We start from the raw sequence: 72,089 nt of genomic DNA on the forward strand, positions 1-72,089 counted from the left end.
ATGATTCATGAAGGTGTTATTCATGTTGTTATTCACTAGGGTTAATGTTTTAATAAGATAATTAAATTCAATCAGAAAAATTGGTAATTTTGGTATAGAATTTTGGAATCTTTGTTTGTGTATAAAGTATTTGGCAACAAGAATAAAAAAATTAACAATCATTTCAGTGGTTTTGTTATCATTGCAATAGTAACATATTATATATTTTATGTTAAAAATATAGCAAGTGTTCATAATGGTAAATAAGTACTTTGCAAGGTTTTCCCAAAATTCTGACACAAATTTACATTCAAAGAACAAGTGAGACAGATTCTCACCTTCTTTTCCACAGAAAACACAGATATCATCAATAGCCACAAATTTGGAAATCATAGAATTACATGGATATATCTTATGTAACATTTTGAAGTGCACTTCCTTAACTTTGTTTGGTATACAGTATTTGTAAGGCCTTAACCATGCATTTTTCCAGACAATGACAGGAATAAGCATGTTCCAGAAAAACTTTCCTCTCGGTGTAAGTTGGTTTTGTGAATTAAGAATTTGTCTTATATATTTATTACAACAAGATCTCTCAAGTAAGTCCACGCCTTCCAATCTGAGTTCTGGATAAACTTTGTGATCATTCCCAAAATTAAGATGACTTTTCATAAGTGTAGTTAGACCACTAGGAACGGCTTTGATCACAGAAATAAACTCTCTGAAAGGTATTGGAAACTATTTCAATGTTATAAATTGTTCATATGTGAGAATATTACCCTTGTTGTCGAAAATATCAAGAACAAAGTCAATATTCTTCTCATGCCAGCTGGGGTAGAACAATGACTTATTCCTGACAGTTATGTCTGAATTATTCCACAAAAGAGCTTTATAAGGGGAAAAATTGTGCAGGAAACATATTTTCCAGGCCATTAAAGCTTGTTGGTGAAACCTAGCCAATTTAGCAGGTAATCTTTCAGGAATATAATTACATTTCAGTAAAAATTGAAGACCTCCCAATTTATTAAATACATTATTTGGAATGAAATACCATATTGAATCGGTATCGATCAAACATTTTTTTAACCAGTTTATCTTGAAAGTGTTATTTATGTCAACAAAATCCAACACTTCTAGACCGCCTTCAGCTCTTTTGTTAGAAAGGACAGATTTTTTTAGTTTGTGAGACTTATTTTTCCAGATGAAGTCAAGAAAGGTCTTATTGAGTTTTTGAAAAGTATGTAATCTGACTACAATATTTCTGATGGTAACGTAATGGATTACAGTTACCGTTTTTTGTATTCCGATACCTGCCGTCAGTTGGGGAACCATACTCTAGTGGATATAACTGAGACTTGTCTGTCTATTGCTCTGAAATACAGTATAAACTTATACATATAATACTGTACTCTTAAATATAATTATATGAGTATAAATATACTTAAATGTGAACATAATTCAGAACAAATACCTATTTGCCTGGCTTTTAAACTGTGCGAAGTTAAACAACTGTTAGTAATATCAGTGAGGAGGATGATGATGCTGGGGGATGGATCCAGTCCCTGGAGGGCAACTAGAAGACACAAACAAGTATTCATTTTATTACTGTGAATATATCAAGAGCTGTGTGGTCTTTGTAACAGGATTCAGTAGTAAAGAGCTGTCATCTACAAGGCGTTGACCCCTTTTACGACATGGTTGTGTACCTTCATAGCTGGAACTGGAGGAACTTACTTTACATTGTTAGTTTATGTAATTATTTCTCTACAATGAGATGTCTGTCACTAACCACATTTCAGTAAAGTCATACCGTATATAAAGTTTTAAAAAAGGCCGCTGTGATGGAAACAGGAAGTTTCGACAAGGTGGGATCTTTTTGTGTCGGTAAAATTAATTATGCGAGAAATGGCGGTGGAATCGCCTTTATGAGCAAATATTGATATAATAACCATCATATCGAAGTAAACTTGAATGAACCTGATGATATGGTGTGCGGTCATTCCACTACCACTCGGGAAACTATTAGTTTATTAGGCTACAGATTCAATAAATGATGATGAATTTCACAGGGTGGTGAAAGTGCACAGTGAACTTGATGTTCTTTAAACAAAAAATATTGAGGGTCTTATCCTTGTGACATGATGATCGATGCTTGACTACCGTTTGACAAATTAAAATATTCTGTCTCATCATGAAGACTAGCCTCCCCACACAGTATCTGTCATGTAGACTAGCCTCCCCACACAGTATCTGTCATGTAGACTAGCCTCCCCACACAGTATCTGTCATGTAGACTCCCCACACAGTATCTGTCATGTAGACTAGCCTCCCCGCACAGTATCTGTCATGTAGACTAGCCTCCCCGCACAGTATCTGTCATGTAGACTAGCCTCCCCACACAGTATCTGTCATGTAGACTCCCCACACAGTATCTGCCATGTAGACTAGCCTCCCCGCACAGAATCTGTCATGTAGACTCCCCACACAGTATCTGTCATGTAGACTAGCCTCCCGGCACAGTATCTGTCATGTAGACTAGCCTCCCCACACAGTATCTGTCATGTAGACTCCCCACACAGTATCTGTCATGTAGACTAGCCTCCCCGCACAGTATCTGTCATGTAGACTCCCCACACAGTATCTGTCATGTAGACTAGCCTCCCCGCACAGTATCTGTCATGTAGACTCCCCACACAGTATCTGTCATGTAGACTCCCCACACAGTATCTGTCATGTAGACTCCCCACACAGTATCTGTCATGTAGACTAGCCTCCCCGCACAGTATCTGTCATGTAGACTAGCCTCCCCACACAGTATCTGTCATGTAGACTAGCCTCCCCGCACAGTATCTGTCATGTAGACTCCCCACACAGTATCTGTCATGTAGACTCCCCACACAGTATCTGTCATGTAGACTCCCCACACAGTATCTGTCATGTAGACTAGCCTCCCCGCACAGTATCTGTCATGTAGACTAGCCTCCCCACACAGTATCTGTCATGTAGACTAGACTCCCCACACAGTATCTGTCATGTAGACTCACCACACATTATCTGTCATGTAGACTATCCTCCCTGCACAGTATCTGTCATGTAGACTAGCCTCCCCACACAGTATCTGTCATGTAGACTCCCCGCACAGTATCTGTCATGTAGACTAGCCTCCCCACACAGTATCTGCCATGTAGACTAGCCTCCCCGTACAGTATCTGTCATGTAGACTAGCCTCCCCACACAGTATCTGCCATGTAGACTAGCCTCCCCGTACAGTATCTGCCATGTAGACTAGCCTCCCCGTACAGTATCTGTCATGTAGACTCCCCACACAGTATCTGTCATGTAGACTAGCCTCCCCACACAGTATCTGCCATGTAGACTAGCCTCCCCGTACAGTATCTGCCATGTAGACTAGCCTCCCCGTACAGTATCTGTCATGTAGACTAGCCTCCCCACACAGTATCTGCCATGTAGACTAGCCTCCCCGCACAGTATCTGTCATGTAGACTAGCCTCCCCACACAGTATCTGCCATGTAGACTAGCCTCCCCGCACAGTATCTGTCATGTAGACTCCCCACACAGTATCTGTCATGTAGACTCACCACACAGTACCTGTCATGTAGACTAGCCTCCCCACACAGTATCTGCCATGTAGACTAGCCTCCCCGCACAGTATCTGTCATGTAGACTCCCCACACAGTATCTGTCATGTAGACTCCCCACACAGTATCTGTCATGTAGACTCACCACACAGTATCTGTCATGTAGACTAGCCTCCCCACACAGTATCTGCCATGTAGACTAGCCTCCCCGCACAGTATCTGTCATGTAGACTAGCCTCCCCACACAGTATCTGCCATGTAGACTAGCCTCCCCGCACAGTATCTGTCATGTAGACTCCCCACACAGTATCTGTCATGTAGACTCCCCACACAGTATCTGTCATGTAGACTCCCCACACAGTATCTGTCATGTAGACTAGCCTCCCAGCACAGTATCTGTCATGTACACTCCCCACACAGTATCTGTCATGTAGACTAGCCTCCCCGCACAGTATCTGTCATGTAGACTAGCCTCCCCGCACAGTATCTGTCATGTAGACTCCCCACACAGTATCTGTCATGTAGACTCCCCACACAGTATCTGTCATGTAGACTCCCCACACAGTATCTGTCATGTAGACTAGCCTCCCAGCACAGTATCTGTCATGTACACTCCCCACACAGTATCTGTCATGTAGACTAGCCTCCCCGCACAGTATCTGTCATGTAGACTAGCCTCCCCGCACAGTATCTGTCATGTAGACTAGCCTCCCCACACAGCATCTGTCATGTAGACTAGCCTCCCCGCACAGTATCTGTCATGTAGACTCCCCACACAGTATCTGTCATGTAGACTCACCACACAGTACCTGTCATGTAGACTAGCCTCCCCACACAGTATCTGTCATGTAGACTAACCTCCCCACACAGTATCTGTCATGTAGACTCCCCACACAGTATCTGTCATGTAGACTCACCACACAGTACCTGTCATGTAGACTAGCCTCCCCGCACAGTATCTGTCATGTAGACTAGCCTCCCCGCACAGTATCTGTCATGTAGACTCACCACACAGTATCTGTCATGTAGACTAGCCTCCCCGCGCAGCATCTGTCATGTAGACTAGCCTCCCCGCGCAGCATCTGTCATGTAGACTAGCCTCCCCGCGCAGCATCTGTCATGTAGACTAGCCTCCCCACACAGCATCTGTCATGTAGACTAGCCTCCCCACACAGTATCTGTCATGTAGACTAGCCTCCCCGCGCAGCATCTGTCATGTAGACTAGCCTCCCCGCGCAGCATCTGTCATGTAGACTAGCCTCCCCGCGCAGTATCTGTCATGTAAACTAGCCTCCCCACACAGTATCTGTCATGTAGACTAGCCTCCCCGCGCAGTATCTGTCATGTAGACTAGCCTCCCCGCGCAGTATCTGTCATGCAGACTAGCCTCCCCACACAGTATCTGTCATGTAGACTAGCCTCCCCACACAGTATCTGTCATGTAGACTCCCCACACAGTATCTGTCATGTAGACTCCCCGCAGAGTATCTGTCATGTAGACTAGCCTCCCCACACAGTATCTGTCATGTAGACTAGCCTCCCCGCACAGTATCTGTCATGTAGACTAGCCTCCCCACACAGTATCTGTCATGTAGACTAGCATCTCCACACAGTATCTGTCATGTAGACTAGCCTCCCCACATAGTATCTGTCATGTAGACTCCCCACACAGTATCTGTCATGTAGACTAGCCTCCCCGCACAGTATCTGTCATGTAGACTAGCCTCCCCACACAGTATCTGTCATGTAGACTAGCATCTCCACACAGTATCTGTCATGTAGACTAGCCTCCCCACATAGTATCTGTCATGTAGACTCCCCACACAGTATCTGTCATGTAGACTAGCCTCCCCGCACAGTATCTGTCATGTAGACTAGCCTCCCCACACAGTATCTGTCATGTAGACTAGCCTCCCCACACAGTATCTGTCATGTAGACTAGCCTCCCCACACAGTATATGTCATGTAGACTAGCCTCCCCGCACAGTATCTGTCATGTAGACTAGCCTCCCTAGACAGTATCTGTCATGTAGACTCCCCACACAGTATCTGTCATGTAGACCCCCCACACAGTATCTGTCATGTAGACCCCCCACACAGTATCTGTCATGTAGACTAGCCTCCCCACACAGTATCTGTCATGTAGACTAGCCTCCCCACACAGTATCTGTCATGTAGACTAGCCTCCCCACACAGTATCTGTCATGTAGACTAGCCTCCCCACACAGTATCTGTCATGTAGACTAGCCTCCCCACACAGTATCTGTCATGTAGACTAGCCTCCCCATATAGTATCTGTCATGTAGACTAGCCTCCCCGTACAGTATCTGTCATGTAGACTCCCCACATAGTATCTGTCATGTAGACTAGCCTCCCCACACAGTATCTGTCATGTAGACTAGCCTCCCCGCGCAGTATCTGTCATGTAGACTAGCCTCCCCACACAGTATCTGTCATGTAGACTCCCCACACAGTATCTGTCATGTAGACTAGCCTCCCCACACAGTATCTGTCATGTAGACTAGCCTCCCCGCGCAGTATCTGTCATGTAGACTAGCCTCCACACACAGTATCTGTCATGTAGACTAGCCTCCCCACACAGTATCTGTCATGTAGACTAGCCTCCCCACACAGTATCTGTCATGTAGACTAGCCTCCCCACACAGTATCTGTCATGTAGACTAGCCTCCCCGCGCAGTATCTGTCATGTAGACTAGCCTCCACACACAGTATCTGTCATGTAGACTAGCCTCCCCACACAGTATCTGTCATGTAGACTAGCCTCCCCGCGCAGTATCTGTCATGTAGACTAGCCTCCCCACACAGTATCTGTCATGTAGACTAGCCTCCCCACACAGTATCTGTCATGTAGACTAGCCTCCACACACAGTATCTGTCATGTAGACTAGCCTCCCCACACAGTATCTGTCATGTAGACTAGCCTCCCCGCGCAGTATCTGTCATGTAGACTCCCCACACAGTATCTGTCATGTAGACTAGCCTCCCCACACAGTATCTGTCATGTAGACTCCACACACAGTATCTGTAATGTAGACTAGCCTCCACACACAGTATCTGTCATGTAGACTAGCCTCCACACACAGTATCTGTCATGTAGACTAGCCTCCCCACACAGTATCTGTCATGTAGACTCCCCACACAGTATCTGTCATGTAGACTAGCCTCCCCGCACAGTATCTGTCATGTAGACTAGCCTCCACACACAGTATCTGTCATGTAGACTAGCCTCCCCGCACAGTATCTGTCATGTAGACTCCCCACACAGTATCTGTCATGTAGACTCCACACACAGTATCTGTCATGTAGACTAGCCTCCCCACACAGTATCTGTCATGTAGACTAGCCTCCCCACACAGTATCTGTAATGTAGACTAGCCTCCACACACAGTATCTGTCATGTAGACTAGCCTCCACACACAGTATCTGTCATGTAGACTAGCCTCCCCGCACAGTATCTGTCATGTAGACTAGCCTCCACACACAGTATCTGTCATGTAGACTAGCCTCCACACACAGTATCTGTCATGTAGACTAGCCTCCCCGCACAGTATCTGTCATGTAGACTAGCCTCCACACACAGTATCTGTCATGTAGACTAGCCTCCCCGCACAGTATCTGTCATGTAGACTCCCCACACAGTATCTGTCATGTAGACTCCACATACAGTATCTGTAATGTAGACTAGCCTCCACACACAGTATCTGTCATGTAGACTAGACTCCCCACACAGTATCTGTCATGTAGACTCCCCACACAGTATCTGTCATGTAGACTAGCCTCCCAGCACAGTATCTGTCATGTACACTCCCCACACAGTATCTGTCATGTAGACTAGCCTCCCCGCACAGTATCTGTCATGTAGACTAGCCTCCCCGCACAGTATCTGTCATGTAGACTCCCCACACAGTATCTGTCATGTAGACTCCCCACACAGTATCTGTCATGTAGACTCCCCACACAGTATCTGTCATGTAGACTAGCCTCCCAGCACAGTATCTGTCATGTACACTCCCCACACAGTATCTGTCATGTAGACTAGCCTCCCCGCACAGTATCTGTCATGTAGACTAGCCTCCCCGCACAGTATCTGTCATGTAGACTAGCCTCCCCACACAGCATCTGTCATGTAGACTAGCCTCCCCGCACAGTATCTGTCATGTAGACTCCCCACACAGTATCTGTCATGTAGACTCACCACACAGTACCTGTCATGTAGACTAGCCTCCCCACACAGTATCTGTCATGTAGACTAACCTCCCCACACAGTATCTGTCATGTAGACTCCCCACACAGTATCTGTCATGTAGACTCACCACACAGTACCTGTCATGTAGACTAGCCTCCCCGCACAGTATCTGTCATGTAGACCAGCCTCCCCGCACAGTATCTGTCATGTAGACTCACCACACAGTATCTGTCATGTAGACTAGCCTCCCCGCGCAGCATCTGTCATGTAGACTAGCCTCCCCGCGCAGCATCTGTCATGTAGACTAGCCTCCCCGCGCAGCATCTGTCATGTAGACTAGCCTCCCCACACAGCATCTGTCATGTAGACTAGCCTCCCCACACAGTATCTGTCATGTAGACTAGCCTCCCCGCGCAGCATCTGTCATGTAGACTAGCCTCCCCGCGCAGCATCTGTCATGTAGACTAGCCTCCCCGCGCAGTATCTGTCATGTAGACTAGCCTCCCCACACAGTATCTGTCATGTAGACTAGCCTCCCCGCGCAGTATCTGTCATGTAGACTAGCCTCCCCGCGCAGTATCTGTCATGTAGACTAGCCTCCCCACACAGTATCTGTCATGTAGACTAGCCTCCCCACACAGTATCTGTCATGTAGACTCCCCACACAGTATCTGTCATGTAGACTCCCCGCAGAGTATCTGTCATGTAGACTAGCCTCCCCACACAGTATCTGTCATGTAGACTAGCCTCCCCGCACAGTATCTGTCATGTAGACTAGCCTCCCCACACAGTATCTGTCATGTAGACTAGCATCTCCACACAGTATCTGTCATGTAGACTAGCCTCCCCACATAGTATCTGTCATGTAGACTCCCCACACAGTATCTGTCATGTAGACTAGCCTCCCCGCACAGTATCTGTCATGTAGACTAGCCTCCCCACACAGTATCTGTCATGTAGACTAGCATCTCCACACAGTATCTGTCATGTAGACTAGCCTCCCCACATAGTATCTGTCATGTAGACTCCCCACACAGTATCTGTCATGTAGACTAGCCTCCCCGCACAGTATCTGTCATGTAGACTAGCCTCCCCACACAGTATCTGTCATGTAGACTAGCCTCCCCACACAGTATCTGTCATGTAGACTAGCCTCCCCACACAGTATATGTCATGTAGACTAGCCTCCCCGCACAGTATCTGTCATGTAGACTAGCCTCCCTAGACAGTATCTGTCATGTAGACTCCCCACACAGTATCTGTCATGTAGACCCCCCACACAGTATCTGTCATGTAGACCCCCCACACAGTATCTGTCATGTAGACTAGCCTCCCCACACAGTATCTGTCATGTAGACTAGCCTCCCCACACAGTATCTGTCATGTAGACTAGCCTCCCCACACAGTATCTGTCATGTAGACTAGCCTCCCCACACAGTATCTGTCATGTAGACTAGCCTCCCCACACAGTATCTGTCATGTAGACTAGCCTCCCCATATAGTATCTGTCATGTAGACTAGCCTCCCCGTACAGTATCTGTCATGTAGACTCCCCACATAGTATCTGTCATGTAGACTAGCCTCCCCACACAGTATCTGTCATGTAGACTAGCCTCCCCGCGCAGTATCTGTCATGTAGACTAGCCTCCCCACACAGTATCTGTCATGTAGACTCCCCACACAGTATCTGTCATGTAGACTAGCCTCCCCACACAGTATCTGTCATGTAGACTAGCCTCCCCGCGCAGTATCTGTCATGTAGACTAGCCTCCACACACAGTATCTGTCATGTAGACTAGCCTCCCCACACAGTATCTGTCATGTAGACTAGCCTCCCCACACAGTATCTGTCATGTAGACTAGCCTCCCCACACAGTATCTGTCATGTAGACTAGCCTCCCCGCGCAGTATCTGTCATGTAGACTAGCCTCCACACACAGTATCTGTCATGTAGACTAGCCTCCCCACACAGTATCTGTCATGTAGACTAGCCTCCCCGCGCAGTATCTGTCATGTAGACTAGCCTCCCCACACAGTATCTGTCATGTAGACTAGCCTCCCCACACAGTATCTGTCATGTAGACTAGCCTCCACACACAGTATCTGTCATGTAGACTAGCCTCCCCACACAGTATCTGTCATGTAGACTAGCCTCCCCGCGCAGTATCTGTCATGTAGACTCCCCACACAGTATCTGTCATGTAGACTAGCCTCCCCACACAGTATCTGTCATGTAGACTCCACACACAGTATCTGTAATGTAGACTAGCCTCCACACACAGTATCTGTCATGTAGACTAGCCTCCACACACAGTATCTGTCATGTAGACTAGCCTCCCCACACAGTATCTGTCATGTAGACTCCCCACACAGTATCTGTCATGTAGACTAGCCTCCCCGCACAGTATCTGTCATGTAGACTAGCCTCCACACACAGTATCTGTCATGTAGACTAGCCTCCCCGCACAGTATCTGTCATGTAGACTCCCCACACAGTATCTGTCATGTAGACTCCACACACAGTATCTGTCATGTAGACTAGCCTCCCCACACAGTATCTGTCATGTAGACTAGCCTCCCCACACAGTATCTGTAATGTAGACTAGCCTCCACACACAGTATCTGTCATGTAGACTAGCCTCCACACACAGTATCTGTCATGTAGACTAGCCTCCCCGCACAGTATCTGTCATGTAGACTAGCCTCCACACACAGTATCTGTCATGTAGACTAGCCTCCACACACAGTATCTGTCATGTAGACTAGCCTCCCCGCACAGTATCTGTCATGTAGACTAGCCTCCACACACAGTATCTGTCATGTAGACTAGCCTCCCCGCACAGTATCTGTCATGTAGACTCCCCACACAGTATCTGTCATGTAGACTCCACATACAGTATCTGTAATGTAGACTAGCCTCCACACACAGTATCTGTCATGTAGACTAGACTCCCCACACAGTATCTGTCATGTAGACTCCCCACACAGTATCTGTCATGTAGACTCCACACACAGTATCTGTCATGTAGACTAGCCTCCACACACAGTATCTGTCATGTAGACTAGACTCCCCACACAGTATCTGTCATGTAGACTAGACTCCCCACACAGTATCTGCCAGCGGGTGGCTAGAGCGAACGTGTCAAGACCAGAGTAGGCACCTTTAACGCTATTTAAATCAGTGGAGCTGAAAATGTGATGGAAACACATTGAACTTTAGATTTTTATTCGGTATATGAAAACTTAAGCAAAAAAAAGTACATTTTGTGTGCACTGTCATCATGCACTGATTTTGATCTGCAACAAGTCAGTTTGGTGGAAACATTCCACTGGTGAGAAAATGTGCATATTTTCTCTATGCAGATTCTAGAATATATTTGCATGAAAATCTTTCACCAATTGGATGGAAACCTAGTTCATGATTGGGACTGAGACACTAATTTCTGACGATTCAATAGTCTGTTTAAGGCTTACTTACAGTTGAATTTGAAAGTGGGTAGACTGACTACTCATTGGTGTTCAATATAATGTTCAGTCATTTTAATTGCAGTGCAAAAACAAAACAGTGCACAGCCGTGCATCTAGATCCAGGTGCTGGCAGGAACAAGTGGTATTCAAAAACAAGTGTAGAAATCACAAGAGAAGACAGGCTTAAGCACTTATTTATATTTTACATTAACAAACAAGTTTCGTTTTCAGCGTCGTCAGGTTCGTAATATGTTACATTGGCGATTCTGTGTTGCTTAAACCTCTATGGCCTTATTGGACTCTGATTAAGTCTGTGTAAATGATTGATTGGAGTAATGACTAATGGAGCAGACGTTTGAACTCCAAAATCAAAACCACCAAGGTTAAGGTATGGATAGAGTTTTTCAGTGAAGTTGCAGCCAATGAAAGAGTAGATATGAGACGTGGCCTCCACATTATAGAAGGAGATCCGACCCCCCTCAAAATCCACAAACACCCCCACTTTCTGGGGCTTCTCAATGAAGAGAGTTAGAGAAGGAGAGTTGTTGGCCTGACACCTATCCCCTTTCCCGAGTTCCACAGTCCAGAATCCATTCTTCGGGCTCAGTGAACACAACAACCCAGTCCTCTCGATGGACTCTCTGGCCACGCCTAACTTCCAGGAAACGCTCCCCTTCACCTGCACCTCATAGTAGAATTTCCCAGAGGAGTAGCCCTACCTGGGTTGTCAGGGAGAATCATTCTTCTAACTCCCTTTCTCACCCGTTTCCTGTTCTTGGATACGACAACCCTGTCATATGCTGTATCAGGGTCCAGAATCACATCCACTGCATACTGCTGCATCTTCTTCAGATTGATGTCATGAAAGTGCGCCACTGCTTTAGTGCATCTTTCAGAAAAGAATCTCACAATCGTCTCCAGCCTAGACAAGGAATTTATCAAAACTCTCCCCACATTCCCCACACACGTCTCACTGTAAACACTGATCTCAGACCAGTCCTTGATGTTTGGAGGGGTACACAGGGATGGGAAGGTCTGGAGGAGGTGGAGGTGGTCCTCAGTGTGTGAGAGCTGTTCCAACTCAGTGTGTCTCCTACGTAGGTCAGTGATTTCCTGCTCCAGCTCTTTAATAAACCCTTCAGCCCGATTCTCTGCTGCTTTCTGCTTCTTCTCAACCTCCTCAATGAACTCAGCCTTGCGTTCCTCAATGGAATCCATCAGATCACTGAAGACCCGCAGGCTGTCGGCCATCTCGCACTGTGTATCTCTCTTGCTGAGCTCTACTGAGTGTTTGATATTCTGAACCTTCTCTAGTTGTTCCCTGATCATCTGCCGTATCTGTCGCTCCGTCTTCCCCAGCTGAACCTTCCTCTCTCCACACTCTTCTTCTAGAGGTACGGTGTGGTGATTCTTGTGGTCTGTCTCAATGCAGAACTGACACACACACGTCTGGTCGGTCCTACAGAACAGCTCCAGCAGTCTGTCATGCTTCTTACACATCCTGTCTTCCAGGTTCTCCACGGGGTCTATTAGCTTGTGCCTTTTCAGGCCGGTGACTCTCTGATGAGGCTGCAGGTGAGTCTCACAGAAAGAGGTTTGACACTCCAGGCAGGACTTCAGAGCCTTACACCGTTTGCCAGTGCAAACATCACAGACCATTTCTCTAAGCGAAGGGAGGGACTCATCTAGGTCTCCCGCTCTCTTCCGCTTAAAATAATCTGCAACATCCCTGAGTGTTGTGTTGGTTTTTAGCTTAAGTCTTCTGTTGAATTTATGCTTGCACAGTGGACACTGGCACAGGTCAGTGGTATCCCAGTATCCGCTGATACAGACCTTGCAGAAGTTGTGTCCACATGGAGTGGAGACAGGCTCAGTGAACACATCCAGACAGATAGAGCACTGGAACTGAACTTCAGACATGAGACGGCTAGAGGACGCCATTTCTGGAACACAAAATAACAACTATAAAAATACTTACTAGAACGAGTCAGCGTTATACAGTAATTCACTTCCTGGAATGAGTCAGCGGTATAAAGTAATTCACTTCCTGGAATGAGTCAGCGTTATACACTAATTCACTTCCTATAATGAGTCAGCGTTATACAGTAATTCACTTTCTGAATACTAAATGTATTGTTAGATGTAAGACCATTTTTGTAGTGATATCAAAACAATTGACATTTTTTACACAATTTTTAGAGATAGACAAAGCTTTTTATCATAAAGAGGTTAACAAAAGAGTCTATTGTACTATTACCCAGGTACATGCAATCAACTTTCTAACTATGTATTAAATGGGGCAATCAGATTTAAAATAACTATAGATAGCCATGGGCCAATGCCTCATGAGCTTAGTTCAACTGTCTTACCGCAACAAAACACAACATATGAACTTGTTTTACTCCATTGTTTGTAAACAGCGTAAATTGTAAAAAAATAAATAAAAATAAACATACAAATAAATAGAGCTTGAAAAAATTATTTTGATGACAATGGTTACATTTGTCCAGCCCACAAAAAGTGTAATGGTAACCGCTTTTCTGCTGTTTCAATCTCAGATTTTCCCTTTAAAGCGGCAATCAGCACTTGAAACCATAACAAAGCATTTTCCCCGCCACTGTTTCACTAAAAAGCTGAGAGATGGGGCTGGTGAAATACATTATCTAACCACTGTCAAATTAATTGACAGAGCTATGGATGCAAGGACTGACTGTCCATGATGTCAAAATGATAGTTTTAACCATGTTATGAGGCTATATAGTGCATGTTTACATTGTTTATATACACTGGGGTAAAACTAGTCAATTTTAGCAACTCGGGTGTATTTACATACACTAGCATTGCATTCAATTGTTTTGGCTTGCACAAAACAGCCCGCGGGAAGCCAGAAGTTAAATACAATTCCATTTTAACTTACTGTGCCAGAGGGCAGTACGGTTGGTCATTATACAGGGAGAATTTGAGACAAAATATCTAAAGGATCGTATTATTAAACAGACTTCCCAAATGTAACCGGTGCCCCCGGACATTGACTCTGTACCGGTACTCCCTGTATATCGCCTCGCTATTGTTATTTTACTGCTGCTCTTTAATAATTTGTTACTCTTATTTCTTATTGTTAAGGTATTTTTTATTTTATTTTTTCAACTGCATTGTTGGTTAAGGGCTTGTAAGTAAGCATTTCACTGTAAGGTCTACACCTGTTGTATTCGGCACATGTGACAAATACAATTTGAGTTAGTCTGTTGTAGACCTACTTCCTCTCTGCTTAGCTCATGTCAAAATGAAAGTCCCGAAAAGTTAATTATTTTTTGTCCACATATGGCGCACAAGTAGGACTTCTATTTTGACATGAGCTAAGCAGAGAGGAAGTGGGTCTACAACAGACCCAAGTTTGGAAAATCTGTTTAATCATATGATCCTTTAGATATTTTGGCTGCATTCTAAACACTTAAAAGACACACCCTCTCCCTTCAGCACTCAAATTCAGTGGACACTTCTGATGAAGTCTGACGAGTTGACACTTGCAGGGCATGGGAAGAATTAATACATTTAAAAATGACCGCTCTTGCCCGGAAATGTGTCACTCGTTCATCCCACGGTTGTGTTTTCAGTCATCCTGGAACTATCATTTGTGCCTTATATGCACAACAGTCAATTATGATTGCATTTAATATCTTGGATAGAAGACAACGCATCCCCAGACCTCGAATGTTAGCCACCATACTATATCAAGTAAATCGACAATTACAATGTGTAAGTGTGATGTCAGGGAAAGTTATGTGAGCAAGTTAACGTTTCCAAAAGCTAACCAAACAAAATCATTACTTTTATTATACGTGTTTGAGCCGTCATGTGCATTAGTAGCACAATTGAACTTATTTACATTTGTTTTTGCTTACACTTGTATGTTGACTTCTCCATATAAAATGTTGGTTTTAAGTTTTGGCTGACATTTCTTAGCGGATGCATGCATGAATTGAATTATGGGGCGTTTCAGGCCCGGAGGGAACATAATTGTACACTCGCAAACTTCATTAAAAACGAAGGCTGAGGGGCTTATGTTGCCAACTTCCCTTGCTTGACTAATCATTTGGACCAGCGATAAAGATGGCCGCGGGGATTCCCCCAAGGGCGTAAGGTGAGAGTAAATGGAGGAGGATGTCTTTTATGAGTTTGAAACAGCCTTCGGCTGACACACACTATCCCCTCAACCCTCAAATGAAGTGGACACTTCTGATGATGTATCATGACATCTGACGAGTATACACTTGCAGGGCAAGGGAGGAAGGATTTTTAAATTGACCACCCTTGGCTGGAAATTCGTCACTCGTTCATCCCGCGATGATTGTGTTTTCAGCCACCGGTAGCTTGTGGGTGCTTTATATGTGCTACAGTCAATTATGATTACATGTCTAATTATATTAACTTTATAATTATTAATATACGCATACTGTATGATAGCTAGCAAATTTATTAGCTAACTAACGTTAGCCTGCCTAGCTACTTCTAAAGGAAAATGTTTTATTTCTACAATTTCCAAAAGCTAACCAAACAAAAACATCATTACTTTTATGAGACGTATTTGTGCATTAGTAGCCAAATTTCTAACTTATTTACATTTGTTTTTACTTACACTTGTATGTTGACTCCATATTGACGTTGAGGTTTTAAGTTTTGGCGGACTTTTCTTCGCGGATGTTAGTGATGGGTCTTTCGCGAACGAGTCAGCTCTAATAGGCTAACCACACCGCTCGCGCACGTTTCAAAATACATTTTGAAATCTATGTTATTCAATTGCACCCACACTGCTCGCGAGCGTCTGCGTTGCCAAGGGCTAAAATAGAACTCCTTTCTATTTCTGATGCAGATCGCGCTGCAAGTCCTGCCTCTCCCATCTCCTCATTGGTTTATAGAAGCAGGTACCCATGTGCCATCTCCTCATTGGATATACCCACGTGGGTGATTGAAAGATGAACTGTGTTGCCGGTCGGTGTAGTAATACTATGAAAGTTTAAATGCCAATCACCATATAAGTTCAAAGATGAAAAAGCCTGGAAGGAGGAAAGATGGCTAGAAATGATTCGGTTGACCGTTTTATATGTGGATTAATTGTCGGAGTAGAGGACCTTGTGCATTTCAGGTGAAATAACTCAATGGTTTATATCCCAGGACAAATTAGCTAGCAACAGCAAGCTAGCTAAATAGGCCAAATTAGCTAGCAAGTGCAAGCTAACTAGCTAAATTGCCATAAATGTTTAATGCTTTTTGACCTGTTCCCAAATTAACACAATTGGTTCAGAGTTTGTTTTGATATTTTAACCTGCGTGACGTGATCGCTTTTGGTGTAGGGGGACAAAATAAATGTATGCACGATGGCGCACGCGCGCAGCCGGTTTGGGTTCCCTGTAAGAACCAGCTCTTGTAGGTGAAAATTGGGAGCCTGCTCGCATATCAGAAGACCCGAATCTATTTATAAAAATATGAAAAATTAAGATACGAATAATCAAAAGATTAAAATGAATAGAATGAACAAATTCAAAGAACAAAAAAATTAACAAAAATAGGCCTAAATGCTCAAGCGCACACACATTCGTTCTGATTGTCTGCTCAGACTAACAGCCTCACCTGTTGTTCCTGTCAATCAGACATGCAGCTTCAACCAATGAACCAAAGATGCGTGAGGGAGTGCCGAGCCAACTCACTCACAGTCAAACACTTAGCAGCCGAAGAGAGAGAGGAAGGACAGCTGTGAAAACAACAGCTGGAAATGAGTCGGAAGCACAGTAGCATTTGGATGCATTTGAACTTCTTTGGGATAGGGGGCAACATTTTCACGTTTGGATGAAAAGCGTGCCCAGAGTAAACTGCCTGCTACTCAGAGCCAGTTGCTAATATATGCATATTATTAGTAGATTTGGATAGAAAACACTCTGAAGTTTGTAAAACTGTTTGAATGATGTCTATGAGTATAACAGAACTCATATGGCAGGCAAAACCCTGAGAAAAATCCAACCCGGAAGTGGGAAATCTGAGGTTTGTAGTTTTTCAACTCATCGAATATACCGTGTCTATGGGGTCATATTGCACTTCCTAAGGCTTCTACTAGACGTCAACAGTCTTTAGAACCTTGTTTGATGCTTCTACTGTAAAGGAGGGGGGAATGGGAGCTGAATGAGTCAGAGGTCTGCCAGAGTGGCATGAGCTGACCACGCGAGGTCACTCACGTGAGCGTGACCTGCGTTCCATTGCAATTCTAAAGACAAGGGAATTCTCCGGTTGGAACATTATTAAAGATTTATGTTAAAGAAATCCTAAATATTGATTCTATACATCGTTTGACATGTTTCCACGGACTGTAACGGAACTTTTTGACTTTTCGTCTGGACCTAGTGATCGCGCGTCATGAATTTGGATTTGTGAACTCAAGGCGCGAACAACAAGGAGGTATTTGGACATAAATTATGGACTTTATCGAACTAAACAAACATTTATTGTGGAACTGGGATTCCTGGGAGTGCATTCTGATGAAGATCATCAAAGGTAAGTGAATATTTATAATGCTATTTCTGACTTCTGTTGATTCCGCAACATGGCGGGTATATGTTTGGCTTGTTTTGGTCTCTGAGCGCCGTACTCAGATTATTGCATGGTTTGCTTTTCCATAAAGCTTTTTTGAAATCTGACAAAGCGGTTGCATTAAGGAGAAGTATATCTATAATTCTGTGCATAATACGTGTATCTTTTATCAAAGTTTATTATGAGTATTTCTGTAACCTGATGTGGCTCTGTGCAAATTCACGGGATGTTTTGGAGGCAAAGCCAAATGTAAACTGAGGTTTTTGGATATAAATATGAACTTGATCGAACAACACATACATGTATTGTATAACATGTTGTCCCGGGAGTGTCATCTGATGAAGAATATCAAAGGTTAGTGATTCATTTTATCTCTATTTCTGCTTTTTGTGACTCCTCTCTTTGGTTTGAAAATGGCTGTATGCTTTCTGTGGCTAGTTGCTGACCTAACATAATGATATGTTGTGCTTTCGCCGAAAAGCCTTTTGAAATTGGACACTGTGGTTGGATTAACGAGAAGTTTATCTTTAAAATGGTGTCTAATACTTGTATGTTTGAGAAACTTGAATTATGAGATTTCTGTTGATTGAATTTGGCGCCCTGCAATTTCATTGGCTGTTGGCGAGGGGTTTCGCTAGCGGAACGGGGTTCTGCTAGCGGAACCCCGTTCCCAGACAGGTTAATAATGTAGACAATGTTAGAGCACAGTGTAGAATTTGCCAAAACCTAAATCTCATATAAAAACGGTTCTTCGCACAACCTACACCGGCATGTGCGAACTGTGCACCCAACTGTGAAGCTAGCTGTAGCGGAGCTACGAGAAACTAGCGGACCTGCTAGTGACAGTGGTGGAGCCAGCACCTCCACACGTGGAGTTAAATCCACTCAGTCAAGTAGGCCTACTCCGCCACCCACAGCAACGCAGTCTTCTATGGACCAGTTTATGCCAAAGTTTATGTCTGTAGCAAAACAAGGCCAAATTGATATTGCATTGGCTAAAACGATTGCCACCGATTTCCAGCCATTTTTGATCGTGGAGGACAGAGGTTTTAGAAATTATAGCAATAGTCTAAATCCAATGTACACAATTTCAAGCAGGAAAACCCTTTCAAAATCACTTATTCCAAAACAGTAGGAGACCACACAGGCTACTGCAGTTTGCCTTACCACTGACTGCTGGACATCAAGGGTAACCACTTCTTACATGTCACTTCATTGAAGATTTTTCGATGTCTAGCTGTCTACTGGACTGCCTTGAGTTCAGCGACAGGCACACCTCAGAGAACTTGGCAGAGGAACTGTTGAGAGTGGCCAGAGAATGGCAAGTAGATGGAAAAGTGGTCTGTTGTGTTAGCGACAATGCAGCTAACATAACCAAAGACATGAAAATGTTAAAATGGACCCATCATCCATGTCTTGCCCACACAGTCAACCTGATAGTAAGAGATGCTCTGCAGGTGATGAAGCCCACTGTGGACAAAGTGAAAGCAGCTGTGGAATAGCACAGGAGCACAGTAGGTGCTGAAAAACTAAAGTCTACACAACGCCAGATGGGGATGCCTGAGCTGAGGCCTAAACAAGACTACAAGGTGGAATTCAACATTTTATATGTTTAAAAAAAAATGTTTCACCCCCTTTTCCCCCTTATTTCGTGGAATCCATTTGGTAGTAGTTACTGTCTTGTCTCATCGCTGCAACTCCCGTACGGACTCAGGAGAGGCGAAGGTCGAGAGCCATGCGTCCTCCGAAACACAACCCAACCAAGCCGCGCTGCTTCTTGACACAATGCACATCCAACCCGGAAGCCAGCCGCACCAATGTGTCGGAGGAAACACCGTACACCTTGCGACACCTTGCGACCGTGTCAGTGTGCACTGCGCCCGGCCCGCCACAGGAGTCGCTAGTGTGCGATGAGAAAAGGATATCCCTGCCGGCCAAACCCTCCCTAACCCAGACGACGCTGGGACAATTGTGCGCTGCCACATGGGCCTCCCGGTCACGGCCGGCTGCGACAGAGCATGAGCGCGAACCCAGAATCTCTGATGGCACAGCTAACACTACGATGCAGTGCGCCACCCGGGAGGCTGAACATTTTATATGTTGAAGCGGTTTTTTGAGTCAAAGGATGCCATCATCTCTACCCTGGCCATTGTCAATGCCCCTGTTGATGCTCTGACCCAAGAGGAATGGGAGGTGAAGGAAAGAGGTGTGCAGAGTCCTGGAACCTTTTGAGCAGGTCACTGTGGAGATCAGGAGAGAGGTACAGTAAGCAGTTATTACCACATCATTATTTAATCCAGTATTATTTATGTATATGAGCAGTAGATGAGAATGTAGTATCAGTAGACAAAATATGAACCTGAACTAATAAGTTACTGTTCTCTCTTTTCAGCTATGTGACAGCCTCAAAAATGATACTCCTGTGTAAGGGTCTGCAGCGAATCACAGCGAATCACATCAAGCAAATGTAACCACAGGACATGTGACAGAGTTGATGGACACCCTATGTTCATCAATGGACAGAAAGTTCCACAGAATGGAAAATAATCACGTGCTATTAGAAACCGCTGCAATTGACCCAAGGTTTAAGAAGTTAGCCTTCAGTGATGCCAGAGCGATTGATGAGGCTCTTCAAAGAATAACCTCAGCAGCAGGGAGGGACAGTCCCAGCAGAGCTGGCTCAGGCACCAGGGCAACAGGAAGAAGAGGGATCAGATGGAGCAGAAGCACCAGCAGTAGTGCCACAAACCTCTGCTTTTGGATGCTGTTTGACAAGAGAGCAACTGGGGATGCAGCACGAAAGAATCCCTCAGCAGATGCCATAATGGAGGTCCGATCATATTTGGAAGAGCCTCTCCTCCAAAGATCTGCAGATCCTCTGAGCTGGAGGAAGAACAAGGCCTCTGTCTACCCACGGCTTACTAAAGTCATGACAGGGAGACTCTGCATAGTGGCCACATCTGTTCCCTCAGAGGTTCTTCTCGAAAACGGGACAAATAATTACTGAGAGAAGAAACCGCATCAGTCCCTCGAAAGTGAGGCAGCTTGCATTTCTGAATGCAAATCTCTCATAAAAGCAAAATATGGTCAGCGTCACTGTGTGCTGCTGGTTATAACATGGTAATAAAGAAGAGAGAAAAGAGAGACCAGTTTAATGTTTTAAGTGGGATGCTGCAGTTTTGCAAATTGTTATTTATTTTTCTTTGATATGGTGCAATATTCTATTATTATGTTGTTCAGATTGTATTCATTTTGAATGGTTAGATTTATATGTACTTTGTTTATATACTTTTAAAAGTTATACTTTAAATATACTTTTTCATAACAAACCAATGCATTTTTAAATACATTGTGGTTAAGGTAGAGTATGATTTAATTTAATAATTTAATTAGAATTGTTTTAACACCAATCATAGTCAAACTATTGCAAACTGTTTGACTTGAAAAAATACAAAACATATTTTTTTTAAAGAGCCGTTTGGGCGCAAAAAGAGCCGGAATGCCCATCGCTAGCGGATGTCCAATCATCTTGAATTTAATTATGGAGCGTTTCAGGCCCGGAGTGAACATAATTGTACACTCGCAAACTTCATTAAAAACGAGGGCTGAGGGCCTTACGTTGTAAACTTCCTTTGCGTGGCTCATAATTTGGACCGACGACAAAATTTGTCCACGGGTATTCCCCCAAGTGCTGAGGGTTTTAGGCCGAGGGCTATCTACTTTGAGTTTGAAATGCAGCCTTTGTATCAAATAGCCCGGTAATAATGACCAACCGTCCTGCCCGGTGACTGTTTTTGTGCAACCCAATACAATTGAAAGCAACGCTTGTGTATGTAAATACACCCGCGTTGCTAAAAGCAGCTAGAGTAAAACAACTCATATTGGGTTCTGATGGAGTACGATAGTTGAACTAAGCTCACCAGGCATTTATTACATTCTTCAATAATCAGTAATATATGTCTTATTCATTTATAAAAACATGGATGTAAAACCTGCAGATTGCCCCATTACGGTTTGGAGAAGTTGATTTATTAACTGATACTAGGCCGTCTATATGTTATTAGAAATTTCCAAAAGTGGAACACGGGAGGAAAAACAGGAAGTGCAGTGATTATGGCAGAATTCCACACGTCCAGGTAAATCTCTGTTTCTCTCTTTACTCACCTGAGTGTGCTTACTCCTCTTTGTCTTGACGAAAGGTAAACGTTGTGTAGCTTGCGTAAAGAGTAGGAGAGAGTTTGTCACCATGTGCAAAATGGCATCCACACTCAACTCATCCCTGCTCTGCTGCTCTTAAAGGGGCAGAGTTATTTTTTAGAGTCAGGCTGTTTTCAAACCATACCAGGGCACTCAACTCTTACACCACATGCTGTTTTTCTGTTTTGCACAACATGGTGTCCCAGGTCTAAATCAAATCCAATTTTATTTGTCACATGCGCCGATTACAACAGGTGAAATGCTTAATTACAAGCCCTTAACCAACAGTGCAGTTCAAGAAAGAGTTAAGAAAATATTTACTAAGTAAAATAAAAAAGTAACACATAACAATAACGAGGCTATATACAGGGGGCACCGGTACAGATTAAATGTGCAAGGATACAGGTTAGTCGAGGTAATTTGTACATGTAGGTAGGGGTAATGAATGGTAAGCTGATAAACAGCGAGTATTTTTTTGATTTCACCTTTATTTAACCAGGTAGGCCAGTTGAGAACAAGTTCTCATTTACAACTGCGACCTGGCCAAGATAAAGCAAAGCAGGGCGACAAAAAAACAACAACACAGAGTTACCCATAAACAAACGTACAGTTAATAACACAATAGAAAAATCTACGTACAGTGTGTGCAAATGTAGAAGAGTAGGGAGGTAAGGCAATAAATAGGCCATAGAGGCAAAATAATTACAATTTAGCATTTACACTGTGGTGATAGATGTAGCAGCAGTGTAAAAACAAAAGAGGGGGGGGGGGGGGCAATGAAAATAGTCCGGGTGGCCATTGAATTAAAAGTTCAGCAGCCTTATAGCTTGGGGGTAGAAGCTGTTCATGAGCCTTTTGGACCTCCGATACCGCTTCCCGTGCGTTAGCAGGGAGAACAGTCTATGACTTGGATGACTGCAGTGTTTGACAATTTTTTGGGCCTTCATCTGACATCGCCTTGTATATAGGTCCTGGATGGCAGGAAGCTTGGTGCCAGTGATGTATTGGGCCAAACGCACTACCCTCTCTAGTGACTTGCAGTCAGATACTGAGCAGTTGCCATACCAGGTGGTGATGCAACTAGTCAGGATGCTCTCGATGGTGCAATTGTAGAACTTTTTGAGGATCTGAGGACCCATGCCAAATCGTTTTAGTCTCCTGAGGGGGAAAAGGTGTTGTGGTGCCCTCTTCACGACTGTCTTGGTGTGTTTGGACCCAGATAGTTTGTTGGTGATGTGGACACCAAGGAACTTGAAACTCTTGACCGGCTCCACTTCAGCCCTGTCGATGTAAATGGGGGCCTGTTCGGCCCTCCTTTTCCTGTATTCCATAATCATCTCCTTTGTCTTGCGCACATTGAGGGAGAGGTTGTTGGTCCCTGATTAGAGGGGAACAATTAAAAAATGCAGTGGAACTGGCTTTGATGTCCAGAGTTGAGTTTGAGGCCATAGACATTAAAACCTGTAGATAGTGATAGCACTGACGTCATCCATGTATTCATATGGAAAACACCCGATGGCGCATGAAGCCGCAAGTATTTGAATTTGAAGCGCGCCATATTGCTGAATGGGGCTGAATCACTGACATATAATAGATTAGTTAGTTGTTTATTAACATAACAACTAACTAATCTTTGTGGGCTATACTCGGCCTTGTCTCAGGATTGTAAGTTGGTGGTTGAAGATATCCCTCTAGTGGTGCGGGGGCTGTGCTTTGGCAAAGTGGGTGGGGTTATATCCTTCCTGTTTGGCCCTGTCCGGGGGTATCATCGGATGGGGCCACAGTGTCTCCTGACCCCTCCTGTCTCAGCCTCCAGTATTTATGCTGCAGTAGTTTATGTGTCGGGGGGCTAGGGTCTGTTGGTTATATCTGGAGTACTTCTCCTGTCTTATCCAGTGTCCTGTGTGAATTTAAGTATGCTCTCTCTAATTCTCTCCTTCTCTCTTTCTTTCTCTCTCTCGGAGGACCTGAGCCCTAGGACCATGCGTCAGGACTACCGGGCATGATGACTCCTTGCTGTCCCCAGTCCACCTGGCCTTGCTGCTGTTCCAGTTTCAACTGTTCTGCCTGCGGTTATGGAACCCTGACCTGTCCACCGGACGTGCTACCTGTCCCAGACCTGCTGTTTTCAACTCTTAATGATCGGCTATGAAAAGCCAACTGACATTTATTCCTGATTATTATTTGACCATGCTGGTCATTTATGAACATTTTGAACATCTTGGCCATGTTCTGTTATAATCTCCACCCGGCACAGCCAGAAGAGGACTGGCCACCCCTCATAGCCTGGTTCCTCTCTAGGTTTCTTCCTAGGTTTTGGCCTTTCTAGGGAGTTTTTCCCAGCCACCGTGCTTCTACACCTGCATTGCTTGCTGTTTGGGGTTTTAGGCTGGGTTTCTGTACAGCACTTCGAGATATTAGCTGATGTACGAAGGGCTATATAAAATAAACTTGATTTGATAACAAACGTGTGCGTAACTATGGGGCAAAACAGACGGGGTTGGCATAGATAGTTGACAACATGGAGACTATATTTTGTCTCCAATGTTTGTTGAAAACAAATACATTAGCAGAATGAGCACTTGCTCTCAAATACATCATTACAGTTGTTGGTTAGCTAGCTAGAGCATTTTAGCCGTATTATCATTGACATAATCAGTCAAAACACCTCAAAACAAGACATGGTATCAAGAACAAGATGAAACTAGCTACTTACGACTCCCCACATGGCAGTTCCTTGTCATTGTTGGTAGCTATATGGCCATCCAGGGTCACAACTACTCAGACTTCTGCCCCATTGAAGTGTGCAAATTGATTTCCTGACATTGACATCTGACCCATCTATAAGAACAGGAGACTGGTTCCAAGACATCCACCCGTTGTTTCCAACAGAATCATTTTGACATTACAGTTGAGTAATTTAGCAGACATTCTTATTCAGAGCAACTTACAGTAGTTAGTGGATACATTTTTGTACTTCTTCCTGTACTGGTCCCCCGTAGGAATTGAACCCAGAACCCTGGCATTGCAAGTGCGTTTCTCTACCAGCTGAGCCACAGGTTCACATATGCTGATTCATGGACCGTCTATATCTTCTTCTTCTTTTATGGTATATTGGCGATTGTGCGGGATGGAAACGGGATTCCCCCCCACAAAATAAAATAAAAATAAAATAGTAATAACAATAATAAATCAAACATCTGATCCCTACACAGGCTTAAGGGGAGCCTGGGAGTGCGGTCCATCTTCCAGCGCCAGTACCCCATGCAGGTCTTCAGATGTAAAATCCTTAAGTCCCAAAAACTTTTCTGCCGCAGCCACAATAATGTCCAGTTTCTTACACTTCTTCTTCTACACACACAACTTCACTTCTACACACACAACCCCATAATGACAGAGCAAAAAGTGATTTTTAGAAATGTTTGCAAATGTATTAAAAATAAAATACGTACCTTATTTACATAAGTATTCAGACCATTTGCTATGACACTTGGGATTGAGCTCAGGTGCATCCTGTTTCCATTGATCATCCTTGAGATGTTTCCACAGCTTGATTGTAGTCCACCTGTGGTAAACTGATTGGACATGATTTGGAAAGGCACACATCTGTCTATATAAGGTAACACAGTTGAAAGTGCGTGTCAGAGCAAAAACCAAGCCATGAGGTTGAAGGAATTGTCCGTCAAGCGCCGAGACAAGATTGTGTCGAGGCACAGATCTGGGGAAGGGTACCAACAAATTTCTGCAGCATTGAAGCTCCCCAAGAACACAGTGGCCTCCATCATTCTTAAATGGAAGAAGTTTGGAATAACCAAGACCCAGACTCTTCCAAACTGAGCAATCGGGGGAGAAGGCCCTTGGTCAGGGAGGTGACCAAAAACCCGATTACTCTGACAGAGCTCCAGAGTTCCTCTGTGGAGATGGGATAACCTTCCAGAAGGGCAACCATCTCTGCAGCACTCCACCAATCAGGCCTTTATGGTAGAATGGCAAGACAGAAGCTACTCCTCAGTAAAAGTCACATGACAGCCCATTGGAGTTTGCCTAAAGGCACCCAAAGTCTCTCAGACCATGAGAAACAAGATTATCTGGTCTGATGAAACCAAGATTGAACTCTTGGGCCTGAATGGCAAATGTCACGTCTGGAGGAAACCTGACAAACCTACGGTGAAGCATGCTGGTGGCAGCATCATGCTGTGGGGATATTTTCAGCAGCAGGGACTGGGAGAGGGAAAGATTAATGGAACAAAGTACAGAGAGATCCTTGATGAAAACCTGCTCCAGAGCGCTCAGGTCCTCAGACTGGGGTGAAGGTTCAACTTCCAACATGACAACGACCCTAAGCACATAGCCAAGACAATGAAATGGCCATTATCACCCTCTATATCTGGTTTGCATCCAGTTTATACGGACAAACATCACATGTGCACAAGCACTCAGTGTGCACAGCGAGCAGTGACGACGTCATCACGTTGTTCAAAAGGATGGCAGACATCAGATGAATATGTGAGTATGTCTTCGGCTGTGAGTGTTGAAAAGAAAGCGGCCTCAGCAACAATTATTTCAATAATTTAATGGATGTTTTGTGCACAAAGGTGATGACTTTTCAAATCTGACTGACTTCTCTATGTGGCCGTCTATGGAAATGGTCTTTCTGGGCCTGGCGTCAGTTAAACTGCAGTATTGAAGCAAAACTGTAGGAGCAGTCGAATCCTTGCTTCGAGAGACCGTAACCCTGTCCCCTTGGGCTAAATAGCACAAAATAAATAGCTAAGGATCATGGTGAAAGTGGGCGTAACTAGTAAAGGACTATGGTTGATGTAGTCAGTTTCATCCTGCCTGAGCAGCACTGTTTGGGGGCACGGGTAAGGAGCCTCCTCTCGTAGCCTGCCTGCCCATGTTGGTCTGTGTAAACACGTGGTCCTGTGGCACGACAAATTTAGCAGTCAGAATGGATCATTATTTAATTAAATATTTTGATTCGTAGTGAACTTTAACATTTTTTACAATGGGGATCAAACTTGATCAAAATAAGCAAATTTTAGAGCCCAAAACAGCCGTGAACAAGAATAATAGTTTGGCCGTTCTGGCGATCGTAGTTTCCATAGGCTTTCTAGGGCAGACAAGGGCTTTGGGCACCGCTAGGTTGCTAGCTGACCAGCACAGCTCGTGACTTCATGCTCCAGATAAGACACTGGGGGCCTGTTTCAAACAAGACAAAGGGATGCCGTAAAAAGCGCAGTAACTTAAACAATGACTGAACTAAAAAAGCAACTTCTCTGTTTGAAAACGGCCTATGTTGTATCGTTATGAGTCAGAAACATTTATTCTAGTGTCAAAATGTACTACAAAGTGTAAATAGGATCATTTTGGTCATGAAGTCAGTCTCGCCCAAAACAGAGTTTTGTAAGTGAGTTGGTCACAATTTACATTGGGTTTGGATTACAATCATGTCAACATACATGCACCCCTTTTGTCCATTAACACAGGGTGGCAACGCCTAGAGATAATTGTCATGCATGGAGAAACAGTATTCCCCAGACAATATGGTGTGATTACTTCCCCTGCCATGCGGAAGATGGGTGGTCTGCCACAGATTATCTTTGACAGTAGCTTGATGTGCAATGCACATATTCCTCTGGAAATACTCTAGTGAAAATGGGCATCCATAAAGTTGTTCAACAATCTTGGGCAGGATATGGATTACATCCAGCGCTAGCTACTGCTTCTGTGGGCTGTCAACGGTCAAACCTGAGACTGGTGTTGTTGGTGACTGGTGAGTTCATTTTGGTTATGTTTGTCTCCTGAGAAAGATCTAACAGCGGACATTAGGAGAGACGAGATAAAACTAGCCAGTATTAGAATATTGTGATGTAGGACAGTTGAGCTGACTGAAGACTGGGTATTCAACTCGTAGTTGTTGATATCGTTTCCACGGTAACGTGTCTTTACATGACGCAATGACGCAATATCAGGTTTTCAATGGGAGGAGTGCGTTGGGTAAGGGCCTAGTGTTGTGCTGTGTTGTCCGTCAGAAAAGTTACAACGACGTGTACCAATTGAAAACAGAGAACAGTGTTATTACCTAATCATTTCTCCCCAGTAGTTACCGCAACGCTGCATTTCATGGGTTTTGGTTTGAAGCCACCCTTAATCTTTCAATCTGTCTAAGGCTACGACTACACAGAGATTTTGTGTCCAAAAATCACGGACTGAGCTAATGGTTTTTGCAATGGGTGTCATGACCGATGATTGACAATGATTGACAATGGAGATTGACAAAATGGCATCACCATCACTTTCCTCATCTTCATCAAACCCTTCATCTTCCTACTCTCCTCCAATAGGTTTGTGTGTTTAGAGCCTGTCTGTTTTTCTCTCTCATGGCTCTGAATGTTTAGAACATGTCTCTCTCTCTCTCAGAGCTCTGAATGTTTAGAACCTGTCTGTCTCTCTCCCAGAGCTCTGAGTGTTTAGAACCTGTCTCTCTCTCACTCTCTCTCTCAGAGCTCTGAATATTTAGAGCCTGTCTCTCACTCTCTCTCTCAGAGCTCTGAATATTTAGAGCCTGTCTGTCTCTCTCCCAGAGCTCTGAATATTTAGAGCCTGTCTGTCTCTCTCTCAGAGCTCTGAATATTTAGAGCCTGTCTCTCTCTCTCTCAGAGCTCTGAGTGTTTAGAACCTGTCTTTTTGTCTCTCAGATCTCTGAGTGTTTAAAGCTTACCATGAATTAATGATGACATGCTAATACACAACAACTCAGCACAGGAGATGGCTCTGCAGGAGAGAAAGAGACAGACAGACAGAGACCAGGGTATTAAAATGTAATAAAAGTCAATCAGGTCAAGCCACTACTGCCTGTGTTACTTTAACGAGACACAGAGTGAGGGAGAGGAATGAAAGGGGGAGAGGGACAAACATAGAGGAGGACATAGCGGAAGGGGGAGTGTGGGTAGAGGGACCAAGAGAGAGTGAGGGAGAGGGGACAGGGAAAGAGAGGATCGAGGAGAAAGATAAATAAGGGCAGGGAGTCGAAGAGAGAAGTTGGGTCTGGAAGGAGATTACGTTGCCGCAGTGATAGGGAGGTGTTTGGAGGGAGGGGAGAGAAGCAAGGGAGGCGGCTCCCAAAATCATGCCCTGAGTGACTGAGGAGCTCTAGGGTGGTGGGAAGGAGAGAGAGGAAAAAGAGTGGAGGGTATGGAGGGAGAAGAGATGTTGAGAGAAGGGAGGAATGGCGCCGACTGAGAATATACAGTAGGAGGAGAGAGAGATAAAAAGAGAGGAGGGCGACTCACTCAGTGCACGGTAACCTAACGCAAACCTAACATCTTTCATACGTCCTCATCCCCTCGTGCGTCGGAGCCAGATCCCACTGTAACTGTAATGAACTTAATTCTGTGTAGCAGAGGTAACTCTGGGTCTTCCTTTCCTTTGGCGGTCCTCATAAGAGCCAGTTTCATCATAGCGCTTGATGGGTTTTGCGACTGCACTTGAAGAAACTTTCAAAGTGCTTGAAATGTTCCGGATTGACTGACCTTCATGTCTTAAAGTAATGATGGACTGTCGTTTCGCTTTGATTATTTGAGCTGTACTTGCCATAATACGGACTTGGTATTTTACCAAATAGGGCTATCTTTTGTATACCCCCATACCTTGTCACAACACAACTGATTGTCTCAAACGCATGAAGGAAAGAAATTCCACAAATACATTTTTAACAAGGTACACCTGTTAGTTGAAATGCATTCCAGGCGACCACCTCATGAAGCTGGTTGAGAGAATGTCAAGAGTGTGCAAAGCTGTCATCAAGGCAAATGGTGGCTACTTTGAAGAATCTCAAATATAAAATATGTTTTGATTTGTTTAACACTTTTTTGGTGACCACATGATTCCCATATCTGTTATTTCATAGTTTTGATATCTTCACTGGGTGGGCGCCCACCCTTGGGTTGTGCCGTGGCGGAGATCTTTGTGGGCTATACTCGGCCTTGTCTCAGGATGGTCTCAGGATGGTAAGTTGGTGGTTGAAGATATCCCTCTAGTGGTGTGGGGGTTGGTGTGGGGGCTGTGCTTTGGCAAAGTGGGTGGGGTTATATCCTGCCTGTTTGGCCCTGTCCGGGGGTATCATCGGATGGGGCCACAGTGTCTCCTGACCCCTCCTGTCTCAGCCTCCAGTATTTATGCTGCAGTAGTTTATGTGTCGGGGGGCTAGGGTCAGTCTGTTATATCTGGAGTATTTCTCCTGTCTTATGCGGTGTCCTGTGTGAATTTAAGTATGCTCTCTCTAATTCTCTCTTTCTCTCTTTCTTTCTTTCTCTCTCTCGGAGGACCTGAGCCCTAGGACCATGCCTCAGGACTACCTGGCATGATGACTCCTTGCTGTCCCCAACCCACCTGTTTATGCTACTGCTCCAGTTTCAACTGTTCTGCCTGCGGCTATGGAACCCTGACCTGTTCACCGGACGTGCTACCTGTCCCAGACCTGCTGTTTTCAACTCTCTAGAGACAACAGGAGCGGTAGAGATACTCTCAATGATCGGCTATGAAAAGCAAACTGACATTTACTCCTGAGGTGCTGACTTGTTGCACCCTCGACAACTACTGTGATTATTATTATTTGACCATGCTCGTCATTTATGAACATTTGAACATCTTGGCCATGCTCTGTTATAATCTCCACCCAGCACAGCCAGAATAGCCTGGTTCCTCTCTAGGTTTCTTCCTAGGTTTTGGCCTTTCTATGGAGTTTTTCCTAGCCACCGTGCTTCTACACCTGCATTGCTTGTTGTTTGGGGTTTTAGGCTGGGTTTCTGTACAGCACTTTGATATATCAGCTGATGTAAGAAGGGCTATATAAATACATTTGATTTGATTTGATTCACTATTATTCTACAATGTAGAAAATAGTAAAAATAAAGAAAAACCCTTGAATGAGTTGGTGTGTCCAAACTTTTGACTGGTACTGTAAATATATTTTGGGATGTGTGTGTGTAATTGAGAGGAAAGGGTTGTGTTTCATTTCAATTAGTCCAATATGACTTCACAGTGTGAGCTGTCTATTATACCCCACCTAGCAGAGAGAGATACCCAGCCTCTATTATGCCCCCACCTAGCAGAGAGAGATACCCAGCCTCTATTAGCCCCCCTCACCACGGTCTAGTTGAGAGAGATACCCAGCCACTATTAGCCCCCCTCACCATGGTCTAGTTGAGAGAGATACCCAGCCTCTATTAGCCCCCCTCCCCCCGGTCTAGTAGAGAGAGATACCCAGCCTCTATTAGCCCCCCCCCCCCCCCATCTAGTAGAGAGATATACCAAACCTCTATTAGGCCCCCCCATCTAGTAGAGAAAGATACCCAGCCTCTATTAGGCCCCTCCCCCCGTCTAGTAGAGAGAGATACCCAGCCTCTATTTGCCCCCTCCCCCCGTCTAGTAGAGAGAGATACCCAGCCACTATTAGCCCCCCTCACCCCGGTCTAGTTGAGAGAGATACCCAGCCTCTATTAGCCCCCCTCACCCCGGTCTAGTTGAGAGAGATACCAAGCCTCTATTAGCCCCCTCCCCCCGGTCTAGTAGAGAGAGCTCCCCAGCCTCTATTAGCCTCCCTCCCCCCGGTCTAGTTGAGAGAGATACCAAGCCTCTATTAGCCCCCTCCCCCCTGTCTAGTAGAGAGAGATACCTAGCCTCTATTAGCCCCCCTCCCCCCGGTCTAGTAGAGAGAGATACCCAGCCTCTATTAGGCCCCCACATTCAGTAGAGAGATACCCAGCTTCTATTAGGTCCCCCATCTAGTAGAGAGATATCCAGCCTCTATTAGGCCCCCCCATCTAGTAGAGAGATACCCATCCTCTATTAGCCCCCCATCTAGTAGAGAGATACCCATCCTCTATTAGCCCCCCATCTAGTAGAGAGATACCCAGCCTCTATTAGTCCCCCCATCTAGTAGAGAGATACCCATCCTCTATTAGGCCCCCCCCAATCTAGTAGAGATATACCCAGCCTCTATTAGGCCCCCCCATCTAGTAGAGAGATACCCAGCCTCTATTAGGCCCCCCCCACTAGTAGAGATACCGAGCCTCTATTAGGCCCCCCCCCAATCTAGTAGAGAGATACCCAGCCTCTATTAGCCCCCCCACTAGTAGAGAGATACCCAGCCTCTATTAGCCCCCCCCCCCCATCTAGTAGAGAGATACCCAGCCTCTATTATGCCCCCCCATCTAGTAGAGAGAGATACCCAGCCTCTATTAGGCCCCCCCCATCTAGTAGAGAGGTACCCAGCCTCTATTAGCTCCCCCCCGTCCAGTAGAGAGATACCAGCCTCTATTCGCCCCCCCCCCCCGTCCAGTAGAGAGATACCCATCTCTATTAGCCCCCCCCATCTAGTAGAGAGGTACCCAGCCTCTATTAGCCCCCCCCCCCCCATCCAGTAGAGAGATACCCAGCCTCTATTCGTCCCCCCCCATCTAGTAGAGATATACCCAGCCTCTATTAGGTCCCCCCAGTCTAGTAGAGAGATACCCAGCCTCTATTAGGCCCCCTCATCTAGTAGAGAGATACCCAGCCTCTATTAGGCCCCCCCATCTAGTAGAGAGATACCCAGCCTTTATTAGGCCCCCCCATCTAGTAGAGAGATACCCAGCCTCTATTAGCCCCACCCATCTAGTAGAGAGATACCCAGCCTCTATTAGTCCCCCCACTCGGCTAGTAGAGAGATTAAGCTAGCCTTTATTAGCCCTGTCCCTGTCTAGTACAGAGAGGTACTAGTCTGTGGTGACCTAAATGCCAGAACTGGACAAGAACCCAACACCCTCAGCGCACAGGGGTACAAATACCTACCTGGAGGTGACAGCATTCCTTCCCCCATATGCCCCCCTAGGCACAACTACGACAACATAACCAACAAAAATGGGTCACAACTCCTGCTGGGTATGTACATAGTCCTATGGTAGGTACAGCTATAGCTCATCTCTTGACAGTAGTACTGAAGACTACTTTATCACTGATCTCAACCCAGAGTCTCTCAGAGCGTTCACAGTCAACCCACTGACACCCCTATCAGATCACAGCAAAATCACGGTCTACTTGAACAGAGCAATACTCAATCATGAGGCTTCAAAGCCAAAGGAACTGAATAATATTAAGAAATGCTATAGATGGAAGGAAAGTAGTGCGGAAACCTACCAAAAAACCTAGGCAACAACAAATTCAATCCCTTTTAGACTACTTCCTTGACAAAACGTTCCACTGTAAAAGTGAAGGTGTAAACTTGGCAATAGAAAGCCTAAATAGTGTATTTGACCTCTCAGCTTCCCTATCAAATCTAAAAATATCAAACAGAAAACAGAAGAAAATTAACAACAACGACAAATGGTTTGATGAAGAATGCAAACCTAAGAAAGAAATTGAGAAACCTATCCAACCAAAAACAGAGACCCAGAAAACCTGAGCCTTCGCCTTCACTATGGTAAATCACTAAAACAATACAGAAATACACTATGGAAAAAGAAGGAACAGCATGTCAGAAATCAGCTCAATGTAATTGTAGAATCCATAGACTCTAACCACTTCTGGGATTTTTTTATTTTAATTATGAAATACACAGACCACAAATTCCAATTGGCTATAACATAATCCTTAGCTCTGGCATCTTCCCCAATATTTGGAACCAAGGACTGATCACCCCAATCTACAAAAGTGGAGACAAATTTGACCCCAGTAACTACTGTGGGATATGCGTTAACAGCAACCTTGGGAAAATCCTCTGCATTATCATTAACAGCAGACTAGTTCATTTCCTCATTGAAAACAATGTACTGAGCAAATGTCAAATAGGCTTTTACCCAATTACCATAAGACAGACCACGTATTCACCTTGCACACGCTTATTGAGAAACAAACCAAAACAAAGGCAAAGTCTTCTCATGCTTTGTTGATTTAAAAAAAATGTCTTTCCACAGAGCCGTGGGGTGAGACAGGGATGCAGCTTAAGTCCCACCATCTTCAACATATATATCAACAAATTGGTGAGGGCACTAGAATCTGAAGCAAATGTCTACTGTTTGCTGATGATCTGGTGCTTCTGTCACCAACCAAGGAGGGCCTACAGCAGCACCTACATCTTCTGCACAGATTCTGTCAGACCTGGGCCCTGACAGTAAATCTCAGTAAGACAAAAATAATGGTCCAGTCACCAGGACCACAAATACAAATTCCATCTAGACATCGTTGCCCTAGAGCACACAAAAAAAGATACATACCTCGGCCTAAACATCAGCGCCACAGGTAACTTACACAAAGCTGTGAACGAGCTGAGAGACAAGGCAAGAAGGGCCTACTATGCCATCAAAAGGAACATAAAATTCGACACACCAATTAGGATCTGGCTAAAAATACTTGAATCAGTTATAGAACCCATTGCCCTTTATGGTTGTGAGGTCTAGGGTCTGCTCACCAACCAATGGGACAAACATCAAATTGAGACTGCATGCAGAATTCTGCAAAAATATCGTCCTTGTACAATGTTAAACACCAAATAATGCATGCAGAGCAGAATTGGGCCGATACCCGCTAATTATCAAAATCCAGAAAAGAGCTGTTAAATTCTACAACCACCTAAAAGGAAGCGATTCCCAAACCTTCCATAACAACAGAGAGATGATCCTGGAGAAGAGTCCACTAAGCAAGCTGGTCCTGGAGCTCTAACAAAATAACAGAGCAAACTAGAATGCTATTTGGCCCTAAACAGAAAGTACACAGTGGCAGAATACCTGACCACTGTGACTGACCCAAACTTACGGAAAGCTCTGACTATGTACAGACTCAATGAGCATAGTCTTGCAATTGAGAAAGGCCGACGTAGGCAGACCTGGCTCTCAAGTGAAGACAGGCTATGTGCTCACTGCCCACAAAATTAGGTGGAAACTGAGCTGCACTTCCTAACCTGCCAAGTGTATGACCATATTAGAGGCACACATTTCCCTCAGATTACACAGATCCACAAAGAATTTGAAACCCCCCCAATTTTGATACTCCCATATCTATTGGGTGAAATACCACAGTGTGCCATCACAGCAGCAATATTTGTGACCTGTTGCCACAAGAAAAGGGCAACCAGTGAAGAACAAACACCATTGTATATACAACCCATATTTATGTTTATTTATTTTCCCTTTTCTACTTTAACTATTTGCACGTCGTTATAATACTGTACATAGACATAATATGACATTTGAAATGTCTTTATTATTTTGGAACTTCTGTGAGTGTAATGTTTACTGTTAATTTTTTATTGTTTATTTCACTTTTGTTTATTATCTACTTTACTTGCTTTGGCAATGTTAACATATGTTTCCCATGCCAATAAAGACCTTGAATTGAATTGATACCCCCAGCCTCTATTAGCCCCATCCCCGTCTAGTAGAGAGATACCTAGTCTCTATTAGGCCCCCCGTCTAATCCTGCTACATACAAGATGGGGCTGTTACACTTCCATGCCCCTCTCCCTCTCTTTTCTTCATCCTTTCATCCTTCCATCCCTTCTTACCTTTGTGTCCTCACTCAGATAATTGATTTCAATCCATGGCAGCCCAACAGGCAATTAAGGTGTCCTTTCACCAATGAAGAAGAGATTAGCAGGGTTAACTCTCTCTGTGTTTGCTAAGCCATGTCACTATCACCCTAATGTAAATGCCACGGTCACATTTAACTAACGTCACCTTCAGCTGGGGAGAGTTAAATGGCTGTAATTTACGTGGGAGAGAAATATCTGGGTTCCTCAATCTATTGGCTATAGCTGTTCTTCTCTGCATGTCGATAATGTGTAATTTGATGTTTGCAGTATTTTTCTTGCAGAGATATCTGTTATTAGTGGACTTACTGTCCCGTTATCATCAGGTCCGAGTGAATCTCATACACCATCTCTTACCTCTCTCTATTTCTCTCTCTCATATGACATTTTAAATGTCATATTATGTCTATATAGTGTTGTAACGATGTGCAAATTGTTAAAGTACAAAAGGGAAAATAAATAAACATAAATATGTGTTGTTTTCGAATTCTTTGTCGATCTGTGTAATCTCAGGGAAGTATGTGTCTCTAATATGGTAATATATTTGTCAGGAGGTTAGGAAGAGCAGCTCAGTTTCCACCTCATTTTGTGGGCATTGTGCACATAGCCTGACTTCTCTTGAGAGCCAGGTCTGCCTACGTCGGCCTTTCTCAATAGCAAGGCTATGCTCACTGAGTCTGTACATAGTCAAAGCTTTCCTTAAGTTTGGGTCAATCACAGTGGTCAGGTATTCTGCCACTGTGTACTCTGTTTAGGGCCAAATAACATTCTAGTTTGCTCTGTTTTTTGTTAATTCTTTCCAATGTGTCCAGTAAATATATTTTTGTTTTCTCATGATTTGGTTGGGTCTAATTGTGTTGCTGTCCTGGAGCTCTGTGGGGTCTGTTTGTGTTTGTAAACAGACCCTTAAATTCTATAACCACCTAAAAGGAAGCGATTCCCAAACCTTCCATAACAAAGCCGTCACCTACAGAGATATGAACCTGGAGAAGAGTCCCCTATTCAACGGCTCTTTTCTGAATGTTGATAATAACCGGGTGTCGGCTTAACTCTGCTCTGCATGCATTATTTGGTGTTTTGTGTTGTACAAAGAGGATATTTTTGCAGAATTATGCATGCAGAGTCTCAATTTGTTGTTTATCCCATTTTGTGAATTCTTGCTTGGTGAGCGGACCCCAGACCTCACAACCATAAAGGGCAATGGGTTCTATAACTGACTCAAGTATTTTTAGCCAGATCCTAATTGGTATATAAAATGTTATGTTCCTCTTGATGGCATAGAAAGCCCTTGCCTTTTCTCTCAGATCGTTCACAGCTTTGTGGAAGTTACCTGTGGCACTAATGTTTAGGCCGAGGTGTGTCTACTTTTTTGTGTGCAACAGTGTCTAGATGGAATTTGAATTTGTGGTCCTGGCAACTGGAACTTTTTTGGAACACCATTATCTTTGTCTTACTTGGATTTACTGTCAGGTCCCATGTCTGACTGAATCTGTGCCGAAGATTAGTTGCTGCTGTAGGCCCTCCTTGGTTGGTGACAGAAGCACCAGATCATCAGCAAACAGTAGACATTTGACTTCAGATTCTAGTAGGGTGAGGCCGGGTGGTGCAGACTGTTCTAGTGCCCTTGCCAATTCGTTGATATACAGTGCATTTGGAAAGTTTACAGACCCCTTGACTTTTTCCACATTTTGCTTCATAAAATCTTATTTTGGAACAGTGGGACGCTAGCATCCCACTTCGCTAACATCCTGTGAAATTGCAGTGCGCGAAATAAAAAATACTAAATTTGTAATATTAAACATTCATGAAAATGCAAGTGTCTTACATCGTTTAAAAGCTTAACTTCTTGTTAATCACGCCACTTTGTCAGATTTCAAAAAGGCTTTACGGCGAAGCATACCATGCGATTATCTGAGGACAGCGCCCTGCATACAAAAGCATTACAAACATTTTCCAAACAAGCAGAGGCGTCACGAAAGTCAGGAATAGCGATAAAATAAATCACTTACCTTTGAAGATCTTCAATTTCAAGGGTCCCAGCTACATAACAAATGATCGTTTTGTTCGATAAAGTCCTTCTTTTTATCCCAAAAAAGTCAGTTTATTTGGCGCGCTTGATTCAGTAATCCACCGTTTTCCCTCGTTCAAAATGCATACAAATGAATCCCAAAAGTTACCAATAAACTTCGTCCAAACAAGTGAAACAACGTTTCTAATCAATCCTCAGGTACCCTGATATGTAAATAAACTATCAAATTTAAGACGGAGAATAGTATGTTCATTACCGGAGATAAATAACGAAGTGCACGCCCTCATCCACTCGCGGGTTTTCGCCTGCCATATCAGTTCTGTTATACTCACAGACATTATTTTAACTGTTTTGGAGACGTTAGAGTGTTTTCTATCCAATACAACCAATTATATGCATATCCTCGCTTCTGGGCCTGAGTAACAGGCAGTTTACTTTGGGCACCTCAGTCATCCAAACTTCCGAATACTGCCCCCTATCCCGAAGAAGTTTATAACAGCCTTATTCTAAAATTGCTAAAATATTTTTTTCCCTCATTAATTTATACACAATACCCTATAATAGGAAAGCGAAAACAGGTTTTTAGAAATGTTGGCAAATGTATAAAAAATAAAAAACAGAAATACCTTATTTACATAAATATTCGGACCCTTTGCAATGAGGCTCGAAATTGACCTCAGGTGTATTCTCTTTCCATTGATCATCCTTGAGATATTTCTACAACTTTATTGTAGTCCACCTGTAGTAAATTCAATTGATTGGACATGCTTAGGAAAGGCACACACCTGTCTATATAAGGTCCCACATTTGACGGTGCATGTCAGAGCAAAAACCAAGCCATGAAGTCAAAGGAATTGTCTGTAGAGCTCCGAGACAGGATTATGTCGAGGCACAGATCTGGGGAAGGGTACCAAAAAATGTCTGCAGTATTGAAGCTCCCCAAGAACACAGTGGCCTCCATCATTCTTAAATCGAAGAAGTTTCGAACCACCAAGACTTGTCCTGGTCAAACTGAGTAATCGGGGGAGAAGGACCTTGGTCAGGGAGGTGACCAAGAACCCAATGGTCACTCTGATAGAGCTCCAGAGTTCTTCCAGAAGGACAACCACCTCTGCAGCACTCCACCAATCAGGTATTTATGGTAGAGTGGCCAGACGGAAGCCATTCCTCAGTAAAAGGCACATGACAGCCCTCTTGGAGTTTGTCAAAAGGCATCTAAAGACTCTCAGACCATGAGAAACAAGATTCTCTGGTCTGATGAAATTAAGATCAAACTCTTTGGCCTGAATGCCAAATGTCACATTTAGAGGGAACCTTGCACCATCCCTACGGTGAAGCATGGTGGTGGAAGCATCATGCTGTGGGGATGTTTTTCTGCAGCAGGGACTGGGAGACTAGTCAGACTCGAGGGAAAGATGAACAGAGCAAAGTACGGAGAGAACCTTGATGAAAACCTGCTCCAGAGCATTCAGGACCTCAGACTTAGGCGACGATTCACCTTCCAACAGGACAACGACCCTAAGCACACAGCCAAGACAATGAAATGGCTTTGGGACAAGTGTCTGAATGTCCTTGAGTGGCCCAGCCAGAGCTCGGACTTGAACTCGATCGAACATCTCTGGAGAGACCTGAAAATAGCTGTGCAGCGACGCTCCCCATCCAATCTGACAGAGCTTGAGAGGATCAGCATAGAAGAATAGGAGAAACTCCCCAAATACAGCTGTGCCAAGCTTGCTGTGTCATACCCAAGAAGACACGAGGCTGTAATCGCTGGCAAAGATGTTTCAACAAAGTAACGGAGGAAAGTTTTTATAATCTGTTTTTATGTAGATTGATAAGAGGAAAATAAATGATTTAATACATTTTTGAATAAGGCTGTAAGGTAACAAAATGTTGAAAAAGTCAAGGGGTCTGAATACTTTCCGATTGCTCTGTATCTGTAGAGTGGGGCTTAAACTCTCTCTCTCTCTCTTTCTCTCTCTCTCTCTCCCTCACTACCCCCTCTCAATCCCTCTCACGGCACTGCATTGCCTCTCTCTAACTGCTAATCTCCTACAGCACTGTTTGAACCGGGAGACATTCTCCTCCCGAGGCCTGTCTCCTCCTGGGGATTCTACCCATACTACATCCTATCTGTCTGTTGATATGTAACAAAGTGTATGAAACATTTGCTTTACGTGTGTCTAACGCTATGTTAACTCTGTGATGTGATTCGATTTCCACCTCTTCTAGACATATACAGTACGTCTACAGATGCTATTACAGCCTACTCAACTGCCGCTAGCAGTGCGTCAACATGACGACAATGATAGTGTAGGAGTGATGTCATACAGACCTGATGCAGTCCTACGGGTTGATAGACAGCTAAGAACGTGTAGACCTTATGCAGTGTGATGCAGATATTCTTATCCGGGTGGCCAGTGGAGACAGTATGAATATGTGAAGTTGAATGTGCCTAACTTTCGCTCAAAACTATGCGACATAGTAAAGCAGTGGAACATAGACAGTGATATAAAGTTTATTTATAGCCACCTTAAGTTTGGTATCACTGTCTCAGTATTTACTCACGGCACTATACAAAAGGTGGCAATGATAGCTACAGTTTGAATGTTTATGTCACGTGATCTCCCTCTCCAGCCTCTAGGTCACCAGGCTGCTCGTTATGGCGCACACCTGTTACCATCGTTACTTGCACCTACGCGTCATCAGACTCACCTGGACTCCATCACCTCCTTAATTACCTTCCCTATTTTTGTCACTCCCTTTGGTTCCTTCCCCAGGTGTCATTGTTTCTGTTTCTTGTCTGTGCGGTGTTCGTGGTTCTTGTTTTGTTCATTTGTTTATTAAATGATGCACTCCATGAACTTGCTTCCCGACTCCCATCGCAAACATTACAGTCTTACTAGAATATTACTGTATGTTGTGGGCTAATGTTTGGCACTGGTGCTGCATAAATTGATAATATGCACATTAAAGTTATGTATACTAGCCGCTTGCTGAAATAAATGGTAATGAATGTAGTGTGTGGGCTGCAGTGATACCACATATTTATGTAATATTTAAGCACAAAAAGAGTGGGTTTCGGAATAATGAATATGTAATAATAATAAGTTCAGTTGAGGAGTTCAGTTTTTTTTACTATTAAACAGGACGCTGGTAGTTCTCTCTCTCGCTCATCCTTCTTTCTCCCTCTTCCTTTCTTCTCACTCTCCCTGTTCTCTATTTCTCACACGCATGCAGTGAACAAACACATACCAAAGATTTTGATATAATAATGAGATACTTATGTCTCCGCTCAAACAATGGGATTCATTGTCCACAGAATGGAACGGCGGGCTTTCTAGCTCCCGCCTATTCCTCTCTTTGGATTGGTGGATACATCTTGTTATTTTCATACTTTTTTGAATATTTGATGACGGTTGTTGACGCCAACCGCCTGTATTCAATGGAGAGAGATGCTATGCTACCCAGTGGTAGAAAAAATACTAAATTGTCATACTTGAGTAAAAGTAAAGATACCTTAATAGAAAATGACTCAAGTAAAAGTGGAAGTCACCCAGTAAAATACTACCTGAGTAAAAGTCCAAAAGTATTTGCTTTTAAATATACTTAAGTATCAAAAGTAAAAGTATAAATCATTTCAAATTCCTTATATTAAGCAAACCAGACGGTACAATTTTCTCGTTTTTGTTTTATTGGCGGATAGCAGGGGCACACTCCAACATTCAGACATAATTTACAAATGAAGCATTTGTGTTTAGCGAGTCTGCCAGATCAGAGGCAGTAGGGATGAACAGGGATGTTCTCTTGATAAGTGTGTGAATTGGACCATTTTCATGTCAAAATGTAACGATTACTTTTGGGTGTCAGGGAAAATGTATGGAGTAAAAAGTACATTCTTTTCTTTAGGAATGCAGTGAAGTAAAAGTAAAATTTGGAAAAAATATAAATAGTAAAGTAAAGTACAGATGCCCCCCAAAACGACTTAAGTAGTACTGTAATGTATTTTTACTTAAGTACTTTACACCACTGATGCTACTAGCCTCATGTCATGAATATGAATAGCCATTTCAAGACAACTCTGATATAAAGTGTTTTTTCTCAAAGTTGCCTGGATGTTATGTGTCCTACTTATATCAGTAAACTCGTAATAACCTAATCATTACAAAACTTCTATTCGATCAAATAAACCTCACGTAGCACATAGCAATTACATTTTTTGATGGCCAAAATTGACCTCCATACAAAAACTTCCATACAAAAAAAGTATCTTTACATGTCCTCTCTCCTGTTTGCCTGTCCTCTCTCTCCTCTCTCTCCTCTCTTTACCTGTCCTCTCACTCTCCTCTCTCTTTCCTCTCTTTACCTGTCTCTCTCCTCTCTCTCTTCTCTTTACCTGTCCTCTCACTCTCCTCTCTCTTTCCCTGTCTCTCTTCTCTCTCTCTCTTCTCTTTCCCTGTCCTCTCTCTCTCCTCTCTTTACCTGTCTCTCTCCTCTCTCTCTTCTCTTTACCTGTCCTCTCACTCTCCTCTCTCTTTCAATTCAATTTCAATTCAAGGGGCTTTATTGGCATGGGAAACATGTGTTAACATTGCCAAAGCAAGTGAGGTAGGTAATATACAAAAGTCAAATAAACAATAAAAATGAACAGTAAACATTACACATACAGAAGTTTCAAAACAATAAAGACATTACAAATGTCATATTATATATATGCAGTGTTGTAACAATGTACAAATGGTTAAAGCACACAAGTTAAAATAAATAAACATAAATATGGGTTGTATTTACAGTGGTGTTTGTTCTTCACTGGTTGCCCTTTTCTTGTGGCAACAGGTCACAAATCTTGCTGCTGTGATGGCACACTGTGGAATTTCACCCAGTAGATATGGGAGTTTATCAAAATTGGATTTGTTTTCGAATTCTTTGTGGATCTGTGTAATCTGAGGGAAATATGTCTCTCTAATATGGTCATACATTGGGCAGGAGGTTAGGAAGTGCAGCTCAGTTTCCACCTCATTTTGTGGGCAGTGAGCACATAGCCTGTCTTCTCTTGAGAGCCATGTCTGCCTACGGCGGCCTTTCTCAATAGCAAGGCTATGCTCACTGAGTCTGTACATAGTCAAAGCTTTCCTTAAGTTTGGGTCAGTCACAGTGGTCAGGTATTCTGCCACTGTGTACTCTCTGTTTAGGGCCAAATAGCATTCTAGTTTGCTCTGTTTTTTTGTTAATTCTTTCCAATGTGTCAAGTAATTATCTTTTTGTTTTCTCATGATTTGGTTGGGTCTAATTGTGCTGTTGTCCTGGGGCTCTGTGGGGTGTGTTTGTGTTTGTGAACAGAGCCCTAGGACCAGCTTGCTTAGGGGACTCTTCTCCAGGTTCATCTCTCTGTAGGTGATGGCTTTGTTATGGAAGGTTTGGGAATCGCTTCCTTTTAGGTGGTTGTAGAATTTAACGGCTCTTTTCTGGATTTTGATAATTAGTGGGTATCGGCCTAATTCTGCTCTGCATGCATTATTTGGTGTTCTACGTTGTACACGGAGGATATTTTTGCAGAATTCTGCATGCAGAGTCTCAATTTGGTGTTTGTCCCATTTTGTGAAATCTTGGTTGGTGAGCGGACCCCAGACCTCACAACCATAAAGGGCAATGGGCTCTATGACTGATTCAAGTATTTTTAGCCAGATCCTAATTGGTATGTTGAAATTTATGTTCCTTTTGATGGCATAGAAGGCCCTTCTTGCCTTGTCTCTCAGATCGTTCACAGCTTTGTGGAAGTTACCTGTGGTGCTGATGTTTAGGCCGAGGTATGTATAGTTTTTTGTGTGCTCTAGGGCAACGGTGTCTAGATGGAATTTGTGGTCCTGGTGACTGGACCTTTTTTGGAACACCATTATTTTGGTCTTACTGAGATTTACTGTCAGGGCCCAGGTCTGACAGAATCTGTGCAGAAGATCTAGGTGCTGCTGTAGGCCCTCCTTGGTTGGTGACAGAAGCACCAGATCATCAGCAAACAGTAGACATTTGACTTCGGATTCTAGTAGGGTGAGACCGGGTGCTGCAGACTGTTCTAGTGCCCGCGCCAATTCGTTGATATATATGTTGAAGAGGGTGGGGCTTAAGCTGCATCCCTGTCTCACCCCACGACCCTGTGTGAAGAAATGTGTGTGTTTTTTGCCAATTTTAACCGCACACTTGTTGTTTGTGTACATGGATTTTATAATGTCGTATGTTTTACCCCCAACACCACTTTCCATCAATTTGTATAGCAGACCCTCATGCCAAATTGAGTCGAAGGCTTTTTTGAAATCAACAAAGCATGAGAAGACTTTGCCTTTGTTTTGGTTTGTTTGGTTGTCAATTAGGGTGTGTAGGGTGAATACATGGTCTGTTGTACGGTAATTTGGTAAAAAGCCAATTTGACATTTGCTCAGTACATTGTTTTCATTGAGGAAATGTACGAGTCTGCTGTTAATGATAATGCAGAGTATTTTCCCAAGGTTACTGTTGACGCATATTCCACGGTAGTTATTGGGGTCAAATTTGTCTCCACTTTTGTGGATTGGGGTGATCAGTCCTTGGTTCCAAATATTGGGGAAGATGCCAGAGCTAAGGACGATGTTAAAGAGTTTTAGTATAGCCAATTGGAATTTGTTGTCTGTATATTTGATCATTTCATTAAGGATACCATCAACACCACAGGCCTTTTTGGGTTTGAGGGTTTTTATTTTGTCCTGTAACTCATTCAAGGTAATTGGAGAATCCAATGGGTTCTGGTAGTCTTTAATAGTTGATTCTAGGATTTGTATTTGATCATGTATATGTTTTTGTTCTTTATTCTTTGTTATAGAGCCAAAAAGATTGGAGAAGTGGTTTACCCATACATCTCCATTTTGGATAGATAATTCTTCGTGTTGTTGTTTGTTTAGTGTTTTCCAATTTTCCCAGAATTGGTTAGAGTCTATGGAGTCCTCAATTACATTGAGCTGATTTCTGACGTGCTGTTCCTTCTTTTTCCGTAGTGTATTTCTGTATTGTTTTAGTGATTCGCCATAGTGAAGGCGTAGACTCAGGTTTTCCGGGTCTCTATGTTTTTGGTTGGACAGGTTCCTCAATTTATTTCTTAGATTTTTGCATTCTTTATCAAACCATTTGTCATTGTTGTTCATTTTCTTCGGTTTTCTATTTGAGATTTTTAGATTTGATAGGGAAGCTGAGAGGTCAAATATACTGTTAAGATTTTCTACTGCCAAGTTTACACCTTCACTATTGCAGTGGAACATTTTACCCAGGAAGTTGTCTAAAAGGGATTGAATTTGCTGTTGCCTAATTGTTTTTTGGTAGGTTTCCAAACTGCATTCCTTCCATCTATAGCATTTCTTAATGTTACTCAGTTCCTTTGGCTTTGATGCCTCATGATTGAGTATTGCTCTGTTCAAGTAGACTGTGATTTTGCTGTGGTCTGATAGGGGTGTCAGTGGGCTGACTGTGAACGCTCTGAGAGACTCTGGGTTGAGGTCAGTGATAAAGTAGTCTACAGTGCTACTGCCAAGAGATGAGCTATAGGTGAACCTACCATAGGAGTCCCCTCGAAGCCTACCATTGACTATGTACATACCCAGCGTGCGACAGAGCTGCAGGAGTTGTGACCCGTTTTTGTTGGTTATGTTGTCATAGTTGTGCCTAGGGGGGCATATGGGGGAGGGAATGCTGTCACCTGCAGGCAGGTGTTTGTCTTTTTTCTAAGGAATTTTCTTTCCCTGTCTCTCTTCTCTCTCTCTCTTCTCTTTCCCTGTCTCTCTCCTCTCTCTCTTCTCTTTACCTGTCCTCTCTCTCTCCTCTCTTTACCTGTCTCTCTCCTCTCTCTCTTCTCTTTACCTGTCCTCTCGCTCTCCTCTCTCTCTTCTTTTCACTTGACCTCTCTCTCCTCTCTCTCTTCTCTCTCTCTCTTCTCTTTCCCTGTCTCTCTCCTCTCTCTCTTCTCTTTACCTATCCTCTCTCTCCTCCTGTCCTCTCTCTCTTTCTTTCTCTCTTTTAAAACCACTAGTTCTCCTGCTAATGTTCTGACTGGGAGAATAGAAGATGTAAAGCTAATTGAGCACCTTTTATAACCACCACCTCTACGAGGGACCTGGTGGTAAACACATAACAGCTCTGTGGAATAGATGAATAAAAATCTATCAATATCGTCCCTGCTGGAGTCCCCAAAGGACTCCCCATGCATTATTGAAAAGGTTCAACCGTTCTTAGTTGGCTTGCTAATATTTTCAGGTTCATGAGCAAATACTTTCGGAAACGATCACACGGAGAGCTGCTTTCTAATGGAATATTTTAATGAGACGCAGGTATTTAGAATGCCCCGTTCAGCCCCGAAAGCCATGCAATCAGTCAGTTAGATTGAAGTCAATAGTAAAATGAAAGACATTTAAAATTGGCATGAAAACCATTGGAATCAGCCCCCCAAAAACTTTTCAATAACATGTTTTCCCCATGAATATTAAGAGTTTTTGTAGTTATCGCTGCATAGTTGAATATTAAAAATGCAACACTGCTTCTTCTTTTTCATACATTACATTAACAATGCATATTAAGCCAGTTCATCCAGGAGCTTATTGGACGCCCTCGACTCCAAGAGGGACCAAGATAATATCATATTCTACACTGAACAAAATTATGAATACAACATGTAAAGTGTTGGTCCCATGTTTCATGAACTGAAATAAAAGATCCCAGAAATGTTTCATAACCACAAAAAGCTTATTTCTATCAAATGTTTTCCTCAAATTTGTTTACATCCCTGTTAGTGAGCATTTCTCCTTTGCCAAGATAATCCATCCACCTGACAAGTGTGACATATCAACAAGCTGATTAAACAGCATGATCATTACAGAGGTGCACCTAGTGCTGGGGACAATAAAAGGCCACTCTAAAATGTGCAGTTTGCTCATACAATACAAGTTTTGAGATGTCTCAAGTTTTGAGGGAGTGTGCAATTGGCATGCTGATTGCAGGAATGTCCACCAGAGCTGTTGCCAGAGAATTGAATGTTCATTTCTCTAGCATTAGCCGCCTCCAACGTCGTTTTAGAGAATATCCCAGTACGTCCAACCGGCCTTACAATTGCAGACCACGTGTATGGCGTCGTGTGGGCGAGCAGTTTACTGATGTCAACATTGTGAACTGAGTGCCCCATGGTGGTGGTGGGGTTATGGTATGGGCAGGCATAAGCTATGTACATCAAAAACAATTGCATTTTATCGATGGCAATTGGAATGCACAGAGATACTTTGACGAGATCCTGAGGCCATTGTCGTGCCATTCATCCGCCGCCATCACCTCATGTTTCAGCATGATAATGCACAGCCCCATGGCACAAGGATCTGTACACAATTCCTAGAAGATGAAAATGTCACAGTTCTTCCATGGTCTGTATACTCACCAGGCATGTCACCCATTGAGCATGTTTGGGATGCTCTGGATTGACAACATTCCACAGGCCACAATCAACAGCCTGACCAACTCTATGCGTAGGAGATGTGTTGCACTGCATGAGGCAAATGGTGGTCACACCAGATACGGACTGGTTTTCTGATCCACGCAACCTAACCTTTTTTTTTAAAGGTACAGTATCTGTGACCAACAGATGCATATCTGTATTCCCAGTCATGTGAAATCCATAGATTAGTGAATGTATTTAAATTGACTGATTTCCTTATATGAACTGTAACTCAGTAAAATCTTTGAAATTGTTGCATGTTGCATATATATATTTGTTCAGTATATTTATGTATGTACACACTAAAAACAAATGATTCTATATATTCTATATTCTACATAACCATATGGGAACCCTTTGTGGTGCTATATGGAACCTCTTTATGAAAGGTTCTGTAAAGAACCATGCTCATAAGGTTTTAAATGAAACCTGTACAGTGCCATAAAGAACCCTTTCCTTAGGTTCTTTAAAGAACAATTAAAAAAGGGTTCTATATACAGTAGCACCAAAAAAACCTTTTATATGGTTCTTTTTGGAACCTTTACAGAGAATTTGATTTCATGGTTCTATAAAGAACTTTCCCCAATCCCTATTTTGAACTACAAAGAACCATTAAAGGGCTCAAAGCGTTTTTTTGAGTCAGTTTGGTTCCACATAGAACCATCACCCTTCCCAAAGAACCTTTGAGGAACCTTAATTATTTTGTGTGTGTTATTGGGGATGTTATATCTGTTGGCTGTATATTTTGTTATTTGTGAAGAATGTCAATATCCATAATGTAATGTGGCAATACCTTTCCTAGTTGCTACTGAGGGGATAAATAAAGTTGTTTTGAATTGAAATGAACAATTGATTCCAACATTGCTCTCACAAAATATGGAGGACTTTTATCTTTGTGTATATGGAAAGTTCCTATTGTATCGTGTTAACTTTGAGTAATGCATTGGCATGGATTCATGTGAAATTACAAAGGACATAACGGTGTGGTGTGTACTTTGTGTGCAGAACCTTACAAATGCATAATGAGTTTTATTTTTCAACTAGGCAAGTCCGTTAAGAACAAATTCTTATTTACAATGACGGCCTACCTATGTTAGGTGGTAAAAAAAAATACTTAAAATGGTGTGTGTGTTATGTATTGTATGACGTGCTGTTCGCCGTACTGTACGTTGTTATGGTTTACGACAGTGTGCTGCTTTACGGATGAATGGGTTGTCAGAATGAGTGGCACATGTCATTAACGAGAGAGTGATGTACAATGTGAAACTGTGCAGGTGTGCATTCTTTGACAGCTAAGCTTGGTATAACATTGGCGACGAAGATGGCTGAATTCAGCTTACCACCACTAGCATCATTCCTCTCCGTGCCTGGCGAACCGTGGAATAACTGTCTTAAAAGTTTTAACACTTATCTCGAAGCTATGGACTTTTCTAGAATCTCCGACAAGCGGAGGACAGCTCCATCACTGCCTCGGTACAGAGGGACAGAGGGTTTTCAGAGCGCTTGGATCGGCTCCTATATTCACCGCTGCAGTCAGCCTCCCACAGAACCACTTCGCTGGGAAAGAGCGAGTGCTCCTCCGACGCTACCGGCTACAGAAAAGACACCAATGCGTCCATTCAACGCTACGTGGCTAATTTGAGGGATTTGGCTAGCTAATGTAACTACGGGACACTTCAGGGCGAGATCATCAGGGATTAGCTGATAGAGGGGACATTATGTGAAAGGACAAGGGAGAAACTACTTTTGGAATCAGATAATTTACAACTTGATGGAGCTATTAAAATAGCACTCCAGGTTGACGTGGCTTTGGAATGCTCTACTATGCTAACAGACAGCTCTGCAGCATACACTCGGCCCCCAGCCATTCTCAGACAGCAGCTTCAAGCCTGAGCAGGCCACTACAACAATCATGTGCTGTTCACGCCCTCCCACGTCGATAGCTGCATGGACACAGACACCGACATGCCCGTGCAGCAGGCACACAGACAAACAAACAGAAGAAGCTGTGGCACCTGTGGGGCTAGCTCTCACAATTCAAGGGCTTCAAACTGCCCAGCCCGTGGAACGATATGCAAGAACTGTTCAAAATACAATCACTTTGCTAAAGTGTGTCGTTCTGCCCCAGCTACTAGCTCCACCCAGAACAGGCCTTTATTTTCATCTCACTCTCAACATGAACACGCTGAAATCCGAACCATCTCCACTAACTATGTGTCATTCAAGACATGCACTGTGCAGCTGGGCGAGGTGGGTTTGCCTTTGCTACTGGATACTGGCACTGCGGTGTCGTTGCTCAACCTTGCCACTTACTACAAGTTTTTTAGTCACCTACCACTCCAACAGCCCTCTACTGCCCTGTGTGGGTGTGGTAGATCCAAGCCCTCCACTGCCCTGTGTGGGTGTGGTAGATCCAAGCCCTCCACTGCCCTGAGTGGGTGTGGTAGATCCAAGCCCTCCTCTGCCCTGTGTGGGTGTGGTAGATCCAAGCCCTCCTCTGCCCTGTGTGGGTGTGGTAGATCCAAGCCCTCCACTGCCCTGTGTGGGTGTGGTAGATCCAAGCCCTCCACTGCCCTGTGTGGGTGTGGTAGATCCAAGATAGACATTGCAGGCACCGCCCAGGTCCCAGTGCACTACTGCGCCAAGCATCTGCCATCATTCACATTTCACGTTGCAAACGGGGTGCCAACCTCCTGGGCCTTGACCTCTTCACAGGCTTAGGGTTCACACTGAGACATGACAGTGGGTCAGCTATCCACCAAGTTACCTGCACATGGCAACAGAACTGGCCAACTCTGTTTGACTGACCAGGCTGCCTTACAACTTTTACTCACAGGCCGCTAGTGAACCCGGACATGACCGCAGTCATGCAGCCTCTGCGGCACATTCCCTTTGCACTCGTGATGACTTCATAAAAGATCTCCAGTCACAGTTGGAGGCAGGTATCATTGAGCCAGTCAATGTTGCCCCCTGGATTTCAAACTTGGTCATCGCAACCAAAAAGTCTGGTGGAATCCGGACCTGTGTGGATCTCTGTGCTGTGAACAAGGCTGTCCCGGATAAGTACCCCTTGCATACAGTTGAGGAGCTGACCGCACAATTCCATGTCTTGAATGAGCCATAAATAGGCCATGGTGGTGAAGTAAATTACAATATAGCAATTAAACACTGGAATGGTAGATGTGCAGAAGATGAATGTGCAAGTAGAGATACTGGGGTGCAAAGGAGCAAGATAAATAAATAAATACAGTATGGGAATGAGGTAGTTGGATGGGCTGTTTACAGATGGGCTATGTACAGGTGCAGTGATATGTGAGCTGCTCTGACAGCTGGTGATTCAAGCTAGTGAGGGAGATATGAGTCTTCAGCTTCAGTGATTTTTGCAGTTCGTTCCAGTCATTGGCAGCAGAGTACTGGAATGAAAGGCGGCCAAAGGAGGAATTGGCTTTGGGGGTGACCAGTGAGATATACCTGCTGGAGCACATGCTATGAGTGGGTGCTGCTATGGTGATCAGTGAGCTGAGATAAGGTGGGGCTTTACCTAGCAGAGACTTGTGACCTGGAGCCAGTGGGTTTGGCAACGACTATGAAGCGAGGGCCAGCCAACGAGAGCGTACAGGTCACAGTGGTGGGTAGTATATGGGGCTTTGGTGACAAAACGAATGGCACTGTGATAGACTGCATCCAATTTTTTGAGTAGAGTGTTGGAGGCTATTTTATAAATGACATTGCCGAAGTCGAGGATCGGTAGGATGGTCAGTTATAACGAAGGTATGTTTGGCAGCATGAGTGAAGGATGCTTTTTTGCGAAATAGGAAGCCGATTCTAGATTTAATTTTGGATTGGAGATGTCAGTCTGGAAGGAGAGTTTACAGTCTAACCAGACACCTAGGTAGGTTGTAGTTGTCCACGTATTCTAAGTCAGAACCGTCCAGAGTAGTGATGCTGGACAGGCGGGCAGGTGCGGGCAGTGATCGGTTGAAGAGCATGCATTTAGTTTTACTTGCAGTTGGAGGCCACGGAAGGAGAGTTGTATGGCATTGAAACTCGTCTGGAGGTTGTTAACACAATGTCCAAAGAAGGGCCAGAAGTATACAGAATGGTGTCGTCTGCGTAGAGGTGGATCAGAGAATCACCAGCAGCAAGAGCGACATCATTGATGTATACAGAGAAGAGAGTCGGCCTCCATGGAGACGACCCCCATAGAGACTGCCAGAGGTCCGGACAACAGGCCCTCCGATTTGACACACTGAACTCTATCAGAGAAGTAGTTGGTGAACCAGGCGAGGAAATCATTTGAGAAACCAAGGCTGTTGAGTCTGCCAATAAGAATGTGGTGATTGGCAGAGTCGAAAGCCTTGGCCAGGTCTATGAATACGGCTGCACGGTAATGTCTTTTATCGATGGCGGTTATGATATCATTTAGGACCTTGAGCGTGGCTGAGGTGCACCCATGACCAGCTCTGAAACCAGATTGCATAGGCACGGTGGGATTCTAAATGGTCAGTAATCTGTTTGTTAACTTGGCTTTCGAAGACCTTAGAAAGGCAGGGTAGGATAGATATAGGTCTATAGCAGTTTGGGTCTAGAGTGTCTCCCCCTTTGAAGAGGGGGATGACTGCGGCAGCCTTCCAATCTTTGGGAATCTCAGACGATACGAAAGAGAGATTGAACAGGCTAGTGATAGGGGTTGCAACAATTTCGGCAGATAATTTTAGAAAGAAACTTGACTTGATACTTGTTGGTCTTGACTTGAGACTTGACTCAGACTTGCCTGTCTTGATTTGGGACTTGACTTGGGACTTGAGTGCTAAGACTTGAGACTTACTTGTGACTTGTAAAACAATGACATGGTCCCACCTCTGTTGTGTGGTGGCCAGGCATCGACCACGACATTGAAGCCCCGGTCAGGGATTGTGCTGCATACCTCCTCAGTGGGAAAACAGGAAAGTCCGCCCCAGGTCCCTTGCAGCCTCTCGTGTGGCCGTCCCAACCATGGGAGCACATCCAGCTAGATATCTGTGGCGTGGGCATGCAGTCCCTCACCATCAGCGCATCCTGGTGGTTGTATATGACCTCCACTCTAAGTGGCCAGAAGTGGTTCCTGTTGGAACTGTCACAGCACAGTCCATCGTGGACATCCTAGACAGCCTGTTCACAAGGTGGGGCCTATCCCTCACTCTCACCACGGACAATGGGTAGCAGCTAACCTCTGTCGAGTTCTCCTCCTATCTCAGCAGCAAGGGAATCAAACACATCCGCACGGCAAGCTAACGGAGGGGTGGAACGCTTCAACAAAACGCTGAAGAACAGCATCAGAGAGCACCTGGTCCAGGGGTGCACATTCCAAACTGCTTTGAACCAAACACTAATGCACTACAGCGCAAGCAAACACACAACAACACAGGTCTCCCTGGCATCTCTCATGCTAGGTCGTGAGATGGAACTGCCACTGGACAGACTCAGAACACAGAGAATAGCAGACCCGGCGACTAGGCGCACCCAAGAAAAGCAGGCAGTGACCAGGCACCAAAGAGCAATGAAACAGCGTTTCGACAAGGCACACAGGGTGAAGAAGCCGGTCATCCAAGTGTTAGACTGGGTCTGAGCCCGACGGTCTCAGCGGTGCAACAAAATGACCTCATTCTGGTCGGACCCCTTGCAGGTCAGTCGACAACTGGGGCCCACCACCTTCATGCTGAGCAATGGATCACGCTGGCACTCCAGCCGCCTCAGAATAGTCCCTGCCCCTCAAGAAATACAAATGCCCACAAAACTGACATACAGGCCAGAGACGCCACCTGAATCACCTCCTCCACTACTACCACCCGAGCCCCAGCCTCTGTGGGCTCCCCAAGGTCCAGAGCCACAAGCGGGGGCGGCTGAAGAAGGGCCTATGAGGGCACGAACAAGCCATGCTCATCTGGGGGACTACTTAACCTCCTTTCATTCTTAGGCTCCGTTAGGTGTCTTAGTCAACCTCCAGGTTAATGGACTGAACTGGCTAGTACGGAGAGTCATTATTTACCTCTTCCGTTTAAGGGTTAATGTTTCTTTCTTACAGGTGTCACTCTAGGTTCTTGGCCTATAGACATGTTTATAAATGTACCAGTCCCTGGTTTTGGAGGGGGAAATGTTATGTATGGTACGACGTGCTGTTCGCCGTACTGTACGTTGTTATGGTTTACGACAGTGTGCTGCTTTACGGATGAATGGGTTGTCAGAATGAGTGGCACATGTCATTAACGAGAGAGTGATGTACAATGTGAAACTGTGCAGGTGTGCATTCTTTGACAGCTAAGCTAGATATAGCAGTGTGTACATGCATGTAGATTATGTTTGTATACGTGTGAATGAAAAAAAGACTTTGTATGATTTCCTCTTTCCATTAGTTGTAGTGTAGTGGACATGAGTCAGGCTAACGGTGTTGTGCTGATGCATTTTGCTACACCCACAATGACATCTTCTAAATATGTGTATGTGACCAATAGTATTTGATTTGATGTAGGCTTGCCCGAGACTCAGTGTTAAATCAGTGTTACCCTCTTTGTTTATTTGTCAAGAAGTTGGTTTCTCCCGTGGGAGACCCGAGTTCCGCCCGTGACACTAATATGACTCACAGACAGTTGTTGCTGTACAAAATCAGAACCTATTAGCAGCCTATTTGCAAATATAAGCTACTCTACATTGTTGTTTAGGTCCATAGAAAGTATTCAGGTTTGTGGTTCACAGGTCTCCATAGCAACGGATCAAAACAACAGCAATACAAATTAATCCACTATATATATCTTTTTCATCGACTGGTCCTCACCTCACAAATGAAGGAGGCTTTTAAAAGTAGAGAGAGACAGAGAGTGAGAGAGACAGAGAGCGAGAGAGACAGTGAGCAAGAGATACAGAGAGCGAGAGATACAGAGAGAGGTGAGAATAGAATCAAAGGGAGTCAAGAATATATTTGTATAGCAGCGTCTTGGCAGTGTTCCTGTTGTCTGACTCGCTTTCACAGATGCTGACAAAGATACAGGCATTTGGAAGTCCAGGCTCTTTTTAAATTTTTATTTTTTGGTTTATTTCCCTGTTGTTGGGGGGCAATTTAGCAGAACGAATAAAAGACACAAAAGCATGCACATCAGTATAGGCTTCTTACCGAGTCTGACTGACGTTAACATATGATGTTAACATATGATGTAGTTGGTATATTGGGCAAGTTCATTATTCCTCTCCCTCCCCCAAAATAATTTATTTGAATTGCACAACTTTATTATCCCCGTCATAAACAGATGTAACAGTATAACTTTAGTCCGTCCCCTCGCCCCGGGCGTGAACCAGGGACCCTCTGCACACATCAACAACAATCACCCACGAAGCATCGTTACCCATCGCTCCACAAAAGCCGCGGCCCTTGCAGAGCAAGGGGAACCACTACTTCAAGGTCTCAAAGCGAGTGACGTCACCGATTGAAACGCTATTAGCGCGCACCACCACTAACTAGCTAGCCATTCCACATCGGTTACACTCACCCCCCTTTCAACCTCCTCCTTTTCCGCAGCAACCAGTGATCCGGGTCAACAGCATCAATGTAACAGTATAACTTTAGTCCGTCCCCTCGCCCTGACCCGTGAGCGAACCAGGGACCCTCTGCACACATCAACAACAGTCACCCACGAAGCATCGTTACCCATCGCTCCACAAAAACCGCAGCCCTTGCAGGGCAATGGGAACCACTACTTGAAGGTCTCAAAGTGAGTGACGTCACCGATTGAAACGCTATTAGCGCGCACCACCGCTAACTAGCTAGCCATTTCACATCGGTTACACAGACAAAGGAAAACGAACCGTCAGTAGGCAGTATAATCTCCCAGGGGAGATGAATTCAGTCCCTTTCCATGAAATCAATTACCTCAGCGCTTAACTTTACATTTCTATTGAGGAATCTGTACTGCTTCAGCAAGACTATAGCAATAAATTAATCTAGCCATTATTTACAAGATTTTGTTTCATAATTGGTATGAAAGTAATTAATCACTGAAAACACTATGAATATTTATATTTAGTTAAACTAGCACCAAGCTACTCCTAATGAATTCCATGTAAATAGCTATATTGAAACAATACATACTGTATCAATGTAGAAATTAGACGAACAGTCCGTTTGGTTTACTTAGTTGAATTAGAATAGGTTTACCTACAGCCCAGTGAACTAATTTCTCCAGAGATGTTTGATCGGGTTCAAGCCCTGGCTCTGGCTGGGCCACTCAAGGACATTCAGAGACTTGTCCCGAAGCCACTCCTGCATTGTTTTGGCAGTGTGCTTAGGGTTGTTGTCCTGTTGAAAGGTGAACCTTCGCACCAGTCTGAGGTCCTGATCGCTCTGTAGCAGGTTTTCATCAAGGATCTCTCTGTACTGTGCTCCGTTCATCTTTCCCTCGATCCTGACTAGTCTCCCAGTCCCTGCCGCTGAAAAACATCCCCACAGCATGATGCTGCCACCTCCATGCATCACCGTAGGGATGGTGATTGAGACATTTTTGCAAATGTATTCAAAATAAAAAACAGAAATACCTTATTTACATAAGTATTCAGACCCTTCACTATGAGACTCGTACTTCAGCTCAGGTGTCACGACTTCCGCCGAAGTCGGCTCCTCTCCTTGTTCGGGCAGCGTTCGGCAATCGAAGTCACCGGCTTTCTAGCCATCGCCGCTCCATTATTCATATATCCATTTGTCTTGTCTTGTTTCCATACACACCTGGTTTTCATCATGTTTTGTGTGTAATTGTTTCATGTTACTGTGGTGTCTTTTTACGCGCTTTATTTTTGTTTTGTTCCGTGTTTTTGAGCGCATTTTATTTATGTTGTGCTCTCGCTTTGGAACTTTAATAAAGTGCGCCTGTTTACATCACGCTACTCTCCTGCACTTGACTTCGCCTCTTTTACACACGCTGACATCAGGTGTATCCTTTTTCCATTGACCATCCTTGAGATGTTTCTACAACTTGATTGGAGTCCACCTGTGGTAAATTCAATTGATTGGACATGATTTGGAAAGGCACACTCTTGTTTATATAGGTCCCACAGTTGACAGTGATTGTCAGAGCAAAAACCAAGCCATGAGATCCAAGGAATTGTCCGTAGAGCTCCGAGACAGGATTGTGTTGAGGCACAGATCTGGGGAAGGGTACCAAAACATTTCAGGAGCATTGAAGGTTCCCAAGAACGCAGTGGCCTCCATCATTCTTAAATGGAAGAAGTTTGGAACAACCAAGAGCCAGACTCTTCCAAACTGAGCTGGAAGTTGGAACCACGAAGACTCTTCCTAGAGCTGACCGCCCAGCCAAATTGAGCAATCTGGGGGAAAGGTCACTCCCAATCGTCACTCTGAAAGAGCTCCAGAGTTCCTCTGTGGAGATGCTAGAACCTTCCAGAAGGACCACCACCTGATGGTACGCGTGCCTTTATCATTGTGGACAAACTCTTTATAGATGGACAGCTATTATGAGACAGCTCAATAACACCGTGGCTATACTAAATTCTACAGGGACTTCAGGTTACGAAAAAAAAGAAGGTATGGGAACTGTAAAAATATCTGAACATTATGTGGTGTATATGAACACACACGTACTCAATTACATGCTTGCTTACACATACAGACTTATATATACACATACACACCTGATCTCGCTCTCTTCTCTCACTCTCTCTCTCTTTTCTCTTCTCTTCTCTCCCTCTCTCTCTATTGTCGAGAAATGTTTTATAATTTAAAAACTTCTTACGACTGAAATCCAGTAAACGGGATCGATATGACAACAGCCAGTGAAAGTGCAGGGCGCCAAATTCAAACAACAGAAATCTCATAATAAAAATTCCTCAAAGATACAAGTATTATACACCATTTTAAAGATAAACTTGTTTCTAATCCAGCCACAGTGTCCGATTTCAAAAAGGCTTTACGACGAAAGCATACCATGCGATTATGTTAGGTCAGCACCTAGTCACAGAAAAACACAACCATTTTTCCAGCCAAAGAGAGGAGTCACAAAAAGCAGAAATAGAGATAAAATTAATCACTAACCTTTGATGATCTTCATCGGATGACACTCATAGGACTTCATGTTACACAATATATGTATGTTTTGTTTCGATAAAGTTCATATTTATATCCAAAAATCTCAGTTTACATTGGCGCATTATGTTCAGTAATGTTTTGCTTCCAAAACATCCAGTGATTTTGCAGAGAGCCACATCAATTTATAGAAATACTCATAATAAACATTGATAAAAGATACAAGTGTTATGCATGGGATTATAGATAAACTTCTCCTTAATGCAACCGCTTTGTCAGATTTTAAAAAAGCTTTACGGAAAAAGCACACCATGCAATAATCTGAGTACAGCACTCAGAGACGAAAACAAGCCATCCAGATACCCGCCATGTTGTGGAGTCAACAGAAGTCAGAAATAGCATTATAAATATTCACTTACCTTTGACGATCTTCATCTGATTGCACTCCCAGGAATCCCAGTTCCATAATACATTTTTGTTTTGATCGATAAAGTCCATCATTTATGTCCAAATACCTCCTTTTTGTTTGCACGTTTAATTCACAAATCCAAATTCACGATGCGCAAGCCAGACGAAAGGTAAAAAAAATCCATTACAGTTCGTAGAAACATGTCAAACAAGGTATAGAATCAATCTTTAGGATGTTTTTAACATAAATCTTCAATAATGTTTCAACCGGAGAATTCCTTTGTCTTTAGAAATGCAATGGACCTCTTACTCAATCAGCTCTTATGCTCTCCTCCTTCACAGTAGAAGCCTGAAACAAGGTTCTAAAGACTGTTGACATCTAGTGGAAGCCTTAGGAAGTGGACCAAATTTCCACTGTATATTGGATAGACTTGAAAACCTACAAACCTCAGATTTCCCACTTCCTGGTTGGATTTCTTCTCAGGTTTTTGTCTGCCGTGTGAGTTCTGTTATACTCACAAACATCATTCAAACAGTTTTAGAAACTTCAGAGTGTTTTCTATCCAAATCTACTAATAATATGCACATCTTAGCTTCTGGGCCTGAGTAGCAGGCAGTTTACTATGGGCACCTTATTCATCCAAGCTACTCAATACTGCCCCCCAGCCATAAGAAGTTAATGTGTTTATTGTTTGTCTATCTTTTTTATGTATTTCTCTACAAGTTTATATATGTTTACAACAAGCAAGGGGAATATATCAGAATAGGGGCATTGGGGAATAATAGGGGCATTGTACGGAATATATTTATGCTGTAGTGAAGCTGTCTCTAGAGTAATGCAAGGTCTCTTTCATGATCATGTGAAACGTCAATTGCTATGGAAATGCTGGGATGTGTTTTTCAGTTATGTTAAAGGTAATTATGATGCAACTCTGATGGTGAAACAATATGGATTACAATTATCATCATGCACATTAATGCTATACGCACTACATGTTACACACATAGACACTCAACCATGCACATTGGCAGAGTTATTATTTATTTGGACATCACACATTATAGTCTTACTCTTATACTGACATCGCACCAACTCTCACTATATCACATCCAATATCATTCACATCAACCTACTCAGATTTGCTACACACATAATATCTTGTCTCAATTTTCTAACATCTGTGGCATTGGCTCACAGGCAAACAGGCAAGGGAATAAAACAAATATTGCTAGAACCTATTTCTTGAATTCTAAATTTCAGACATTTGAAAGCTCTAGTTTGACCTTCATAATACCTCTGATGGTAGTAACTTTACAAGCACTAATTATGGTCAATGTAGACTGAGAATAGTATCTTGTTATGGTAAGGGGTGAAATAAGTATAGCCAGTTATAATTGTAACGGTTTGGCAGATTATAAAAAAAGAAGATCAGTCTTTACATGGCTAAAAGAAAAGGAATATAACATATACCGTTCACAGGAAACTCCCTCTACATCCTTAGATGAAGTTGTGTGGAAAAAGGAATGGGGTGGTGAAATAATTTTCTGTCATGGACAAAGGAACTCAAAGGGTGTGATGATATTAATTAACAAAAATTTCAATCTGAATGTGCAAATAGTCAGGAATGATTCGCAAGGAAGATGGATCCTTTTGAAAGTGGACAAAAAAGAGATTTGGCTCATTAATCTATGGTTCAAATCAGGATGATCCACACTTCTTCGAAAACATTTATACGAATTTATTGAACTTACAGGCAACAAATGATCTAATCATTATGGTCGGAGACTATAACACAGTGTTAAAACCTCTTCGGGCTAGGGGGCGGTATTTTCACGTCCGGGTGAAAAGCGGGCCCAAAGTAAACGGCCTGCTACTCAGGCCCAGAAGCTAGGATATGAATAGATTTGGATAGAAAACACTCTAATGTTTCTAAAACTGTTAAAATTATGTCTGTGAGTATAACAGAACTAATTTGGCAGGCGAAACCCCGAGGACAAACCATCCAGGAATTTTTGTTGTTGTTGAGGTGACAGTGTTTTCAATGGGTTTTCTATGTGGATCTAGATTTCTAAGGCACTTGCTTGCGGTTCCTATCGCTTCCACTGGATGTCAACAGTCTTTAGAAATTGGTTAATCTTTTTCCTTTGATAAATTAAGAAGTAGCCATTTCCTATCTGGGTGGATAGCCAAGTGTACTGTTGTGGTTGGGGCACGCAACCTTAAAGCTCGCTCCACTTTGTTTTTGTGCCTATCTATATAATGAATATGAATTGGGTGGGTTGAGATGATTAAATATAAAAGCACTAAACCTCTCTCTAAAAGCTTCACTCATTCTAAAGTTTTATTTGAAACTTAAATGGTTCTCAAGTAGATTACTAAGAAAAGCTCATCCATTGTTTAAAAATTAACTTTTTGCCTTTGTGCAGATTGCCATGTTTCATTTTCGATTAATTGAAAATTATACTTTTTTCAAAGTATCTCTCTTTTTCAAACAAGCATTGCAGAGCTGGCTACAATTTCAATTTCATCCCCCTGAAAAGATAGAACAAATATTACAACAAATATTATGGCTGAACTCACACACACTGTATGAGTTGATATATAAAACAACGCAAGATTCAAGACTTATTACACAGAATTCTTGCCACCAACAAAATGTTGAACATTTGAGACATAAAATCATCAAAGCTCTGCAGATTTTGTTGTGAGGAAACAGAATCAATAGACCATTTATTTTGGTATTGCCTTTGGTTTCTGGTCTCAGGTTCAGGAATGGCTGAAAATTGACCCTAGAAATAGTATAGTTAGGAGATCTGGAGAGACCGGGTCAGTCAATTACTAATATACTAATACTCTTAGTAAAAGTATTTATCTTCAACTCACAATCTGTGGATTCTATTCGTGTAGATAGATTTAAATTGTACGTTAAACATCATAGCATAGTTGAAAGACATGTGTTGCATAGAAACCCGAAGTGGGTGGCCAGCAGAGATAGATGGGATGGGCTGAGGGAAGCTGAGGGTTGGTATGTGGAATTGGAGACAAGTGGGAATGGAGTTGCTATTTGGGAGAAAGAATGATGGCCAATGATAAAATAAAAAAATGTCAAAAGTCAAAATAAAGCATAATAATAAGTAAATTTGAATGACACTAAGTGGCAGTGTTTTTACAACTAATGCCGGTTTGCCTGAGGATGATGCCGTGGAGGTGTTTGTACACATGCATATACACACCCTCTCATTCAAATAAACACATACAAGAACACACACATACATGTAATAGTGCCAGACATGCACACAAACATATACAGTTGGCATTGCTGTTATGATTTTAGTTGTCCTTGATGTCGTTTGTTTTAAATGTATTATTATTATTATTAATTTTTTTGTATTGTTGTTTGCTGTTTTCTTCTGTATTTTCCTTTTTTCTTTTTAGTTCATTCTCTTGGTTGTTGGTGCATTGGGGGGGTTCTTAGGGGTGGGGAATGGAATTGATTGTATTTTTTATTTTTTATTTTTCTTCTTGGGTTGGGTACTGTGGGAGGGGTCTCGAATGGTTGAGGGACAGCTATTGGGGAACTGTGGGGGGATCTTGGAGGGTTCGGGTTCACGTTTTTTCGTCTGGTGGTAGAACATGCCTTTGAGCAGGGCATTGACCCTGGATGCTTCTGTGTGTCGCTCTGAATGGGAATCTGTTGGATGACTGATATGATGTAGTTGTTGAGCGGCTTCACTGCAAGTATATTTTATTTTTCGAATATTCAATAAAAAAACAACATTTAAATACTGATTGAAGGGTCTGAATACTTATGTAAATGTGATATTTCAAATTTTCTTTTAATCATTTTGTGCTTTGTCATTATGGGGTATTGTGTGTAGATTGATGAGGGGAAACATTTTATCCATTTTAGAAAAGGGCTGTAATGTAACAAAAAGTGGAAAAAGTCAAGGGGTCTGAATATTTTCAGAATGCACTGAACATCTACCTCTGTGGCAAAAGTGCATTTTTGAGTATACAAAACAGATATTATTTTTCATTCCTCCATATTAAGACAGAAATCATGGTAAATTGTATTTTTATTTCGGTAACTAGTAGCTCAAAAGCGAAATTATGTTTTTGATCACTTCGGGTCTTTAGGGTTAATCATTGTGATGTATATTTTTTCCGTTGGTTTCGTTGTGTTCATTTAAATTTACACACACACACACACACACACACACACACACACACACACACACACACACACACACACACACACACACACACACACACACACACACACACACACACACACACACACACACACACACACACACACACACACACACACACACACACACACTCTCTTTCTTTCTTTCCACCCACTCTCTCTCTCAGCCCTCATGATAACAGCCAACAGGCAGAACACCAGTCCTGTGGGGTTAGAGGAGGAAAGTAATGGCTGGTGACCAGAACTTCACAATGTTCTGTTTCTGAGTGTGTGTGTGTAAAGTCATGGTTGTCATGTTGCTCTTTTACCTTTGTCTGTTTCTATCTTCTTTTACTCTTTATCTTTCATTCCCTGTCATTATTACTGTCCGTGTGTTTCTCTTGGCAGTCTCTGTTATGTACAGTGGCAAGAAAAACTATGTGAACCCTTTGGAATTACCTGGATTTCTGCATAAAGTGGTCATAAAATTTGATCTGATCTTCATCTAAGCCACAAGAATAGACAAACATAGTGTGCTTAAACTAATAATACACAAATTATTGTATTTTCATGTCTATGTTGAATACAGCATTTAAACATTCACAGTGTAGGTTGGGAAAAGTATGTGAACCCCTAGGCTAATCACTTCTCCAAAAGCTATTTGGAGTCAGGAGTCAGCTAACCTGGAGTCCAATCAATGAGACGAGATTGGAGATGTTGGTTAGAGCTGCCCTGCCCTATAAAAAAAATAAAAAAAATAGAGTTTGTTATTCACAAAACACATTGCCTGATGTGAACCATGCCGGGAACAAAATAGATCTCAGAAGACCTAAGATTAAGAATTGTTGACTTGCATAAAAAGGGTTACAAAAGTATCTATAAAAGCCTTGATGTTCATCAGTCCACGGTAAGACAAATTGGCTATAAATGGAGAAAGTTCAACAAACACACACACACACACACACACACACACACACACACACACACACACACACACACACACACACACACACACACACACACACACACACACACACACACACACACACACACACACACACACACACACACACACACACACACACACACACAAACAGCATCTGTCAGGCCTTACCTCCATGGCGTGAGAAGTGCTTCTCCAGAAGATGATTTGGTCCACTGAGTGCTCAGTTACCTCGGAGGACCCTCTGCTCGCCGTCAGAAAACAACAACAACAGCCGAGGCAACAAGGACACTCTGTGAACTTTTAATGTGAGAGATTATCCACACCAGGTGTGCGTTTCTCCCGCCTCCAGAGAGATTCTCCACAGCCAGTTGATCAGCCTTGTTTAAAATGCTGGACGATCACCTGATCTGCTCTGCTCTGTCTGTCTGTCTGTTCCCATCTCTTCTCTTTCGGTTAAACAGCAGCTAACTGGCCAGCTAACGTCCTCCTGAGGAATTACAATGAACTGACAAGGCATTTTGGAGAAAAGGGGAACACCTGGACATGGGAGATATCTGAGGTGAATGCCAGGATGGAAATGACCTTTACTTGTGCTGTAGCTGTTCAGTGGGTCTGTGAATGGACGGAGTTGGAGGGAGGGAGGGGGTGATTGACTGTGAATGACGAAAGAGAGAGAGAGAGTCTTTATTTTTCTTGTCTGCCAATCTCTCTCCCGATCTTACATTGATTGTCCTATTTTTACCCACCACCCCACTATTGTGAATGGGGTTGAATAATATCCTTTGTGGAACATAAAGCTCTTCTCTTCTGTAGAGGTTACAGAAATCTCTCTCCATCTCCCTCTCTCTCTCTCTGGGGTCTGAAAAATGTATAATCACCATTCTGTTGCTGTCCTCTCACCCGATAGGCCACAAGACCTCCCTTATGGGGAAGTCTGATGCAAGATAATTCTACAAGGTTGGACTCTTCTCAAAACTCAACATCCGTCTTCCATCTTCATATTTCCCAATGAATGCGAGTTGATCAACGTCGTATCAGGGCAATTCATATTATTCTGTATGTAAATCTGTGACGCTATAATATGTTATGTTAGGTTACATTTGGAATGGAATTGCGGTCACACAATAAGAGGACGTGTAGTATCATACATCTTACCTGGTCGTACAATAGCATACAAATTAGATTATGTAAATGATCATACATCTTGGTGGACGTACAGTATTATACATCTTTCTCTGAGACCAGGTTGCTTGTTGCATCATAACAACAAAGGACAATTACTGGGGAGAATTTACGCTGGTGGTTAGAAGAACTAATGACAATATAGAATAATTTATATTGAAGGTTAGGCGAACTAAAATGACAAAGGTTAGATCCATTTATGTAGCCGGTTGGGCAATTGGGTTAAGTTTAGAATAAGGGTAAGGGAAGCTAAAATGCTACAGTTGTCCCCGACATGACTCGAACATGCAACCTTTGGATTGCTAGTCGGTTGCGGATTACGCATACCCAACCTCCCTCTACCTTCGTTTCTGTCTGAAGTAACTAAACCAACTAAACTATTAGTAGGTATCATACTTCTGGGAAGTTATCATAAATATGTACATTTAGATTTCGTTTGGCTCTGAGACCAGGCTGACAGACCGGAAGTATAACCATTTTAGTAATACATCTTAATTTATTCACCATCTTTGCTAGTGGCACCTGGCACCTGGAACAAAGTTATGACAATTAATGGTCAGTCATAGTTCATGGTAACATGCTCACTTGAGATTGACTGCAATATTTGATCAGGCTGAGCTGATGTGTTAGTGTGGCATTGTTATAAGTGTTTGGTTATGTTTATGCATTGATATTCACACACACAATTTATCTTTAGCATAATCACCAGGTACAATAGTCGCGTGGAGTCAGGGTTGTTGCCGTAGTGACTGCTCTGTTAGCATGTTATTTTACTCTCTTGTCTGACAGGTGGCTGACTGAACGATGATTGAGAGAGTTGGGAAACACTGATCATTTCAAGTCAATGTCATCTCTATTAAACTCTACTGGAATAGCTCAGGTAGATGTGCTGCACTTGCATCCAAGGATGGAATTTAAGGATTTGGGCCAGTGGCCAGCCAGGCTAGTAGACCACAATGTTTACTAGCCCAGGTCTAAAATCAGTGCTCTGCGATATTTTAAAAATACAACATTCCTCTATCCAGTGGGCTGGTTTGGCACATTGTTTACTAGCCGGTCTGAAAAGTACTAGCCTCGGGCTAGCTTAATTTCCATCCCTGTGTCCATCCCATGTAGAGTGAGTTAAAATGACCAATAGTAGCTCCACAAGCACCTCGCATTCAAATGAGCCATTAGCATGTCTAATAAGGTAAGTATTGAATGAAACGTCAGCTTGTCTAGTTGTGAGTTATGTTAGGTGTTTAATCAATCACAAGCCTCTGTGTGGCAGCGTCTCCCTGTGAACTTTACCACTCCATTTAAACAGTAAATTAGCACCTCGCTGTCCGCACCCGCATCCTTGAAACACACACGCATACTCACGTGGACATTCATGCACACACACACACACACACACACACACACTTGCATAAGCAGCAGAGATGTCCCTGTGTAAAGAAGAGAACGCATGAATAATAGATGTCCCAGCAGGCACTTTTTCATAATTAAACCACTTTCTACATCAAAGAGCATCATGGCTCAAAGTGTATAGCATCGTATATAGTCACAGGGGTGGGGAATTCCAGTCCTCGAGGGCCTGATTGGTGTCACAGTTTTGCCCTAGCCCCAGCTAACACACCTGATTCCAATAATCACCTAATCATCTTCAGTTTAGAATGCAATTTGATTAATCAGCTGTGTTTGCTATGGATGGAGAAAAAGCGTGACACCAATCAGGCCCCCGAGGACTGGAGTTGCCCACCCCTGGCCTATTGTGCGTGTTCATATGTCAGGTTGGCCACTATAGGAAATGCTTGATTTTGCTGCGGCAATTCTGGCATTTTGCATGGCAATTTGCAATGATTTTGTCCAATTTGTTGTGAAAATGTGGTGACGAAGAAAAAAGTTTGTTGACGTGTGGCTGGATTGAATCATATTATGTGGTAAATGTGCAGATTGCTAGCCCTGTTTTTGCTAGCCCTCTTTTTTGTGCAGATGTAGGATCTTAATTTGAGCCAGTTTGCGAAAGCAGGAAAATAATCCTCCAGGAAATGTGGATTATATGAATGTCAACTTTATAGTGTTGGACCCTTATTAGCTTATTTTTCTCAAATAAGTGCACACATTTGTTTACATCTGTAACGTCTGCGTCCTACTCACACTCCCAAACACTTAGATCCCCGGAACGCAGCCCACGTTCCAACTCACACTCCCAAACACTTAGATCCCCGGAACGCAGCCCACGTTCCAACTCACACTCCCAAACACTTAGATCCCCGGAACGCAGCCCACGTTCCTACTCACACTCCCAAACACTTAGATCCCCGGAACGCAGCCCACGTTCCAACTCACACTCCCAAACACTTAGATCCCCGGAACGCAGCCCACGTTCCAACTCACACTCCCAAACACTTAGATCCCCGGAACGCAGCCCACGTTCCAACTCACACTCCCAAACACTTAGATCCCCGGAACGCAGCCCACGTTCCAGTTCACTCTCCAGATCCCAATCACCCGAATTCTAATCACCTGTTCACACACCTGCATGTCATCATCCCACTCTATTTAGTTCAGTTCCTTGCACCCCATCACTGTGAGGTATTGTTTGTTTTGAGACACACTTCTCTCGGAGCTCAGTTTTTTTTCCCCCGTCCTTCACTCCTCCCGTGTATGATGGTTTTTGCCTGCCTGTACTGTTGCCATTTGGGACCTACCGTATATAACCTTCTGCCTGCCCCTGAAACCAGCTCTCTGTCTCCTATCGTGTTCATTACAGAATACCTCACCAAAAACGACAGATGGATTCAGCGGCGCTGCAGATACGTCTAGCCCGACAGGAGGAACGGATCGATGAACTCTGCGACCTCCTTCGCCCAGTCCATTCCCGCTTCACCGATATCAGGTGCAACAGCCTCCTCTCATTCATCCTCCCCTATATCCTCCCCTATCCTCCCCTATATCCATGCCTAATAAATATGACGACTCCCAAGGGAAATGTCAAGGATTTCTCATGCAGTGTAACCTGTATATAGACCATCACCCAGTTGACTTTACCTCTGACAAAGACAGGGTGGACTTTGTCATCTCCCACTCACAGGCAAAGCTCTGGATTGGGTCACAGCAAAGGGAATGGTCTTAATCGGGAGTTACAGACCGAACTGGCATATAGAGGAGATTTAACGGACCTAAACCAATACATCCGAATGTCCATATCCATTGGCAACCAATGAATATTGCCAGGTCGCAGTTGTAAATGAGAACTTGTTCTCAACTAGCCTACCTGGTTAAATAAAGGTGAAATAAAAAACAAACCTACTGGTGGACTGCAGACCTATACAGTCGCCCATTGCCTGGGATTCTTCCACGCCCATCTCTCGTTCACCACGGTTCAATAGCCCCAAACCCATGCAACTCAGCCGCGCCCCTCTCACGCCTGCCGAGAGACAACGGCGGTTACGTGAAAACCTGTGCCTCTATTGTGGAGAGAGTAACCATCTACTCACTAGCTGTCCGATTCGCTCCCCACGAAGGGGCAACCACAACCCCTCCACTTCCACCCGGGTAAGCACCTCTACATTTGTGAATATTACCAAAAGGCAGTTTGGTATCCCGGCTCTTCTTTCTGCTAATGGGACCACTCAGTTTGTGGAGGGACTAGAGGACTCGGGGGGCCGCAGCACATTTCATTGACGAACAATTGGCACAAGAGTTAAGAGTCAAACTAATCCCTGTTAATTCTCCCTTTAGGATTAATGCGCTAGATGGACAACATCTCGGAACTGGTCTTGTGACTCGCATGACTGAAAGTATCACCCTTCAGATTGGCCTCCTTCACTCTGAGGTCATTCAGTTAATGGTGTTGTCTTCACCTAAAGAACCCCTCATCCTCGGTCACCCCTGGCTAAGCCTTCACGACACTGTCATCTCCTGGCGACAAGGGGAACTTCTGTCAGGGTCTCCCACCTGTTTTAAGAACTGCTTCAGTCTACCCTGTCGAGCCACCTCTATAGAAGGATCGGAGCCTGCCATTCCAACCCACTTCCCACCTGAATATGCCCAGTTTCTGAGTGTCTTCAGCAAGAAAAAGGCGTCCATTCTACCCCCTCATAGCCCGGAGGACTGCGCGATCGACCTCCTTCCTGGGGCATCGCCCCCTAAGGGTCGGATCTACCCCTTGACCATCCCAGAGAATGAGGCTATGGACACCTATATAGAAGACGGCCTCGACATGGGATTCATCCATCCATCCACGTCTCCGACTGCATCCAGTTTTTTTTTTTTGTGAAGAAAAGGGATGGTAGTCTCCATCCCTGCGTAGATTACTGACCCCTCAATGACCTCAACATTAAGAATCGCTTCCCTCTTCCTCTGATTCCGGCTGCACTAGAACAAGTTGGACAGGCTACCATCTACTCCAAACTGGACCTACATAGGGCTTACAACCTGGTCCGAATCCAAAGTGGGGATGAGTGGAAGACTGCGTTCATCACCGCTAGGGGTCACTATGAATACCTGGTTATGCCCTACGGTCTCACAAATGCTCCCGCAGTCTTCCAGTCCTTCATTAATGAAGTTTTCCAGGACATGATCAACCAGTTCCTCATCGTGTACATTGACGATATCTTGATCTACTCTCACTCCCTTGCAGAACACATACAGCATGTGCAACAGGTCCTCCAACGACTATAGAACCACCATATTTATGTCAAGGCTGAGAAGAGCGCCTTTCACGTTACTACGGTAACCTTCCTAGGGTTCGTGCTAACACCAGGAGGGGTGACATGGATGAAGGCAAAGTCACGGTCGTGCTTAACTGGCCCAAACCTACCACCGTAAAGGAACTACAATGGTTCCTAGGGTTCTCCAACTACTACCGTCGGTTCATCCAAAACTGCAGCAGCACAACCGCTCCTCTCTCAGCTCTCACCAGCAAAAAAACTCGTACCCTCCAATGGACTGACCCCGCGCTTACTGCATTTGAGACCTTGACGCCTCTTCACCTCTGCACCTATCCTTAGGCAGCCAGATCACACCCTTCCTTTTGTTCTGGAGGTGGATGCTTCTGAGGTTGGTGTAGGAGCGGTTCTCTCTCAGCAGGTCGGGACACCTCCCAAATTACACCCATGTGGCTTCTTTTCAAAGAAACTGAGAGGAACTATGATATCGGGAACCGAGAGCTTCTCGTCATGAAGCTGGCTATCGAAGAGTAGCGCCACTGGTTAGAGGGAGCTCCTCACCCATTCCTTGTCCTTACCGACCACCGCAATTTGGAGTACTTAAGAAGTGCTAAGAGGCTCAACCCCAGACATGCTCGCTGGGCACTCTTCTTCACCCGCTTCAACTTCACCGGCACCTATCTGCCCGGCAAGAAAAATGTGATGGCTGATTCCTTATCCCGTCTATTTGACTCCCCTTCCTCTAACCCAGCTCCCGAGCCCATCCTGCCTCCATCTTGCGTCGTGGGACCCATACAGTGGGAAATCCAATCAGCCATCCAAGAGGCCATACGTCATGACCCAGCACCTCCCGACACCCCTGCAGGCAAGACCTACGTTCCGGCGTCCGTCAGACCTCAACTAATGCAGTGGTGCCATACCTCACTGAGTTCTGGCCATCACGGAATCACCCGGACCACGGAGCTACTGACAAGCAAGTTCTAGTGGTCATCCCTAACAGCAGATGTCCGAGATTACGTTCTCTCCTGTCCCGTCTGTGCATGGTCAAAGAGCCCTCGCCAACTACCTACCGGTAAGCTCGAGCCTTTACCTACACCACACAGACCATGGTCTCACATCGCCATGGATTTACTCACGGATCTGCCGGACTCTCCGGGCTTCACGACTATATTAGTTGTAGTGGACCGGTTCTCCAAGATGTGCTGACTCATCCCCCTTCCGCATCTACTTAATGCCATGGAAATGGCCGAGTGCATGTTCCAACAGGTGTTTCGTCTGTATGGGATCCCGGAAGACATCGTTTCGAATGGGGGACCCCAGTGCGCCTCCAGGGTGTGGCGAGCCTTCTGCAACCGACTGGGGGTCTCCATCAGCCTATCCTCCGGATACCATTCCCAAACCAACGGGCAAACGGAACGTCTGAATCAGGAAATAGTGAAGTACCTTCGCCAACCACCAACTGCACCCACCAACCACACAAGTGGAGTCGCTATCTAGTCTGGGCCGAATACGCACAGAACTCCCTGGTGCATTCCTCACCCCATCTCACTCCTTTTCAGTGTGTCCTTGGGTACCAACCCCCCGTGTTCCCATGGGAGACCGAGCCCGGAACTGTGCCTGCTGTCGATGAGTGTTCTCGGCGGAGCGAGCAGGTTTGGGAGACCACACATCGGCACCTCCGTCAAGCGCCCCTCTCCCAGAAACGGTTCGCTGACCGCTGTCGCCGACCCACTCCACTCTTCCACCCTGGGAAACGTGTGTGGCTCTCTACCCGGCACATCCGGCTTTGTGACCCTGCAAAAAGTTCAGTCCCCGGTTCATTTGTCCCTTCAAAATAACACAAAGCATCAATCCTGTCACCTACCGTCTCCAGTTGCCCCGCCATTACGGGATCTCCTCATCTTTCCATGTGTCCCTCCTCAAGCCTGTGAGGTACATCCCTCTCCATCCTCCTGTGGCGCACATTGGCACACCCCCATTTGACGTCGGCGGTGCACCCGCTTATTCCATCCAAGCCCTCCTTGACTCCAAGCGCCTGGGTGGTCGCATCCACAACCTGGTGGATTGGGAGGTGTCTGGACCCGAATAACGGTCCTGGGTCCCTGCTCAGGACAGCCTCGACCCAGCCATGATCCTGGCTTTCCACTGTAACCGTCCTTACCGTCCAACTCCACACCACCGGGGGACATCACCTGCTCAGCTTCCTAGGGCGTCAAGAGCTGTCCGGGGAGGGGGGGGTGGTACTATAACGTCTGCGTCCAACTCACACTCCCAAACACTTAGATCCCCGGAACGCAGCCCACTTTCCAACTCACTCTCCAGATCCCAAACACCGGAATTCTAATCACCTGTTCACACACCTGTATGTCATCATCCCACTCTATTTAGTTCAGTTCCTTGCACCCCATCACTGTGAGGTATTGTTTGTTTTGAGACACACTTCTCTCAGAGCTCTGTCTCCTATCGTGTTCTTTACAACATCCCTGTTAATGAGCATTTCTCCTTTGCCAAGATAATCTATCCACCTGACAATTGTAACATATCAGTGATTACGCTGATTAACCTCTAATTCCTCCCAAACCCGGATCCGGGAGCACCCCCCACAGTAAAAAAGCTGACTAGCATAGCCTAGCATAGCGTCACAAGTAAATACTAGCATCTAAATATCATTAAATCACAAGTCCAAGACACCAGATGAAAGATACACATCTTGTGAATCCAGCCATAATTTCTGATTTTTTAAATGTTTTACAGGGAAGACACAATATGTAAATCTATTAGCTAACCACGTTAGCAAAAGACACCACTTTTTTTACTCCACCAGTTTTTTACTCCATCAGTAGCTATCACAAATTCGACCAAATAAAGATATATATAGCCACTAACAAAGAAACAACTTCATAAGATGACAGTCTGATAACATATTTATTGTATAGCATATGTTTTTTTAGAAAAATTTGCATATTTCAGGTATAAATCACAGTTCTACATTGCAGCTGCAATCTGAAATAGTGCCGAAGCTGCCAGAATAATTACAGAGACCAACGTCAAATACCTAATTACTCATCTTAAAACATTTCTGAAAAATACACAGCGTACAGCAAATGAAAGCCCAACATCTTGTGAATCCAGCCAATATGTCAGATTTTTTAAGTGTTTTACAGCGAAAACACAATATAGCATTATATTAGTTTAGCACAATAGCCAGAAACACAAGCAATTTACCAGCAGCACAGGTTAGCGATCGTAACAATACAGCAAAAGATATATAATTTTTGACTAACCTTGATATACTTCGTCAGATGACAGTCCTGTAACATCATATTACACAATGCATATAGGTTTTGTTCAAAAATGTGCATATTTAGCAGCACAAATCGTGGTTATACAATGTGATCAGTGGCAACAGGTCATGCATTCTGGCCGGCGCCATCTTGGAAAGGCACCTAAGTTTACGATTATTTATCGATTAGATTGACTAAAAAATACAGGTTGGACAGCAAATGAAAGATGCATTAGTTAT

General features: G+C 43.8%; 1 protein-coding gene across 2 annotated transcripts; it reads right to left on the reverse strand.

The window, feature by feature from the left end:
* Positions 1 to 10,995: 10,995 nt before the first annotated feature.
* On the reverse strand, positions 10,996 to 22,219 carry LOC139570042 (E3 ubiquitin-protein ligase TRIM47-like). 2 transcript variants are annotated; one of them, XM_071391493.1, is made up of 3 exons: positions 21,998 to 22,169; positions 16,883 to 17,003; positions 10,996 to 13,197 (listed from the first exon to the last, which is right to left on the reverse strand). In XM_071391493.1, exon 3 carries the CDS (start codon positions 13,193 to 13,195, stop codon positions 11,930 to 11,932), a length of 1,266 nt encoding a protein of 421 aa, XP_071247594.1. In that variant the 5' UTR covers positions 13,196 to 13,197; positions 16,883 to 17,003; positions 21,998 to 22,169; the 3' UTR covers positions 10,996 to 11,929. The 2 variants fall into 2 exon arrangements, with proteins under 2 accessions (XP_071247594.1, XP_071247593.1); XM_071391492.1 differs by lacking the exon at positions 16,883 to 17,003 and having other exon boundaries at positions 21,998 to 22,219.
* Between the last annotated feature and the right edge of the window lie 49,870 nt (positions 22,220 to 72,089).

This window comes from Salvelinus alpinus, chromosome 3 (assembly GCF_045679555.1).
Source record: "Salvelinus alpinus chromosome 3, SLU_Salpinus.1, whole genome shotgun sequence".
NCBI lineage: Eukaryota > Metazoa > Chordata > Actinopteri > Salmoniformes > Salmonidae > Salvelinus > Salvelinus alpinus.

Excerpts from the sequence above, each read along its gene's own strand:
- LOC139570042 (XM_071391492.1), bottom strand. The coding sequence starts at position 13,195 with ATGGCGTCCTCTAGCCGTCTCATGTCTGAAGTTCAGTTCCAGTGCTCT.